Below are 63,406 nucleotides of genomic sequence, written 5' to 3'. Positions count from 1 at the left end.
CCAGAGCGATGTCTCTGAGGGGATAGGCATGTTTAGTTAGATCACAAAGTGATGAAACCCTGAGCCCTCAGAAAATGTGCTGATGATAGGAGGGCATCCTCCCCTGTACTAGTCATCACAGCCCTGCTGCTTAGTCTTCTGGACATAGGGTATGCTCTTCAAATATTCCCTGTGGAGCTTGGTCACATCCTGCATGGCCCCTTTCTGTTCCTGAAATCATGGGTTTGTCGCTATTAGTAGATGAGAAAGAAGAAGGGGCATTTCACCTAAGTCAGTTTTATTTTTCTTTACCACTTTGAGCTGCCTCTGGGATTCTGGAAGGAACTGTTTGAGAAATAACCTGTGTTTTTCTCCTTTTCATTCCCACTCACTGCATATGATAGGATGACAAAATGAGTTTAAGAGAAATGGAAATGCTTATCCACTTATTTTCCTGAATTAGACAGCATTTCCAGTTATACTCAATGGGAGACGCATCAGTTGAGGTGGAAATGTAGATCCTACCGGAAATCACAGCCCATATCTGAACTTCCAAGGAGGGAAAGGACAGAAGGCCCAGTTAAATGTCATAGGGCAGGTGACCCACACTCCCTGGGAATTTGGGGGTAGTCACAAAACCTCCAGGCCTAATCCAGGCCTTACCTCCAACTTGGTAAACTCTCTTCCACTGTAACTAACCAGCAGGGGTGGGGGGGAGGCAACCTTCCTCCACAGTTGTCTCCATGTCCAAATTGGAGGTTCTTGTTTTAGAGATTCTAGAGTCCAGTTGTTTGACTCAGGTTCACTCTCCTGGATTGCAATAAAGCAATAGATTTGAATCAAGTTCTCTTTGCCAATGTCTCTGGTCTCATCTCTGCCACTCTGAGCCAGTGGAGAAGGCAGTCTGGGATCAGGAACATAGTTAGCCTCCTGGCCCTCAGGGATCCAGACTATGACCACACCAACTGTTTGTTGGTCCACACCCCTGTCTTCTCATCACTTCATCTGACCTTGATTCTGCTTGAAATGTGGCTGGATTGGAAGTGCCCCTCAAGAGGAGAGATCAAATACAAATCCATTCTCATGCTGGTGGGCAGGGATAAGAATTTTCCAGATGGCCAAGAGTATTGCATATGAATTAGCTGAAGGGTGGGTCGGGGCAGGGCAGTTTTTCTTTGTGAACCACATCTGGCATGTACTGCACCAAACTAATTATCTTCACTAATAGTTAAAAGTCAAATAGCACATACCTTCTGAGCACAGCACCCACACAGGAGTTCAGTAAAAGTGGGTTATGACAGGGCAAAAAGGCTTACAGGGTGACCAGTTGCATCCTGTGTGTGGGTGAGCACAAGGTCTGCATTGAGAGGGGCACTGATAGTATAATGCAACCATGGAGCAAAGAGCCCAGCAAGATCAGTGGCAGTCAGTATGGCCTGCATGTCCCATTAAGAGGAGAGAAGTGGAGTTTATTAACATGATGGTTGCAGACAGTGACTGGAGAGAAAGACAGGGCCAGAGTCCCTAATTTTGTCCAAGCTTACCAGTTCTTTATGTGATTCCTTGAAATAGCAAGCTTTGAAGTAAGATGTGGACAATCTGAGGGCTACTTGAGTATGGCCTGAGGCATGGGGCAATGTCACAGTGTCACTTTGTCTTGTATTACATAAGAGTGGATTTCTGCAAAGCTGGACACTTGGAATTGTGACAGCAGATTGGAATTTAAGGAACTCTTACAGAAAATCCCTTTGGAAAGTGAACAGTTCCCTAAATTACACTTTTATGCACACCTATGCATTAGCACTTTCTTAAAAAGAGATCTTACTGTAGCAACTTCTTATTCTTGACTTTATCTGTTTCCCTATCAAAGCACCTCTTGGCAGAACTTATTCTCCAAAATTCACTAAAAGTTTTTTCTAGATCTCTTTATGGTCTCATCTTATTTTCTTTGGAAGATCTCATCTCTTACCCCAGCCTAAATTCCAAGGGTCTCTGGGCTCACTCACATCTTTCTTTCATCCACACTCACTGCATGGGGTCTCAACTGTGAGACTTATGTCATGAACAACTTTGACACCAATAGCCCCTGATGTCCATCCATACCCACACTCCAGGTACACAGGCAGCTGTCCTCTCATGATCTTCTGTATATGTATAAGCATCTGAAACAGAATTCTGATTTACCCCATGTGGCCCTTCCTGCATTCTTTCCTATATCAAGAAATATCCATTCTATTCTATGGCTTAGATTATTTTTGGCTCCTCTTTATGTCCCACATCCAGTCCCTCAGCAAATATTGTTGGCTCTGCATCCTAAAACAAATCCAGAATTTAGTCAATTCTCTCTGCCCCGAAGCTTGAACCCTTATCCAACCCACCATCATCTCATACCTGAATTGTTGCAGAAGCTACCTCCCTGGCCAGCCCCTGCCCTTTCCATTTGTCATCAGCACAAAAGCAGAAAGGTTCTTGAAGAAGTTTGGTTAGATCATGTAGGTTCTCTGCTCCAAACCCTCCAATGCATTCTTGTTTCACTCAGTAGAAACTGAAAGCTTTGCCCTGGATCTTGGAGCTAATATGTTCTGGGTACCCTCCTCACATACCTGTCACACCTACTCCACCCATTTCCCTTGCCCAATCTGTTGCAGCCACATGATGTGCTTAGCTGTGAACATTTTGTGCTCATGTTCATAGCTAAGCACTCTTCCACCTAGGAAGAGTTCTTTCTTCTTAGAACACTATATGTTGGGGTATTGCTGCTTTACTCAAAATTGCCTTATCAGGAACAAATTATATTCCATGCATGTCAAAAGAGTTATTATGTATAACTATAGTTATTAACTATAAAATATACTAATAAGAGCAGAAATAAATAAATAGGGAAAACAAGTCCCTTTTCAGAGGCCTTCTGACTGCCCTCTAAAGAATCTGAGCCTCTCTTCTTACTGTTCTCCATCTCTCCCAACTGGCTTTGTTCTTCTTTCAGCAGATCCCATCTGAAATACTATATATATATATATATATATATATATATTTTTTTTTTTTTTTTGCTATGATCCCCCTCCTCTCAGTAGAGGGTAAGCTCCATGAAGACAGGGGCCTCCCCCCCACACACACTGGCATTTTCTGGCTTCTAGAATAATGCTGGCTCATGGTAGGCACCTGACAAATAATTGTTGGATAGTTACGTTAATAAATGAGAATAAAAATAAGGCAGGGCTGAAAAGAATTAGGACTGTTAAAAACCATATTTGACTTTTAATTTTGAAAACAAATTAAATACAGTTAAATTAAAAGAGATCAGATGGTGCAGCTGCCTGGGCTCCCCCTCACCCCAGCCACTGCCTTGGAAACTCCTAACCCCTGGCTTCGGTTCTTTACGGTGGGGATCACCAGCAATGGAGCAGGGAACAGACTGGGTTTGAAAAACAAGTCGTCATTGTGGACCCAATTCTGACTTATAACAAACTCATTCCCAACAAAGATGAAGGCTGCAGTCCACCAGGGTTATAATTATAAATAAATATACATGCAGCTAAGAGAGGATATTAGGTGAAAACAACTGAATTAGCAATCTGCCAAAAAAATAAAATAAAATAAAAATCCTCATTTTGTTGTTCATTATTAATTTCCTGAAAATAAGCCCTAGGTTTTTGGCTAAGAAGGTGTTCTCATACCAGCCAATTTGACCTTGGTATTCAGGGCTAGTTTTCATGAGGCAGTAGAATGCCCAGACATAAATTCACTCATCTATGGATGCCCTATGCCCACCTCCTTCCTCTGTCCCATGCCATCACACTTGATGCCAAGGGGTCAGTTTCCAAAGCAATATCCAAAGTATAAGAGGCTGGGGAAAACATCCTGCAAGGTGATTCAGGGATCTGATTTAATCAGATGGTTTCATGAATACAGTGGGAAGTTATATTCATTTCAGAATAGGCAGCCAATACTATACTCTGAATGTTAGGTGTCTGGACTGAATCCCACACACACATCCAGGAGTGGTTTCTGCATGGCCCTCAGACCTGTCCTATAAATTTTAATGGAGTAAGGGAAGGGGCTGTTAGCAGTTAAAAAATAAACACCTCTGCAGTAGGCACAGGCCCTTTACTTTTCCTTCACGTGGGAGGAAAATTGTGCTTCCAACTTTCAGGAGCATGTGATCACCACCAGAGGGGCTGTCCTGGTCAGAGAGCCAGGGACCTCTCTAGGGCCCTGGGAGAACCAGGGAGCCACTACTCCCTGGGTAGAGGCAGCAGTTTGCAACTCTGTTCTCTCTCTGGAGTGGAGAGGGGACAGCTGGATATGAGGTGGGCCGGCTCTGCATGCTCCCAGCTTTAGGAGAAGTGAGATTTTATTTCCCCTTTTATATTTTAAATTAGAATGAGCAGTTTGTGCTCAAGTCTCCTTTCCTTAGTGTCCAACTGATCCCTGCCCCTTTTCCCTAAATCTCTCCAATCTAATTTCTCATCCCTCAAAATAGGAGCAGAAAGAAGTTGGGGACTCTCCTAGCCCCTTCTACTCTCAAGGCTGGAGGAGCTGTCTGCCTCACCTATCATTGCTTACTGTAGCCGTGAGGCCTGCAGTTTTCAGTAGCCACAGGAAGAAGGTTTCTTCCCTCCCCACCCTGGGCCAGGCAAGGGGCTATAGCCCAGGGCAGGGTGGGGAGGTAGTGTATGGATAGTGGGGGTCATGTTGTTCTTGGTCCAGGTCATTCAGTGACCTGTGTGGCTCTAGGCCCACCTCCTTTGCCAGTGTTGGAGAAGAAGGCTTGGGGAAAGTGGGCAAGAGAAAGGGAGTCCATTCCCACCACAGCCTGAGGTACAGGAGGAATCCACTGACAGGCTTAGGCTCCCCCCACGCAGGGCTGGGCACCTGTTGAGATAGAAGACAGCCTTATTATGCTCTGTAAACATGAACCAGAGGAGAGCCAGAGGTATGTCTGATTTGGGAGCAGTGCTCAGGAGGAGCGGATGCCAAGGAGTAGGGCATTCACAATGCCTGGAGTTGCTCTCTATCTTCGGAATTCCCTGCTGAGCATCCTGTGTGGTCGTGCTTGGCCAAGGAGCAGGGAGCAAGGGAGGACCATGCTCCACTGGACTGCAGGGTCTTCTCACCTCCCTCCCAGCCCCAGCAACATTACAGGGCAGGCGTGGATGCCCATGGCACTTGCTTATATAGAGGTGAGCTGAGCACTGGCTTTGCTGGCAACCAGACCCCCTTGCCCTCAGGTCTTTCAGGCTCCCTGGTCACATTGGATGGAGAGAACAATAAGTCTGGAATTTCTGTGCTTAAATTTTGTCCTTTGTCCTGTCATCAAGCTGGGCTCTCTTTGAAAGCCCCCAGAATAGAAAGGAGGTGATGGTAGTTCCTTAGGACTCTGCCTTGGAGGGCCCATCAGCTGTGGAGAGAGGATGGAAGGCCAAGAACAGTGTCAAAGAAGGAGGCTCCTGTGAAGGGAGAGGGGGAACAAAAGAGGTGTCAGCTCAGGGTGGGATCAGACAGGGGACAGCCAGTGTAGTAAACTGCTCAGTGTTGAGCCCCTAATGGAGATCTTCCTGAGGAGGTTCTTCCACTAACAAATAGGGAATGAACCCTATACCAAGCTCTATACTGATTTGTTCTAAGTGACACTGGCCAAGGTGACTTAAGATCAAGGGACAAAACAGGCAGAGTGACAACCTGTAGACCCTTTGGGCAGGGAGTCTGCAAATGTTCTGGGGCCAGAGAATAGATGTCTGTCCACTACCTGAGCTCTCACCTCTGTGTGGCATGACCTAAATAGGGAGTCCCAAGTAAGAGGTGTTTTCAAGAAGCAAAGTAGGATCATAAAAAAGTCCCTCAAAATTCTTGGCATGGCCAAGTACAATTCACTTGTGCCAGTGTGTCACCTTGGATAAGTTACTTTGCTTTTCTGAAATCATTTATGAACCTCTAAATTGTAGGTAGATCATGTAGACTACCTCAATAGAGGGATTTTAAAGAATCAGATCAACATAGGTGACACTTATATTGTATTTATTATGTGCCACAGATTGTTCTTAGTACTCCGGGCAACTGATTTCACAGATGAAGAAAGAGAGAAGCAAAGTTAGGTCAAACAGAAAAGGGTAGGCCTGGGTGCTAAAGTGAGTTCTGGGATATATGCTTTCACTGTGTGCTACACTGTGACTACAGAACCATGGTGCCTTTGACATGGAGCAATGCATGGATCTTGACACAGCCAGTTGACTGAGGGGGAACCAAAAGAAGAAAATATAACCTTTGGATGACGGAATGCATTCAGCATGTCTAAATAGCAGTCCTTGCTGGGGTTTTGTGGCCAGCATAACCATAGCAAGTTGTCATGAGGAAGTGTCTCAGTGGACATTTTTTGGAGTGTCTGGTGGCAGAAGGACCCAGCTATGTGGGTGAAGGCTGACACCTGTTAACCATCAGGTGGCAAAAAGGAAGGAGACTTGGCCACACCTCTTCCTCTCTTGTTCACATCTGCCCTGTCTTTCCATGATGAAAGACTGAGAGCAAACCCCTTAGAGACTGATGCTGCACCCAAACCTGGTGTTGTGCTGTGCAGTTCAGTGCCCTCCCTGGTCTCCCTCCTACCTTCATCCTGAGGCTCAGATCTCCACTGAGGGGTCAGTGAAGCCCTTCTTCCCCTCATTCACCAACACCGGTTTCTCTGTTCGTGTGTGCCAGACCAGGATCTGTGTGTCCAGAGACACAAAACAAAGTAAGGCAGGTTTTCAACCTCACTCTGCCACCTCCCTTCTGCCTCCTACATCCTGCAAGTAGTCCTCCTGCCCCCTCCCTTGCCACCCTTGTTCCATCAAGACTTTCTCAGCTGTTCTTTATTTCTACCTAACCCCTCATTCTTGCTGTTTGTACATGTGATGTATTCAAAATATCTGTTGGAAATGAGATATATAGAACAGAAAATAGACAAGTCCCAAGATTTCACAAGTGTGTATGTATGTGTGCACATGTATGTGTGCATACACAGGTGTGTGTGCATCTGCCATGATGTGTGCATGTTTGTGTGTGGGGGGCGGGCAAAGAGTACATTTGTTTAGATGCATGGCTAATAATTCTTGGTTATGACCCTATGGCCACGCCTCCCATGTCCCTGCCTACTTTCATTGTGGAAGATAAACTATCTTCCCGAGTGGGGGTTTCAAACAGGCAAGATCATTTTGAGGTGTTTCCTTGCCCCTGATCTGTAGAGAGGCTCTTAATGGTCATAGGAACACTTGCATTACAGTCATTAATTCTGTAGAGATTCCTACCTTGGTACAGTTGGATGCCTTGGGCTCCAAATCATTGAGGGTAACAAGTTCTCGAAGGAGGCTACTTTCCTGGTAGCCTCCTTTCACGCCACGCAGCTTGAAGTAAGCCTGGCTTCGCTGTAGAATGAGCCTCAGGTTGACAGCAAATCCAGCCATGTCTATGGCAAATGGTCGATGGGGATCGAACACTGTCTTCCAGCCAACCACCTTCCCTGCCCCGTTCACCCGTGGGGCCTCATATCGAAGTCCACCAACAAAGGCCACAGGCCACACGGACACCCTCCTGGTGCTGCGCATCTACAAGGGGAAGCCAGAGTCAGAACACCTGAGTCTACTGAATGGCACCCATCCCCAAGGGAGGTGAAATCAATTAATTATATGTGTGGGGTCCATTTAAAGTCATGGGGAAGGGAAATACAGTCCCACCCTACCTCTATATGCCATCCTGGAGATGGCAACTGATGGGCTCCTGCAAAGGGAATCTCCTCTAGGCTGCAGGCAGGACCCAACTCCCAATCCAGCTGACCACCTTCTCAATGTGACCCAATTGCTGTTTTCTCCCTTGCACAAAACATTTCATTGTTGCCATTTATCTGTCTGAAATGATGACTCCTCCTCCCCTAGGCTTGCATGACCCAGGACTCCAAAGAAACTCAAACTGTTCCACTGAAAAGGTTTCTTGTTGTCATATAAAATGGCCCTACTCAAAGACCTCAAACCACTCCTCTAAGGCCAGGGCCATTTAGGAGTGCCACCACCACTCTTGCCTTTAACCAGTGGAGGATGCTTTTGCCAACATATGGTATTTTCTATGCCCTTCCCTGGTCCTCTTGTGTCTTCACCCACCCCAGTTTGGCGACCCCCTTTCCTGGGTTTCTTTATGTGTATGTACCCACACCCAAAATTCCCCAGCGTCTTTCTTCTTGCTAGAGGCCCTGCATCCATCAGCATCTCTAATCTCTGCCTGCCAACTCTCCTTCCTCTTCATCCCTCCCGCACCTCCTCAAAGAGCTCCAGACTGTAGGTATTGTCATCGTCAGCAAAGTACACCACGCCAGGCTGGGTGGAGTTACGTGGGAAAGTCTCTCGCAGCCAGCGCAGGGCCAGGTTGCGCTGCATGGTGCCCCGTGGGATGCGTGGGTCACGGGCATCTCCTCGCAACTTGTAGTTGCGGGGCGTCTCTACATGCAGGTGAGTGTAATTGAGACCGGTGTCGCGCAGAAGACGCGCAGTCAGTGGCGTACGACGAGGTGCATCCTCCACCACTAGCCAGTGCAGGTTGGGAACATGCAGCAGCGTGTTGGCCATGCGCGTCAGCTCGGCCTTTTGAACTGGGCGGCTGTAGGTGGGCGTCACGACGTGGATGGTGGGTAGTGTGTCGGACCAAGGCGGGGGCCTAGTGTATACGTATTCGGTGCGCACGACCTCCACGATGTCACGGTCGGACATGCAGTACTCCCTTGAGTCTGTGCCTGGCACCGCATCCCGCCGTGGGTCGCTGCCCTCATCTGCAGAGATGAGAGACAGGCGGTGTGGGGACAAATGCTGGCCTGACTCTGGCCCCATTACTGGACACTGACTCCAACTACCCTACTAAGACAGCCCTCTCTACCCTTCTGCAGGAACATCAGCAGGATACTGCTTTATCTGCGGGACCTGTTAGAATTAAAGTTGAAATCTGCACCCCTGGAATTCTCACAGGGATTTCCCTAACTCCCTAGATGACATGGAAATAATCTCTCCCTTATCTTCACATTAGACAGTCCTGTAATTATTTGAGTACAGCTGGCCATAGTCCAAGCTTGTACTCTCAGTTCCTAAACACATTGGATTTTATATGATGGTGTCCTGACCCTCCCTTCCCTAGTGCCCTCCTTATCTGGTGCAACTAACTACATAGCAGATTGACACTGGCAATTCTGTGGTGGGGATGTCACAAAACTCAAGGGTAGCATTAATCTCATGGCTGCATCACACTGTGGATCCTGAAGGATCCCAATATTAACTTGCCCCAGATTTTTTTTCAAATCTTTTAGTTAAGTGGGGCCTCTTTCCCTTTGGCCATATACAATCAATTCTTAGAATCTTGGTGAAGAACCTAATATTTAATTATTGCATTGGGTTTTAGTGAGTTTTACCCATAATTGTAAAAATAATTTTGAAACCTGAATATTATTCCTGATTGCATATATTCCTCCATTTTGGTATATAAAAAAAAAAAAAAAAGGAAAAAAAAAGGACAAACAGACCTGTTTAGCTTCTTCCAAGGGTTTGGTGTCAATCTCCTAATCTGCACCTTCTTGGCACACTCACTGAGCTATCTGAGACACTAACTGCACACCACTGTACTACCACCCTATTAGTGTTATTGTCTCCACCTCAAGGATGTCACCAGGGACACTGAAACTTGCAAATCCTGCTCTCTGAGTAAACAGTCCCAGACATGGGGATATTACTTCCTTCAGGCAACTTGCTTCAAGTGCAGGAAGCTCTAATGACCTAGGTATTTCTTACATGCTGGACATCCTCTTCCATGGGGAATTGAACAGTCTTATAGAAGGAAAATCAAGAGCAATGGCATTCTTGTTTTCAATGAGTTTCTACTTTCCAAGTTATGTCATTCTGTTTGAAAAACTCATGTAGCAATGATAGTGTGGCTCACATACTCTCAGTGGAGGGATCATGGTCAGAGGACAGACATAGAAACCTGTCTTTCTGTCTTTATTAACTATATGTCCTTGAACAAGTTACTTAGCTTTTGGTGCCTTGATTTCAGTGACTGTAAAATGGAACTAATAATAGCATCTACTTTATTGAGTTATTATGTAGATTAATGAGTCGAGACACTTGAAGGACTCAGAGCACTGCAAGGCATATTTGCTGTCATTTCCTGGTGTGTAGAAGGACATTAGCTGTCCTACTTCCTCATGGCTCCATACAGTTTCAGTAAAGATGAAATGAAAGGGCTGGAGCAAGGTCAAAGAGAGGATGCTAGGCATCAACCATTTTGTTCCCTTCCTCTGTTCAACTTCCACCATCGTTAGCAGCATGCAAGCTGTGTGGGTGCTGGTGTGGAATCTAATGCAGATAAACCCAGAAGAGGACCTGCTCCAGCTCTTAGTGCTCACAGGCCAATGGCACAAGACACATAACAGGAGCTGTGAGTCTATTACCCATGCTACAGAGAAGATATTGTGGCAGGGGGAGACTAGCACAAGTACAGGTCTTCAAAAGTGTTTTTTTGGGGAGAAGTTTTGGGAAGAACTGTGAAAAGAAAACTAGGTTGAACTAAGAGGGATGGGTGTTCAGGATTCTGACAAAGATATTAGTTTAATTCATCCTATGGTCAATAAAGTCTTAGAAGTCATGGTTTGGAAAGGAGATTTAGGACCATTTTGCCAAGTGTTCTGCTGTCCAGATTATCCCAAATATTTTCCCTGGGAAAGTTCTCTGTGAATTGGGATCCTGTACCTGTACTCTGCCCTTCCCACTGGCTTTCGGGCTTCTGCACTTCTGAGACATAAAGGCCTCCTTGTGACCCTAACGTCATTTAACTGCAGATTTCACCCAATCCCTCTTGGGATGTTCAGAGAAGACAATGTCAAGTTACCATCCTTGGGAAGTAAAACAGCCTAATGTCTCCAACTCTAGCTCTGCCAGCAATGAACATACTATCATCATTTTTCTAGATGGTAGTTTGAACCCCTCTGGGATGATGTATTGGCAGGATAACAACAGTTCTAAACTGACAAGCACCAGAGGCATTGGGGTCAGCAGAAGACAACATCAGAGAAGCCCAAAGTGTCCAGCACAGGCAGTGAGGCTACAGCAATCTTAAGCTTAGCTCTTTCTCCTGAAAGCTTCAGGAAACTCTAGGGGTTTGCAAGATGTTTATCTGTGTGAAGCAGCACAGTGTAGGCTGTGATTTGTGGATATGGCCTGCATCTGAGTCACTTAAGGTACAGGCTACAGTGGAAACCCAGATCCTACTTCAGTACCACTATCTTCATCCCTGGGATAGGCTTGGGTGCCTTCCTGTTTTATCATGATCACAAGTAAGATAATTCACATTGGGCTGCGGGGAGGGGGTAGTTCAATACTAGTAGAGTGCCTGCCTAGCATGTGAGTACATGGGAAGCCCTGGAGTCCCTTCTTAGCACCATGGGCAGGAAAAGAAGACACTTTGCTTTGGTAGAATTGCTGCTTCCCCCAAGTGTTGCATATGTGTGTGTGTATTGGGGGCTGGAGTGGGAGGGGACATGAAAACATGAGACTGAAGGCTAAGCAATGAGGGCAGATGTGGAGCACATAGAAGCCTTTGGGGTATAAAGTGTTTAGGTGTGAGAGGGAAAGGCAACCCTGGGACTCAGCTGGGAGAAGGTAGTTCAAATCCCAATTCTTCCACTAGCTCCTAATAGGATTCTTCCTCTTTCCAGGCCTACTGCCACTAGATACTAGGGTTTTCTAAGTAAGAAAAGGGGACAAGCTGTATACTCTTCTTAAAGGTGCTATAACACAATACAGGATAAGGTTGTTGGTCCAGTGGTAGAGTGCTTGCCTAGTATACACAAGATGCTGGATTTGATCTTCAGCAACCCAAAATAAAACAAATAACCACACACACACACACACACACACACACACACACAAACAATACAGGCCAGAAATCCTATCCTTTCTTCCTCACTCCCCACTAAGTGATCCTGTTCTTTGCATATGGGATCAGGAGGTAAAACTGTATATGTAGTTGTCTCTGCATGTGAGTATTAATCATGTTTGTTTGTTTTAAAATTTTCTGTATTTGATTTTTGTGTGTGTGTGTGTGTGTGTAGGGTTTCTGTCTGTTGTACTATGGATTGAACCCAGAGGCGCTCTTCTGAGCTACATCCCCAGCCCTTTTTATTTTATATTTTGAGACAGGCTCTCATTAAATTGTGAAGACCAGCCTTGAACTTGCAATCCTCCTACCTCAGTCTCCCAAGTAGCTGGGATTACAGGTGTGTGCTATGGCACCTGGTTGTTGCTTTGGTTTCTTGGGGCCTTACAGACCTGAGAAGGGGCTACCTCTCCCAGGACTAGCTAGAAATAATAAACAATTGTCTGCAAACCACTTTTCATATGCCAACGAACCAACTCAGAGGCACACCCCCACCCACCTCCTTGATCAAAAACTGCAAGCCAATCTTACCCTATCCTAAATCACCAAGTACCAGTACCAGACAATTAAAAGCTACCTGTCATATCTTGGAACACACTGAAATTATTCAAACTGTCAAAATTCCAAGCCTGCTCAGAGGTTTTGCTCAGCTGTTTCTTTCCTGCAAAATCACAATAGAGGCATATCCACAGGCTTGCCTCTCACCCTTTTACTTCCTGAATAATCCCAGTGGCCCTGTGTAGCATGATATGGCCCCTCCTCTTGGGAACTGAGAGTAACAAGCTCTTTCAAGGAGCTCTCACTAAGGAAACTGGGCTGGGAACTAGGCAGGGAGGCTAGGCAGGGCTCACCCTTGTGCACAGCAAGTAGAGGTGCAAGAGTGCTCTGGTGCCAGACAGTGATGAGAAGAGTCCAGGGCAGCACGATGAGGACGATCGCAAGGATGTCCCGTCTCTTCGGCATCTCCAAGGCTGGCTGCGCCCACAGCTCCTCATTACCTGAGTGGCGGTAAGGTCAGGAGAGGGGTGGCCACAGGGCAGCGGCAGCACAGGGGAAAAAAGAAAAGGCATGGGCCGGCCGGCCAGGCATGGAGAGAACAGAGAAGCTGAACGCTGGCTAGTAGGTCTTACCAGCATTCACAACCCACCCATTGCAGAAGCAGGTTTGCAGAGTCCAGCCTGATAGGAGTCTGAGAAGGGGAAGTTGTCCAGGGGCAAGGTCAGGAACCCTCAGAGATGGACACCTGTAAGAGAGAGCAGAAGAGGATGGCCAGAGACCGAAGCATGGGTGTGGACCCCCAGTAAGAGTCAGGCCCCACTCTGGGACATATAGAATCAAGTTTCTCAATGAAGTCTTCCTTGATCTTCTCTCTGAAGACCTCATCTCTGCTGAGGGTCCATTAATAAGAGTCAATAGGGTATAGGCATTACAGCCACAGCTTCAGAGATACCTGCCTTAGTTTAAGTCCCAAGTGTTTCATCCACAAGCTGTGATCTTCGCACAGTTACATCAACCCTGCACTGCACTTTAGTATTTCTCTTCTAGAAAATTGTGTATCTACTTCTCAAGGCTGCTATTAGAATTAAATGAGTTGATGTTCATAAAGCTCTTAGGGTTGTCTCCCATGTAAGAGTACAAGAAACGTTAGCTTTTGTGATATCCAAATTTGTGGGCCCAGATTTTTTTTTCCCCCATAGCCTGGGTACTGCAATAGAGTTAGGAGGCTTCCTTCAAGAACAAGGAAGAGATCTTTTAGGGTTAGGTTTTGGGAAGAAATGTGGTAAATGCATTCCTCTAATATTGTCCATAGGAAATTCTTTTGGGGCACTGCTCCATGCAGGATGAGTGCCAGGTTCTGTACTTGGACATGATGACCAGGATTTTGTTGTCCCCAGTTTGGGAAGTAATGTGCTTTTATTCTTCTCAGGTCTTCTCTTCTCTTCTGATGCCCTTTGGAATACCAAACTTTGCTTTCCATTCTGGTTTCCTGGGTCAGCCTCTGCTCACCTCTTCCCACCAAAAGTCCACTGCCTCCAGAATCTGTCTGAGGGCAGATACAAGCATCAGCCTTACCTTAAGTGACAGAACATTAGGGTTAAAGGAAACAGAGGCCAATGCAGGAGGAACCATCATTCTGAGCTGTTGTGCTCTACAGCACTCCTTAGCTGACCCTATAAATGACAGAGCCTAGTGGCACATAAGAATGCTATGGGTCTTGTGTGAGAAGCAGAGTGACCTTATGCCACACCCTCTGGATCAGAGTGCAGGCTACTGGCAGGGCTCTATAGGGTTCCAAATAAATGCCATATTCTGGCTGATGTGACCTTATGTTACATCTAAAGAAGGATGGGGAGTGCTATGCTTTAATATGGTTTGTCCTCTCTGAAATGTGTTGAAATTTGCTTGTTGTTGTGGCACTATACAGAGGTGGGCCCATTAAGAGGTGATGATATTATTAGGAGGGATTATTACCTTTCTCACAAGAGTGGGTTCATCCTTGCAAGAACAAGTTGTTATAAAGCAAGGCTATCCATCATGTTTTATCTCTTCCATTTGTGCTTGCTTGGCTTTCTGCTTTATCATGAGTTGAAGCAGAATGAGGCCCTCACTAGCACCATAATCTTAGACTTCCCAAACTCCAGAGAATCATGTGCTAAATAAACTACTTTTCTTTTGTATCACCCAGACTCAGGTATTCTGTTATAGTAACAGAAAATGGACCTAAACGGGGAGTCTAGGCCTGACTTAGGCTACCAAAACATCTGAGAAGATTTATTCTATGTTCTTAGAGATTCACATAGAAGCTTTCTTAAACATCCTGGTTTTCCTGAAGCTTTTAATTCCTGGATGGAGAAAACTGAGGAAAGAAAGTGAGCACCACACCCACTCAGTTGATATGGGGCTAGCTTCCATGTCAGTACTTTCCTGCTTTTAATAGGCTTTACCCTTTGGGAAGTCACTTTATCCCACAGCTTCCACCTCTGACACCTGCTCAACCTCCCACTGGTCTGCTTGGGCTCTTGTTAATGACAACAAGGTTTCCCATAGTGTTCATGATGTACAAGGACTAAGCTCAACAGTTAACACACATCTGCTCCCCGAAGTACTCACAACCACCCTGTGAGGCGGGTATTATCATGATCCCTATTTTATAGTTGGATCCATGGAAATCAGAGATAGTAATTTGCCCCTGGTCAATAATTAGAAAATGGTACAGTTAGTTTTAAATCAGGGCCATGTGGCTATATGCTATCATCAGGAGCACGCCTGAACCCCTCAGAACTGAGTCAGACATGGGGACACATATAGGCCACAGGCTTTCTCTGGCCTGGACAAACACCTGTTCAAGAGCCACTGTCCTCCATCCCAACTGCTTGTGTTGTAGGTCCCAGAACCTGACTGGACAATGAAGCAAATATAAAAGGGAAAAGATAGGGACATGGTACAAGAAGCCACAGCAGCATCTGAACTCATTTAGTTTTTGGTCAAAATATCTATGAGAGGAAAGGGAGGGGATTGAGGGAGAAAAGCTCTAAAAATAAACTTGCAATAAACCCAGTTGTGCATTAATTACTTTGGAAGCCATTACGGCTTGAAAACCCCATAACTTTAATGGAGGCTATTATAAGCATAGTGGCAAAATTGTGGAGCTAATTACCAGGCGGTTATTAAGTAGAACCAAGAGAGTCCTCAGTCTTGGAGAAAGCCATCTGGCCAGCAGGGGGTGGAATCATGGGAAATGATGCCTGAGTGTGTGTAGGGAGTGGGGTTGGGGGAGGGTGCACCTATGCCTGAATCCAAGACAGGGCTGCAGGGATATCCAATGTGGGTTACTCCTCCACAGCCTATAGCTTCTGCTTGAGGAAGGATGGTAGTTATCTGTGGTTGCACGTTGTATCCACTGTGGAACTCAGAATGGCTTCTGGGCCCTTGGTTGGGATGGGCAGAAGAATAAACACAAAGGTGGTAAGAGAAGCCTGGTCTAGCCAGGAGCGCCCAGGAAAGAAGAGGGGGCAATGGTGGGGAGAGCAAGGTGAAGGAGGAATGGGGGGTTACAGTGAGAGAGGAAATGTAGTGTGAGCAAGTGTGAAGATCCAGGCTCTGCTGTGGCCATGTCTCCCTACCCCTACACTCATACCCATGCCTGTGACAGACCCTGACTATCACCACTGTCTCTCCCTCAGCAAGTGAGGAAATGAGGAGGCTCCCTTCTCCTGAGATTTCTCAAAGCATCCACTGGGCAGAGACAAAGCCTACATTGTAGGTACCAGGGGTGAGGCCCAGTGGGGGACAGTCACTGGAGGAGGAGCAGCAGCAGCTGGTGGCAGCAGTATCCTGGTCGGCTCTACATGGGACTATGGTTATGCTGCTTGCCCCTCTTGATTTCTGCTTTCATCCTTAAAACTTTGAGATTGGTCAGAAGAGTTTTACAGAATTTTCAGTTCTGCCATTTTAGTTTATTGAAGCTAAGATAGTTGGGGCTCTGTGAGAATGAAGAAATGTCCTATGTTACGGTTTGGATGTGAGATATCCCCCAAAAGCTCATGTGTAGACAACGTGACAGAGTTCAGAGGGGAAATGATTGAGCTGTGAGAGCCTTAAACTAATCATTGAATGAATCCCCTGATAAGTATTAACTGGTACCTGAAGCAAAACTGGGGTGTGGCTTTGGGGTATATATTTGTATCTGGCAAGTGGAGTCTCTCTCTCTGCTTCCTGACCACCATGTGAGCTACTTCCCTCTGCCGTACTCTTCTGCCATGATGTTCTGCCTCATCTTGAGCCCCAAGGAATGAAGTCGGCCTTCTATGGACTAAGACCTCTGAAACCATGAGCCCTCAAATAAATGTTTCCTCCTCTAAAATTGTTCTGGTCAGATTCTTTAGACACAGCAGCAAAAAAAGCTGACTAAAACATCCTGCTTGAAGCAGATGGTATCCAGGTGGGTATCTAGGCCAGAGACAAAGCCAGAAGGACAAAATAACAGCTGTCCATTGGGACATCATGAAAGCACATAAACTTATGGAGATGGATCATATCTGGAAACAACTATCTATAGGAATTCATTAGTTTTAGAGTGCCCTGGGCTGTGGATGAGACCTAGGGCGTGCCTGAGACTCAGAGAGAAAGGTTCTGATCATTTAAAATTTGGGCAAATCAGGCTGGACAGCCAGGAATGGCTGGGTCTGAGAGGGTCAGGAGAGTGTACAAGGTTGGTTCAAGGCTGACCAATTCTACAGTTTGGAAAGGCTTTTTTTCTGAACATGTGTTTGTTAAAAAATAAATTTAAAAAAGCCTCAGTAATGCCCAGCATCCCTGAAGGGACTCATTGAATTCCATTTGTCAAAAATTATGCACATCCAAAGTGAGCAAGGCACTGTTAGATCTGTGGGTGTCAAAGAAAACAGGGACTTCCCTCAAGGGTCTCCTAGTCCAAATCAGAGGAGATTTTACACAGGTCACTCCAAGGCAAGTGATGTGTGAGGTGCACATAATGTTTGAGAGATGTGTGTGCATGTGCATATGTGTGTCCACACATGTTTCAGGCTAGTTACAAACAAACTCAGAATTCATCTACACCACTCATCTCTGGAGGATAATCAAAGAATTTTTACCTAATAAGATTAGAAGCACTAGTTAGTTGGTGAATCAAGAAAACCATGAAAGTAAGGATCTTTCAGATGATACATACATACATGCCATACACATTTCAAGGTAAGTAACTTTTGAAGATCCAGATGTTGCTGCTTCCCCTGAATACAAATCTGTGATCATTTTTCCAAAATTCAAGTTGCTCATTGCTGGATGGCTTTTAACATTTCCACTTTTTCAGCACAGAGCCAGGACTTCTCCTATGCCAAGAAGTAGCCAATGGGACATTTGCGCTGAACTGGCATCAACCTCATCATAGCAAGTGCTCATTGTGGTTAAAGAAGTGGTTAGAGAACTGAAAAACCCTTGGTGAGCAGTTTGAGTGCAATACCCATTAGAATGCTTATAACTTATGACATCAATCTTCAGTTAATTTGGAGACTGTTTTTCCCACATTCTCCATACGAGGTCTTTTGAGAGATACTATTTAGTTTTCATAGAAAGAACACACTTATTTCAACACATCATTTCAATGGTATCTCTAATGTTCTGTGATGATAACAAGCACTACCATCATAAACAGGTTGGGGACAAATGTTTTGACTCTCAGTAAGCATGTGCTCAGCAGCTTATGAGCCCAGGAGACCCCCCATCCCTGCATTGCTCTGGCACACTGGCATGGTTCAGTGTGCTTTATGAACTAAATGGAGTACACAGGTAACTTGCTGAGTTAGTCGACAAAAGAAATGTTGGTTCAGAAAGTTGGGCTGGCAATGTGGCTCAGTGGTAGAATCTAGCATAAGTGAAGCACTGAGTTCCATCCCCAGCACTGCAAAACAAACAAACAAAACCCCCTCTATTCATGCACAGAAGTACATTAATATCACATCATTCAGGAGCCTGGGTTTTCCAGACAGAGGCAGAGGCTGAAGGCTCCTTGCATGGGATCATAACCAGCATCACAGAAGTTGCTGGGGGAGCTCGTGTGGTTGGAGAAGGTCCCCATTCCTCTGGGCATGAGAGTGGGGTTGTGACAACAGGAGGAAGGAGGAATGGAGATTTTAAAGAAAGATAAGGGGAGGGATGCTGGCCAAGGTTCCAGCATCTCCCTCCAGTCCTACTCGGGTCTTTCCCAAACAGAGGGAGACACAAACTTTGTCCCAGAAATCTGCGGGAGCCCCTAATGGGATCAAGGGATTAGTATTGATTCTGCAGGCACTGCTCAGAAAAAGCCCGATGCCAGAGCTAATCAGCTCCCAGCACAGTCAATCCATACTTCATTAACCTGGCCCTAGCACTCTAGCCACCAGCAGTTGCCCTGGGGCCCACACAGCCCTGCTATGGGGCAGGACACAGGAATTGACAGAAGCTTAGAAAGGCTGCATGACCCAAAGACCCAATGTTTAGGGTGAGCAGAGGTCTGAAACTCTGGATGCAGCTGCCTCCTTTGCTGCCTTTTTCTGCAGACACATCTAGATCTGGCTTCCTGGATGTCCTGGCCCACACTTGGGCCCACCCTCTGGGGACTTCTGCCCCAGGATTTGATTGATATGACCTTGCTGAGTCTGTCCCCATTCTGATGGTCAGGTCCAGTACCCCCAGGAAGGGTCTATGAGACTCTTAAGGCTGCAGGACTCCCCCCTTGCCCCCTGCTCCCATGGTGCTGCATGAAGAAGTAGAGGAAGGCCTGGACCTGGGGACGTCTGTCCTGATTTCCAGGCCTGACCCCCTGCTGGCTGGCACCTGTGGATCGTATTCCTGATCTTCTGCCATGTTCTTTTCTAACTGGGAAAAACCAAGCCAAGTAATCAAACAGAAAGGAAGTATTACGTCAATTCAGACTTGGTGTAAAGAATAGTTTTATGTTTTGGTTCTCTTCTAGGCCAACAATGTCAAAAAAATATAATCCACTGAGTTTTTTTTTTTTTTAAAGAAATTCCTTTGTTGTTCTTTTTCTTTTTTAGCAATAGCCTTCAGATTAGATCTGGATTATGATTCTGTGAAAAATGAAAATTGGGTTTTAGTTTAGTGTGGTTCTCTGCAAGTAAAAGTCCATTCTAGTTCATGGGAGGAATTTGAACATAATAAATATTGACCCCAGATGATTTTGCTGATGTTCCCTTAGTTGTGCAACTAATGGTCTCCAGGCAGAAGTACATCCACTTTCCCTAGAGTCTTCCAAGTGTGAGGACCTGAAAGCAAAAATCAAGTGTTTTGTCCTGTGAGGACAGCTCAGGTTCTTGTCCTCTTTGGGATCACTGGAGCTGGGGTACAAGCAAACAAATGATTTACTGCTTAGTTCTTCAAGAGTAAGAGTCAGGGAGAAAGTGGCAGCTAATAAGACAAACCTGATAGAGAACTGGGCACAGAGGATAATGGTTAGCAGAATCATGGAGGACTCACAGTGAAAAGCCACCATGTAGAGAGCCATCATGGGTGACAGCCCATGTCTCAGGGATCGGGTACCCTGTGGCTGAGAGGATGAAGGTATCTAACATTAACATGGACAGTGATCAGAACAGCACAGACCATTCAGCCCTTGCCTGCATGATGTAGAAACAGTGAATATCTTTGGGGTTTGCAAGACTGGGGAGCAGTCCCTACAAAAAAAAACCCCTGCAGCCCAACCTGGGTGAGGGGAGAGGTTTGATGTTGGAATGTAGTGGCCTCTCCCACCTCCTTTACCCTCCTTCATTACTATCCTATCCTCCCCTCTCCTTGCCCTAGGCCCATTCTGGTAGCCATGTCAGATCTTGGAAGGGGATGCCACTATTCCCATGACAAGCACATCACATTCACTTTCTATTGACGTCAAACAAATGATCATATTCTTAGGAGCTTAAAATAGCACCCATTTGCTCTCTTCAATTTACATGGGTTAGGAATCCAGGCCTGGCTTCATAAGGTCTCATGAGGCTGCAAAGGAAAAACTAGGCTGTGTTCTCATCTAGAGAGTTGACTGGGGAAAGATCTGTTTTTAAGCTCACATCACTGGCAGATTCCACTGCCATGGGGTGGTAAGGTTAAGGACAATATCTGCTTGCTGGCTGTTGGTTGTGAGTGTGCTCTGCTAGTAGGGGCTGCTCACCTCATGGTACCTTGCCACATGGCTCCTTCCCACATGGCCTTTTTCTTTATTAAGCCAGCAATGACAGAATCCAGAGCAGACTGTAGTCCTACAAACACAAAGTAATCGTGTGAGTGAGAGCTCCCATTTTTGCCATGTTCTACTGGTTAGAGGCTCATAGTGAGGGCTTTTCACACCTAGAAGGAGGGGATTATACAGAAGCATGACCACCAGAAGAAACTACAAGGAATACGTTAGAGTATGCCCACCACAACCAGGCAAATAGGCCACCTTCACCTTCAATTCCTCAGCTCCTGCCCAGCTCCCACCCTCCTGAGGGTCACAGCAGGGCACAATCGTACACATGGCCTCCACCACCTCTCTTCCATCTTCCCTTTTCTCTCCTATGTCCAGAAAGAGTGATCCATGCAGGGACAGTACTATTGAGAAGAGCCTGGGCCCTGGACACCCTATGAACCTCTCTTCTCTGTGTGCCTGGTTTTCCCATCTATAAAATGGGAATAAGATAGTGTTTCCGCCTCTAGGTTGTTAGGACAATTGGAAAAAGTATCGTCCTAAACTACCTGGCATGAGGTTGGTGCCAATAAACAGACACTCCTGTTGCTCTTACTCTCAGAGCTTGGAAGGGCCTGGCATGGGATTCTTGGACTTGCTTTCCTCTCCTTCCAGCTAAACTCTGGCTGCTGGAAGAAAGAAGGAAGCTGCATATGCTGGGGCTCCCATATCAACCTCAAAAGCAGAAGTAAGAAGAAAGAGAATGGCTGGATAGTCAGAGATAATTTCACATCTCAAGAGCTAGCCTTGGCCCTACCACCATGGTGTGAAGCCACTGATAAGTCCCTTTGAATTTTCTTGGCTTCACTCCCCCCATATCCTGATGCAGTACTGTTCCTGGCATGCTTCATTGTGACATGCCTAAAATCCAACCAATATCTTTCTTCCTAGAGTACCCCTATCTAGGTATCTTCTTGTCATCCTTTTGGAGGCCAACATGAGACTCTCAGGGCTGTCGTTGATTCCCCTGTCATGGCTGGACCTCAGCTTCTAGGTGCTGCCTGAGTCCTGAAGCTACACCCCTCTGATACGGGAACAGGACAGTTCCTTGCGTGTAGTTGTCTTCCATTGTGATCTGAATCTTGTCTTTCCTCTTCAATTGAAAATGCACCCCAGCTGCCTGATTCACCATACAGATTTGTTCATGCTCAGTATCATTCTGTAAATTTCCTGGGCAACAACTTAGTTATCCTGGTGTTCAAGGTTCTCGTTCCTCTGCCCAGAGTCCCACTGTTCCAAATCCACCCCCTCCTATTCTGTAGACACCTTTGCTCCTCATCCCAGAATCTATTCCTATATTCCAACACAACACCCAATGATGTGGCTCAAGAGGAAGGTTAGGTAAGTCTGGCAAAGGTGACAGGTGCCTGCCTTTCTACCCAGCCTCCTGGATGTGGTATTTGTAATTCTACAGAGCTCAGGAAAATGGCTAAGGTTGAGTTTTTTCATTCTGGCAATTCATACAGTTGTCCAGGAAAATCACAGAGCCTCACTATTGAGTGATTTGGGGGAGTGGGTAGCTCTCGACACACATGCACAAACATACATGTATGTTAATGGGCACGTGTATGCATCCTCTTGGCTGTTTCAATTATTGCTTTTGAGCTTTGCCAGGGAATCCTGTGGTTGCATCCTTGTTCAAATAAAAGACTATCTCATGTGCTGTTGGCACACAACAGCCTCAGGTCCTGGAATATAGATGGGATGATGCCAAGATGTCAATTCAGTTTCTCTGCAGTGCTAGGGTGGGCAGACGGTCCCCACTGAAATCTACCGTTAACACAACCGCTCATGCTTAATGGTGATGTGTGGCTTCCAAAATGATTTCCCATTTGTTATCTCAACTAATCATTAAACCCTTATAATACTAAAGCTTTGTTTCTGTTTTATAATTGTAGAAATTAAGACATTAGAGAATTTCATGAATGTTCCAGGCAATGACCCTGTTGCATCCCTCCTGGGCTGAAGTCCCCTGCTGGCTTCCTCCAGGGAGGCCAGCCGGCTTTGTGCCTTCAGCTCAGTAGGAATGTGGGGTCCCTCTTGGCTGTGTGCCGAAGCTGCATTCTCAACTGGCCACTTAGACTTCCCTGCCCTTTGTTGGTCACAGTTACTGAGACCTTATACTATTTTATGCAAACTAGGACATTTTTGAAGATGTAATGAGGTGATAAAACAATTAACAAGAGCCAATGGGTCAACAACTGTTATGGTCTGGGATTGTTCTAGTGCAGTGGGCATCGGGTCCCCCTAAACAGGGCCCATTGCCACCCCATGTGCAGGTGCCAGCTATGGGAATGAGTGCCAAGTGAAGACTGGGCACTTTTCCTCTCTGCTCCCTCCAAGGGGAGGTCTCCAATCCTGCATGCAGTCTTCACTGAACAACCTTTATGAACTACAAACCTGAATGGCTCCTTTCTCCTTCTGCATTATGAGCTCTGGGAGCAAGTGGTTCTGACTTGCTGCTGGCAGGAACATCCCCCACATCCTCTGCCTGCCTAGCCTTCTCAGGTCCCTCTGGAGGCAGGCAGAGAACTGGCAATGCATTTCACCCCAGCTCTAGGAAGAGGCCATGACAGGATTTAGGTCCTGCCCTCAGGTTCCACATATGGTTACAGCAAAATGCTCTTTATTTAACCCACAAAGCTTCTCCTGTTTTTGGAGACTCTCTCCAGCTTGCTGAAATGCTCAAGGCACTTTGAGAGGCCTGTGAGCCACTCAGGACATCTCTAGACACAGCTTTACCTCCTACTTACACCTACTGGGTCAGCACCTGCTTAGTGGAGGAGGGGTTCATCCTATCCTGTTACCAAAGAGCAGGGATTAGTGGAGCAAGACGGAGTCTACAACTACTTACAAAACAGCAGGAGCAAGGGCCACAGGGGCAGCTGGTCAGAAGGCCCAACTCCTCCCTCTACCAGACTATCATGGTCTAGCAGTGGCAGAGAACAGTCTAGAACCCAGAAAGACTGCAATATTCAGTTAATTCTGGGCTTGAGAAGGTGGGAGGAGTACTACCCTCATTTCACCAGACTCTAGAAGTAGTACCCACCCAAGACTGGGCTGCTCAGGTACTAAGCACTGATTGCAACAAAGGTCTCTTAAAGCCAGATGATGGAGGTGCACACCTGCAGTATGGAACCTAGTACAGACATACCTACAAAATTCCTGTGAGACCTAGGTGCCAGAACTAAGCAGACCAGGAAATCTATTTGGATTTGGCCCCAGACCAAGTACCTGAGCCTTGAGTTGGCCAAGATAGTGCCACGGTAGGGCTGAATGTCCTGCATACCAGCTAGGGTCTCAGGCTTGGCACCCCGAACACTATCATTGTCACCACCTTCAACCTGAGGTTTCCTCCTCCCTCTGTTACAACTGTTCTGCCCCTGAGGTCCCTTCTCTGAGGCATCAGTTAAGCCTACTATCTGAATGATAAAGAGTTAAAATAAGGGGCTAAAGGCAGTTGTGAGGAGCACAGCCTACAAATACTTGTGAGCCAGAGTGGGCAGTGCAAGCACAGCAGGTATGAATGTAATGAATGGAGGGGTCCTTAAATCTCAGTCTGCAGATGGTAGATTATGCTGACACTATCTGTATGTTCTACAGCCATATATTATACAGCAAGCTTCAGGGTGGCTATGGATCATCGATCACTGAGATGGAGCCTGAACCCACATCACAAAGGCACGTGCTCAAGGCAGGCTTGCTACATACACAGGGGGGCTCTCTAGGATCTCCTAGGCACTTGACCTCTGGCAAGGATTCTGGAAATATCAGGACAGATTTCCCTCTCAGGGTCCCAGGAAGGTGGCGGGGTAGAGAGGGTTTGGTACAGGATCCAAGCATCCCTCCACTGGTCAGTGTGTCATGTCTTACCTCCTTCATTGTCCTCTACCTTCTGAGGCAGGATACACTCATTCTGAGGGCTGTCATACATGGACCTGGTACCTGAGGACATTTAGGCAGCATAGGACAGATTAAGGGAGCAACCAGAGGTACCAATCAGACAACAAATAAAAATGAGTTCCTTTCTGCTCCCATGACTTTTGTTGCAGGGCTTCACTCTAAGCACAGAAGTCTCCTCTGATTCACCTCTGTTTAGACATCCCCCAACTGGGAAGGATAAGAGAGACCAAAGATTGAGCAGTTCTTGCTCCATAACTTATCATCAAAGAAACTGTCAACTGTCTGAGTGGATAAACAAAATGTGGTACATACACACAATTAAAATGGAGGGAATTCTGACACCTGCTGCAAAATGGATGAACCTTGAGGGCATATGCTAAGTAAAACAAGCTAGCCATTTAGGACAAATATCGCATGATTCTGAAAATATGAGCTAAATGGAGTTATCATGCTCATAGAGAGAGAAACTAGAGCAGTGGTTGCCAGGGGCCAGGGAAAGGAGGAGTTGGGAAGTGGTTTAAAAAGTACAGAGTTTCAGTGGCTGGGGATGTGGCTCAAGCGGTAGCCCGCTCGCCTCGCATGCGTGCGGCCCGGGTTCGATCCTCAGCACCACATACCAACAAAGATGTTGTGTCCGCCGAGAACTAAAAAATAAATATTAAAAATTCTCTCTCTCTCTCTCTCTCACTCTCTCTCCTCTCTCACTCTCTCTTTAAAAAAAAAAAAAGTACAGAGTTTCCAATTTGAAAGATGAAAAAGTTCTGGACATCTGTTTCACAACAATGTGAATATAGCTAATACTACAGAACTGTACACTTACAATGATTAGAATGGTAAATTTTATGTTATATATTTTTTGACCACAATTAAAAACAAAAAAGCCTGTCATCCAGAAGATCTTCTTAGCGTCAACAACACCTCTCAGGGCCTGGATTCTGGAGGGAAGATACTTTCCCTGCACAGAGCTGGGCTGAATGCCTGTGTTTGGTCACAGGCAGATTGCCTGTGTACCTTCTTGAATTGTCATTTGGAAAAATCTTCATGAAAAATCAGGCACAAGGCATGCCTGTAGGAAGCACCCTTCAGAGGTTTCAGATGTGCCGCTAGGAAGAATGTGCACCCATGCAAGGCAGCCTTTGGTTGTCTCCCATACTGGTGCCTGGGCAGTAGCAGAGACAACAAGCAGTGGGCTTACTTGCTCTCAGAGAGAGAGAGAGAGAAGGAGATTTATGAGTAGGAAAAGAAATTAATATCGACAAGTGAAGAGTTAGGAGAGTAATACTTCATCTAAGTTCAGAAACTCTCTGATAGTGGGAGAGAATCATACACCCATAGGCTCTATGTCACCCCAAGCTGCCAGCAGAGTGAAGGGTCCTGGGCCTGTAATGTAGATCACAATGTGGGTGCCAATTGGCCCCATCCTTTGGCTTCTGTAGGCTCAGTGTTCTCTCTGGAACAAGCAATGTCTCTTCTACTTTGTGGTCTGTGGATAATGGGAAGGTGAAGGACAGGGAGAGAACTGAGGAGGAAAGGGCAAGGGGCATTGAGTCAGGACAATGAAATACACACCCAGAATAGCCACTAGAAGGTGGCATCTCCGAGATGACAATGTCCCTGTTCCTAATAAGGCCCTGTTATTCTATTCACTGTGCCTCCCAGGGGGCATAATACTGACAGCTCTGCAAGGGTGTCAGGACAGTGATCATGGCGGAGATGGCTGAGGATTGTCCCCAGATTTCCTCAGGCTCAGGAAGACACCACCCCCAATCAGGGGACTTTGGGTCTAGGCTAAGCGAGAGCCAAGTGGCCCCAAATCCAAGTCTTAAACCACTGAGGGACCCCAACAGCTCATCCAACCTGACTCTTTCAGGCCAACCTTATTGCCTCGGTCATAGTGTGCATGGCTATTTCATAGCAGGCTAGTGATTCACTGACTCAATTAAAGTTTTGTATGTATTTTTGATTCATTGTTTGTGGCCTGCAGGAGCTGACCTTCCCTAAGGGACTGTCAGATAGAGTTTACACCATATCCTGATCCACTCTTGTCCCTAACCTACCCCTGGACAAAAGGGGCCCCTGACCATGGCAGAAGATAAAAGGGTGCCTGTTAGAGAGGGAGAAGCAGGGAGTCAGGAAACTCAGGGCACAGTCTGGGTGCTCTGTGGACCACTCTAAGCATCTGTTCCCTTATCTATGAAAATAAGGGAGAAACTTTGAGTCAAAGATTTTTACTTCTGGGAAAAGTCTGACAGACCAGTTACTCTGGGGTGTGCATTCCACAGTCCGTGGCCCCCCATGACCAGTACCTGCTCCTTACATCCATTTTTTTTCCCTCCCTTTCACCTCTGGCAGCTTGTCTCTTGCTTCTTGCTCCTGAAGTGTTTTATGAAGAAGCTCAGTGGTATAATTTACTTGGGTGTGGAAATATTCACTGGTCCATGCCTTTCATATTTTAGATGAAAAAAACAAAGCTTCATAGGTTCTGTCACACAATGAGCTGCTGACACAGCAGGGACCATAACCTGGGGCTCCAGCTGCACAGTCAGCTGGGCCTGTGACAGCTCTAAGTTCTGTCCAGCCGAGGGCCTCCCCCTGCTGCTTCCCACTGCTGAGCTCAGGGCCATAGCCTCCTGGTTTTCTTCTCCTCAAGACCAGAAGGGATGAGCCTAAACAGTGCCCTCAAATCCCTTCCTTCACCTCTACTCAGCAAGAAGTCATGGCATCTGATTGGCACTTACCTTGATTCTTTCAACTCTGGGACTTAAGAAATACTTTTTGATGACTACATTTCCAATAAAATACAGTTTCCATAGTGTCTACCTTCCAATGACCAACCTTTTAATTTACAAATGAGGACACATTCCTAGTCTCATTTTATTTGTCACATTCTTGTCATGGGTGGGGGAAACTGAGGTTCAGAAATGGGCAGAGTTACAAGAAGCAAGATCACATGCTAATGGAGGAAAGCCTGGCACAGAGTAGACTGTTCAGTAAGTCAATGAATTGTTAAATAAATGAATAATACAAATTGCTTTCTATTTTCAAATAAAAAATTAAAAAGTACCTGCTATTATATGTTCTGAGCGATGAGCATGATTAACTGTAATGACTCATTCCCTCCTCATCAACATCCTATTATTATCCCCATTTTAGAGATGAGAAATTGGAGGCAGAGTTTAAGCAAGTCCCAAAGCCACATAGCTAGTAAGCAGCAGAGTGGGGATTTGAGTCCAGTCAGTATGGCTCCAATAGCTACACTCTTAGCCACGTGGTAAACCATCTATGAAGACAAAGGGTTACAGCAGCTCCATGCACTAGAACTTTCTGCACTATTGAGAATGTTTCAAAATGGACATTGGAGTGGCTGGGGACTGCTTAGAGTATGGGGATTTAACCTAGTGTTAATCTAACAGATTCATGGTCAAATGAATAACCCAGAGCCCAAAGCCCAGAGCCTAAAGTATGACTCCTGGCCTCAGGGGACAGATTGCTGACCTGCCCTAGAAAGAAGGAAGCAAGATGGGAAGAGGTGAAGGAGCTCACCCTGTGCCATATAGCAAGCCAGTGGGGAAAGCATAGCCTGGTCTCTCACCATGGTCACACTCATCCCATCACCATAGCTTCTTGTCTCTGCTCTCTCTTTTCTGCCATCCCTTTCCCCTCTTTTTCATGTGCACAGATGAAGGCTCATATTAGAAACTCATATCCTGCCATGGTTCTGTACACTGAGCTGTGGGACCCACAAGCCCCTTGGGCAAGGTGAGTCCTCAAATCTAGTCAACTCTTGATCCAGACTTAGACTCTCCACTCTTGGTTTATCAATGGTGGCAAAGCCTTAATCCCTGCCAGGCACTTGGCGCAGAGGCTGCCTTCTGCCTTGCTGTCAGCTGGTGTGTACGCAAGGAGCACAGACTCATTTTAATATTGGCTGGAGCCAAACCTCATTAGAAAAGTAAATTTGCTGTAGCTGCAAAGGGAGGGAGGGGGTGGGAAAGAGAGAAAGAGAGAGAAAGAAACTCATATAACCCTCCAAAGCTAAATAGAAAACACTAATTTTGGATGGTTTGACGCTTTATGTCCCCAGAACTGGGCGTGGAAGCCAGAACACAGTAGATGTTCAATCAGTGTCAATGAAAGTGGAGAGTTTTGAGTGATCTCTAACCATCCTTTCATGTTTAAGCATGGATGATAAGCAGTCACAGATTTGGAGTTTTTGTAAATTTTCTTAGTTTTTTTTTTAAGATAAGCATTGGCTGATAAAGTAGGATGACTATACTTAATAATTAGTAGACATGAAAATAATATTATTGTTGTTATTTACCTAAGAAATGTTTGGGGTTCTTTGGTCCTAGATAATGAAGGGCTGGGTTCAGCCCAGAGCCTGGAGGTATGGCTAGTCAAATGTGGTGAGGGCTGGATGTGGGACAGAATATATCTTCCCAGGGCTGGTTTGGACATAGAATTGCTACTCTAAATTCTAGAGCTATCCAGATCCTGGGAGAATGGGGAAAAAGAAAGAGTGTAAAATGAATAAATATTTGTCTAGCACTTCCCCTAAAAAAAAATCTGGTGAGAAAGAGGTTCCCCAATTTATAGATATTCAGAAACCAGGACTTAGAGGGCTCAGTTTTTTTCCAAAGTCCACTCAACTGGTCAGTGGTCAGAGATGGACTGAGTGGGATGTCAGATAGCCTGGCTTTGGTCTGACCCTTCTGCTCATGTCCCCTTGCTGGCCTTCAAAAGAATCTCCAGAGATCTTCTTTCCTGGAGGTCTGGGTGGGAAAAGTGATACATAAAGGAGGCTTCTCTTTCTCCTCCCCAGGCTTGCCCAGACCCACATCCTTCCCCCCATCATCCTGTATTCCAGGACCAGAAGAGGTGGGCAGGGACAGAAGGTAGAGAAGAGCACTCAGCACTGGGAGAAAGCACAGCTGCAGGGTCTCCTTGAGGGGACACTGCTCTTGGCCTGTTTTCTCTCTGCCTTTGAGCCTCCCTCTGAACCCCTATATTCATCAGAGCCTTCCTCAGTAGAATATCCCTGGGTCTACTCTGAGGGACCTCCTACAAGGCAGGATGACTGCCAATGTCCAGATGTTGGGGGCTTGGGAAGGAGAGACCCTACCTGGCCCAACCCACTTTCCACTTTGCCTGCCCTGCCTTCTGCCTGTGTGCCTCCCTCTATAATCTTTATCTGTGGTCTCACTCTGTCTCCTTCTCTCTGCCTGTCTCAGACTCTCAGATTTCTTCTCCAGGCAGTTCTCAAAAAACAGGAATGCTCAGACATCGGTGTGCCAGCTCATTCCTCTCTTCCAGCCACACTGGACCACCAGGCTCCCTCAGAGCCTGGGCTTCCCAGTCAGGAAAGCAAATCTCCTGACCTGCCTCATCAGCCTGTGCCCCAGAACTATGGAAAACATAGTTGACTTGGTTTCCTCTCCCTTAAAAACGGCTACGGGAAAATCTAAGTCTATCCAGAAGGCTGAGAGGAAGAAATGGGCTTCTCTTCTGGAGGCCTTGGTCTCTGCCATGGACTTTCATTCTTCACTGGAGCTGTTCTCCCTCAGTGATTTACCTGTCCCAGAATTCAGGTGAAACAGTCCTGCTCACCCAGGAGCATACATGTGCATATTCAATCCAGAACACAGGAGCTTCTAACATGTTTGAACACAACTGATTCCCAAGCACCTAGGGTTTAACTACAGAAATGCAAACAGGAAGGCATTGGCTCCAGTGCTGAATGGGGCACAAATACATTAACTTTCCCTCTTTATTTAATACTAGCAAGCATTTTTCTTCCATCAAAAAGGAACAGAGGGAAATGGCATTGCAGCTCCATAACATTTGGGAGTGCTGGGCATGGACTGGGAAGAAAGGGAAATCTTCCTGTGGGGGATGGTCTTTATTCCATAAGAAGGAAGGGCTTGATGTTTGGTCTAATAAGGTCAATAATGGTCACCAACTACACAGGTTCAGGGAGAAAATGTGTCAACTCTGTAGTGGCTCTTGACAGAAGCAGGGATATATAAGAGCAGAAAACAACTATTAGAAAATCCTAGGGTTAAAGTCTTACACAGTCACCGGCTTCCTTGAGCCCAGTAACTTATGAAGCTGTGTGCCTGCCATTTTCATACAGTAATGTCACAGTGCTATGCACTTGTATATCCACCTCCAATTATTTTAACAGTGCATACTATATACCCCAGGTTAAAGTAACTGGGTACTGCAACCAGACTGGCATCCATGCAGACTGGGTTATGAGTAGCCACTGTCAGCAAAAGGCCCTTTCTAGGCTACTGTGCAATAGATACCTCAAGAGTCATTCAGCTCCAATTTCTACAACAAACCATTTAGCTAGTGTATGGCTGAGATTAGATCTGGGGGAGAGGGGGCTGGAATAAGTGGAAGGGGAAGATGGTCAAGAGCAGGTTTATGTATGTGGAGGGGGGAGGGGTTGGTCTCTTGACCTTAGCTGCTTGGTAGAAAGCTGTCATTCCCTTTCCCTGGCACTGTTGGATCTGGTGTCTTCTTTCTTTCTTTTTTCCTGCCTTAACTCTCAGCTTCGTTTTTTGAAGTTATATGTTCTGGCTCTGGAGGATCAGGACATCAGGCCTGAGCCCAGGTGCAGAGGACTAGAGATGAACTAGTCCTGCCTCCTTCCTGCTTGCTAAATAGAGGGTCTTAAGGACCCTTTGCTACCCTTGCCATCTCTTAGCCCCTCAATATCCCCAGCAGAGCTGCCAGCTCTGGTCCTCTGAAAAGAGTTAACTTGTCAATGCCCTGAACTGCAGAGAGGTTGAGAGTGACTGTTGGAGAGCAGGGGTGGAGTGGAGGGTGGGGGTGTTGGCCCCTGACTCTCGGGTCAGCTGGAACCACCTGCTGAGATGGCAAGGGATTGATGGGCTAAAAGCCGGTTCAATTGTTAGAAGCTGTTGAAAACCTGCTCTTCCTTTTATCCGGGTCCTAAGAGGGCAAGCAGTGCTCAGATTTTGTTTCGCAGCCTTTGGAGCGCAGGGCCTTCCAGTCCCGTCCCCTTTCCAGCAGCCCACCTGGGCGCATGCATCTCTCTCTCTTTCTCTCTCTCTCTCTCTCTCTCCCCCCCACACACACACACATTCACACCACGCGCGCACCCGGGAGGACATGGCGTGGGTACAAATGGGGACGCATAAAGGGGCTCTGTGAGTGGCAGCGGCTCCCGCGGGAACGCAGGGCTTGGGGGGGACACTGACCTGCGGCGACGAGTCGGGATAGTCCCCGGCGCGTTCCATCCCGGGCGGTGGCTCCCTACGCCCCGGCCCCGGCGCCCCCAGGCTGCTGCCTTGGGCCGCGAGCGCCTCCCTCTCCGGGAGCTCTCGCGCTTCGGGCCCCCGGGGGCCACTTCATAGCCTCAGGGTCCTTGCGCCTGCCTGCAGCCCCGGTCCGGTCCAGCTGCCCCGGCCCGGCTCCTTCTGGGCTCAACGAGGCGGCGGCCAGAGCTTGGGAGCGCGCGGGAGGGCGCAGGCAGGGAGGCGCGGTGGGGGGCGGGGAGCTGGAGACAGAGGTGGGGAGGGGAGTGGAGGGGAGCGGAGCGGAGGCCCAGGGGACGGAGGGGGAAGCGCGAGGTGGCCCGGCGCGCGGCCGGAGCCGAGCCGACCGGGCCAGCGCGCAGTCCCCTCGGCAGCGGTGGTGGCGGCTATGCGCCGGTGCAGCCACAGCTCTGACAGCGCCTCCCGCCCCGCCCCCACCCCTGCTCCCCACCCCTGCTCCCCACCCCCACTCCCCCCGCCCCCAGTGAGCCGGCGGGACCCGCGCCACTAATGGTCGGTACCAACCTCGCCAGCTGAAGTGGGGGCGCGGGAGGGAGGCGAACGAGGAGACCCCCACCCCCCGAGATTGGTATCACCTACCCCCATCCCCTACCCGCGACACACACACCCTCGCCAGCGGAGGCGGCTCCAGCTTTAGGCTCTGGAGCAGGGGCTGCGGGCGGGGCCCAACGTACTCGGGGCCTTGGCTCTCTAGAGTTAAAGCGCGCTGGGTCCCCTGCTTGCACCCCCATCCCACCCCGCCTCCATCCTGGCTGCTCCTGGCGCCCAGCTTGGCAGCCTTTCTCAAAGGGTGATTGTTTCCGGGCTGGTCTGTTGGGGGGGCGGTTCTCTGGGACCAAGAGACAGAGCTGGAGAGCCGGGAGCCTGAGGCCCCCTCCTTAGCTTCTGGTGCCCGGGAGTGGAAGGAGGCTAGTGGGGCAGGTGATATTTTGCCAGGACACAGGGCCGCTTGTATGAGACATTAGTGGGGGGTCCTCAGCGCTGGTCAGTGGGGCGACCCCACCTGCTGTCTAGTCAAAGGGCATGTCAAACAACTGTCAGTGTCCCCCACTCTGGTCCAGAATAGTGCATTGGAAATTACAAAGAGTACTGCAGGGTGCAAGGAACCAAGAATTGTGGAGGAGGTGGAGAGGCGGGGAGGGCAGTCCATCTAGGAATTTCCCATGCTGTCCTGCTGGTGTGAGCTGGTGGGCTCGGGGGATTGTGTGGCCGATGAGTCAGCGTGTGTGTGCAAAAGTGTGCAAGTACAGAGGAAGCAGCATGTAGCTGTGGAGAGGTTTCTAAACGATCTTTCCTCTACTTGCCAGAGACTTAGGAGCTATCCTTGGAAAGATTTATATTCCCTGCTGATCCTCCAGAACACCTGTAGTCAGGGCTGGTTTCTCCCCCCAGATGACCGGCTTCTGTAGGAAGTCAGTGCTTACCCTTAGGATCTGCCACCTCCTTTACTGATCCAGTGACCTACAGCTAGGCTTTACTGAATCCAAGTTGTACTGCCAATGACTGTGGACCCAGGCTGAGATCACAGGCATCCTTTCCATTCACATTCACAGACCTTGGCCCTTCCATTGGGTATGTGTGGTAGGAGTGGAAGGATACTGGCTCCAGAAGCACTCACTTTGGTCAAGACCTGGATGGAAAGAAGGGGTCCCACCATCCACACCATCCTACAAACTTTAAAATATAATCAATTACTGTCTCTAGGAACAGCTGACCATTCCTCTCACTCTTTCGTCCATTACCATACACAACTGTCCTCCTTGCACAACTCCCTTCCTTACCAGCAAGGAAGTTCCATTAAATCTAACCTGAGTACCTCTTGCTGTAGTGCAGGATCATTACCACAAATCCTGCTGTGCTTTTCTTTTCTCTATTGGAATAACCCTTGCTCCCATGAACTAGAGGGAGGGCACCCTGCAGAACACCTGCAGAAAGCATTCAACTTAGACTCTACCAAGCTTTTAAAAGATGATATTTTCTTTCTAATATTTTCATCCCTTTACAATCTGCTTCTCCCCTGACTCCACATCTACTGGAGGACAGTTACAGAAGCAGGAAAGAGGAGCACAGGCAAGTGCAGGATATACCTTTCAGTCTTCCTCCCAGAGCCAACTGGAACCAGCCACAGAATCACCAAATAGCAGGAGAAATGACCTTGGAGATTATCTAGCTCCAGCCCTGCATTTTACCAATGGGGAAATTAGAATCTCCTCAGTGTGTGGGTTCATACCCACTTCTTGTCTCTTTCCCCAGGATGGGTCCCAGCCCCCAAGTGCTGAGCTTGGGGCAATGGCAATGAGGAGGCCCGAGTTTCAGGCCAGTTCAAAAGGCACTTAGGTGACCTGGTAAAGGACTTTCCTCTCTCTTTTGGTAATAAAACAGGGAGTTGTATTAAGTGGTCAGGAGTTCCATTTGGTCCTGAGACCCTGTGGCCTGTTGGATGCTTTCTGCAGGTGTTCTGCAGGGTGCCCTCCCTCTAGTTCATGGGAACTCAACCAGCGGGAACAAGAAGGATGACAAGCTTTATCTTACCATTCTTGTAAGAACAATAGTGATCATAAAACCCCTTTCTAGGGACCTGTCTTGCAATTTAGCCCTAGGCTATGCTTATGGAATTTTAATATTAATTTTTAAAGCCAACTTAAAGCAATAACATAAGATTAAAATTAGCACAAGAAGACTTGGCAAAGAGACAACAGTCTGCCATTTTTTTTTCAGTGGGAAGTTTGGGCAACACCCAAGTGTATGTCCACACACATACACAAACATCTATGTAGATACAAAACATGCACAGAGGCATATGAATGTGCCAAAATGAATAGACAAATATCCTCTCATTCCTCATGCGTACATGTAAGTACCTGCACTTGCCCAGACACCAGTCTCCACCAATTAGCATGAACCCTAGCTGCCACCTTTCTACAACTGTTCTCTGTCTTCCTGCTTGGCCTCTGAGGGTTTATGAAAATCCTCCCAATCTACTTCTGAATTTAGTGCATCCCTGCATCTTGGCCCTTGCTCCAAACATCTGGAGCAGCCTCCAGGTCTTCCTCAATGACTTATCTTTTCCTCTTTTTTCATTCTCTGCCAGGAGTGAGCCTCTCTTCTCAGAAGACCCCAAAGCTTACCATGAGAATGCTTAGTATGCAAAGCTCCGATCTGTCCTCTGGGACAAGCCTTTATGTGTTTATTGTGTAGTTAAGCAGGACAAGAGTCCTGCCCTGGCTCTGGTCCTGGACCAGTTCCCATAATCTGAATTCCTGAAAGGTCCCATAAAAGCATCATCTGCAATGCAAAACCTTCAAACATCTGGAAGGGTCTGTAGGTTTTCTTCAAATCACCTGTGCCCTAATTTAATATGAATAACAATTAGTTTACTCTTATCAGTTAATTGTTCCCCTAGTGGGCTCTCTCAGCCTACTCCTCTCTTTCATCCAGTGCTTTGGTCTGCTTCAGACTTGTCACCAAAGCTTTCTTTTCAGGCCAGTCTTTCCTTTTCAGCTAAGGGCTCCAGAGAGCTCACACAGCTGAGCTGTTTTTTGCCCTTACAGCAGCCCCAGGTCCTGGCTCTGCCATCTTGGTTGTCTAATTGCTGGGACTCCAGTTTTAGAGAGCCATACAATATCCCCTCTTTTTCACTGGTAATCTACAGCAGTGATTTCGCTGATCTGAGTGGTAAAGCCCAATAAGGAGTCCCATATCCCACGGTATACACACTCACCTGTCATTGCCCAGACAAGGGGCACAGTGCACATGCACTTGCATGTGAATATCCAGGTTCCACAAGGGAGTGACAGCAGTGAGAGGCAGAAAATCTGCCCTTTGCTTCAGCAGGCAGGGTGAATTCCCTGGGGACCTCCTCATCCCTTACAAAGTGTGGCAGGCTCATGAAATGTTCCTTCAGTGGCTCCATGCTGGTTGTGAATACGTGCTCTTTGGAGTAGTTGAGTTCATGGTTCAGAGAACGAGAGAGAGAGAGAGAGAGAGAGAGAGAGGGGTAGCCCTTTTAACTTTTCCATTTTATTAAAAGTTCTTTGGTCCCATCTTTAGATCTTGGGTATCCTTGTTTCCCCATAGCAAATTGGAAATGATCTTTGATCACAAGGACTCTCAGGTTCCCCCTCTTCTTCTTCCCTGGCTGCTGCCTCTCATATTCCTGTACCCACGGCAAGGATGCCATGCCATGACTTTGAAATGCTTCTGCTATTCAAAATTTGTTGTGCTTTGGTTTCTTCTGTGGCTGAGGGAAGCCTGAGAGGCAATGTGAGCAGAGGCCTGCGTCTTGTGGGAGCATCTTTCTAAGGTAAGGATGGGATAGTTCTCTGTCCTCTTGGGGAAACAAGAAGAACCTGACTGTTATGCAGAGACCACTCTTTCTCTCCCTTGAAACTCCTCCCAATGTGGACATTGAGGCTATCACTTTTTCTCTACAGCCTGTCCTGATTCTGATGGACTTCAGGCTGTCAACTGCCTTTCCTCTGAGTCCCGTGGCACTTTTCCAGGACTTCTCTGGAGACTCTTATTTGTGTATGCATGCTTTTGTCTATTCCTTAAATATTTATTGAGTTACTATCATATGTCAGAAAACAGAGATAGCATGGTGAATGATAGCCACTAGAAAATAAATAAATACACACACACACACACACACACACACACACACACACACACACCAGGTAAGGTTCTAAGTCTTCATGTGCCTTAACTAATTTCATGACATTAGGTGTTATTTATGAGGTGCCATTTATGATGAGGTACTATTAGAGTTTACACTTTATAGGCCAGCAAACTGGAGCATATTTAGGTAATTTAATCAAATATCATAAGCTTGGTAAGTGACAAAATTGGCCTTTGATCAGGTGGTTAAGTTGCAGGACTGTGTTAGTCTGCTTTTTGTCACAATGACCAAATTACCTGACAAGAACAACTTAAAAGAGGAAACATTTATTTTAGGCTCACAGTTTCAAGAGTTTCACTACCTGGTTGGTCAATTCCATTGCTCTGGTCCTGAGGTAAGGCAGAACATCATGGCAGAAGGCTGTAGCTGAAGAAAACACCTCATCTCATGGTATCCAGGAAGCAGAAGCAGGAGGAGCTGAGGATTAAAGTATAAACTCTGAAGTCATGTTCCCAGTGACCTACCTCCTCCAGCCACCCCCACCTGCCTACAGTTATCACCCAGTAGCCTGTTCAAATTATTAATTCATCAAATGGATCAATTCAATGATTGGGTTATGGCTTTCATAATCTTATCTTTTCACCTCTTACCTTAACATAGAGTTTTGGAGGAACTCTTCCTATCCGAACCAAAACTAAGACTCAACTCTTCATCATGAAAGGGTTTATCAAGAATGTATATTTACACACAGGATGTCCAGATATTGCCAGGATCACTGGCTAGAGAGGATCCTGGGAGGGGAGGATCAGGGAAAGGCTCCTTACAGAGATTGGAGAAGGGCCATCTATGTGCAGCACTGGAAGAATGGGGAATCCAGCCAGAGGAACAGTGATAATCCAAACCAGGTTTTTGAAGAGGTTTGGTGTATTTAGGGAACAAACCAAGCAAGGCAAGCAAAGCTGAAGCATGGTGAGCAAGGAAAGAGAGAACCTTGTGAGGCGAGAAGGATACTCTTTTTGGAGTTTGAGGATTCAAGTGCATGACTGACCTCCCACACTGTTGTCTTCCAGAAAGAAGCTGTTCAATAAATATGATGGATGTAGTTGTTTAATTTCCTGCCTAAGCTCCTCTTCACAGCTGGGGTGATGGGCAAACATCCTAGACCTTTGGGTGTTAGCAGAGCTTCTGCAGAAATTACTCCTCATACTGTCATTTTGGAATTTGGAAGACACAAAGAAGGAACTAGGAGTCTCTAAGGGTGCTTTGATTTCATTAATACATCCCAATACTTGAAAGCTATTTACTCAGCCTGGAGCTTTACTAGGTGCTGAAAACACAGAAATTAAAGACCAGCTCCTGTTTCCAGTCTTGCAAGCCTGAGGTTTCTCTATTTCAGGTTCGCCATCTGCCTTTCCCCATGTGCTGTACCACTGAGAGAGAAGAAGAGGGCAGAGCACAGGGATTCTCTTTGGGGGGGAGTGTGGAGGTGTGATGGTGACTTGGGCAGGGGCTGTGCAGCAAGTAGTGGGAAGCTTTCTCCTAATTCTTCTTGTGATTTTCAGGGCACAATGACTTTGGGGAGGTTAGAGGAGAAAGAGAAACATATAATAGTTGTACATAAGGTTCAGAAATTAATAATGATTTTTTTTGATATTAGGGATCAAACCCAGAGCTTCATGCATGCTAGGCAAGCATTCTACCAACTGAATTATATCCTCAGCCTCCCTAGGGGTGATTTTTGACTAGGCATATTCTGAAAACAAAGCAAAACAAAACCAAATGAACAAACAAAAAAGGTACTAAATGGTTTGAGGAAAAAACAGTGTCATGGAAGCAAATCTCTCTTCTCCTTCTCAAGGTTCACTAGGCCCATAATTTCTTTTTTTCCTGGGTATGAGGCAGGGTAAGAAGTTGGGGAGAAGAATACTCAGAATAAGTGGGCCTTAAAATTGCAAATTGCATGCAGCCTGAACTATGTGTTATGCCAGATAGGAAGAGAGAACTCACACTAAATACTCCCTTATGGACTCTATGATCATGGAAAACTGACAGAGCCAAAGAACATTTATTTCTCTGTCAACTTTATAAGACAAACATGAGTCTGTCGGGATTTCTGAGAAATAAGAAAGAGGAGATATGGACCCATGAAGGAAAAACATGTTGAATACTGCGGGCAAAGCTGTTTTTTTTTCCCCCTCAGATATCAGGAAGATATGATGGGACAAGGACACTTGATAGTCTGGGTACTTCTCAACAAATTATGTAGCTATTGGCTGTCATTGGGATTCCAAAGATAGTAGTCTTGGGTCGACGGCCAGACCTCCTCTGCAGCTATACCTATGCCTGGAGCTGGGAAAACTGCATTTTTGTCTGATGGCTATTTCCTGGCCAAAAGGATTTAGAGTCTCAGAAGGGAAACTGGTGATCTGTCCTCACATGGCCTAGTGAGAAAGTGTCTGTGGAGTTAGGGATAACTTTAAAAGGGCCCCCTGAGTTTGAGCACACATCTGACAGTTCATGTTCTCTAGCTCTGTTTTCAGCAAACGGATGGTCATTTTGGGCTTTCTGGTCTCTAATCCCTCATTCAGCAAAGCAAACACCCTAAATCCTCAATCATGTAGGTTTTACAGTCTCATATATACATGTCTGTTTCAGCACCGAGGCCAGCACCACTCATGAGAGGCATATGTTCTTACATCTGGATAGAAGCAGTGTCAGGACTCTGTAAACCCCACTTGGGTTTGGCAGGAGGGCATCACATTATGGAAGCCAGGCTGACACCCACACGGTGGAGCCTATTTCTAGGGTGGGAGGTGCTTTTATTTGAAAACGACAGGATCTTCTTTAAAGTGACAGCTAGACAAGACATATGAGCAAAAAAGGGATATTCAGGGGAGGATTGGAGAAGGCTGAGAGTGCCTATATTTCAAATGAGGGGACTGAACTAGATCAGGAATAGCAAATCAATTTTGTCTTGCATGCCAATTTCAGGAAATTGTGGATGTGTGAAATGCTGTGAAATGTTCTGAAGCTACATCTGTGGTAAATGGGACAGAGCACCATGACCAGTTAGTGATGTCTGCCTTGAATGGGTGGTAGACTAGTAGGATATTTTGTGTGTATGTGTTTATGTGTATACGTGTGTGTGTGTGTGTGTGTGTGTGTGTTCAGAGAGAGATTGAGCCATTTCTGGTAACTAGATGATACTAAATATCTAAGATCTCTTTAGTTTCTAGAATTACATGTCTTTAAAAATCAACAGTTTTATGTAGTCTCTCAATTCTTCCTCCTTTTGTTCACTTATTCATTTAATTAGCATTTATTAAGTGCTTGATTTACTGGCCAGTAAATTTTACTTACGTTCAGGAAACTTAAAGTTTAATAGGCAAAAGGAACAATTAGAGAGATGCAAAACAGTGGCATAAAGACAATATTCTGTGGGATTGATGATATATCTTTGCAGGTAGAGAAGGTATGATAAAGTCCTGGCCCAATGTGTTCCCCATATCACATTATGATGATCTCTACATAATGGCAACCCAATTGGCAGAACTTGAAAATGGGATTTTCAAGAGTTAAACTCTGGTGTCCAGAAAGAAGAACCTGGGCTCTGGGTAACCAATGTTTTTATAAGGACTTAGTTAAATGTCATTTGCCAACTAGTGCAGCCTGGGTGATCATAAAGCCCTCTCCTAGGCCTGCCTAGATGAGGACACAAACAGACACACCTCCTCAGTAGAGCTCCATAGTTGCTGTATGGGAAGGCCCAGCATGTCCCCAGTTTGAACCCAACTTTGAGCTGCAAATATCTGGGGGGATGAAAAGGGGAACTGGAATATCCACATTCTACACTAAGACTTAGGGGGAAGCACTGGAATGTCCCGACATGTGAGCGCTTGGTAAGATTATTGGAAATGCTTCTAGAAAGCCATCTTGGTGTCTCTAGGACATCCTTGGTGTCCCTAGGATAGCTGTTTCCAATAACTTTCTCTTCATTCTCTGGTCCCAAACCATTATCTTTGTAGACCTTGGCAAAGTTATCTCTAACAAAGCAGTCACAAGAAGTTTTAAGCAATGGGAAAGTGGACACTTTGAGCTCCACAGTTAGACACACTGGGGCCCAGAGAGGAAGTAAGCTGCCAGAGTCACATTACGCAGTCAATGTGACAGAAGACTGCAGGCACTGACTGCAGCAGGCCTGGAACCAGGACGTGGCAGTGGTCAGGAGCCTCCCAGGACTGAGACTGAAGCCCTGTTCATTTATCCCAGTGGTGAATGGTGAATCTCCCTGCCTCTTAAAGATTCCACAATTAAACAGGCAGAGAAATGCATTTCATAAAATATGCATATTGTTTGCTTCATACAAAAGCATTTTAATCTTTCTTAGCTCATAGCCCAGATGAGCAAAGAGAGGAACAATCTTTCACTGCACATTAAAAACAGTTGCCAGCCAACAGTGGTGAATGCCTACCACTATCATCATTATTATCACCATCCTCATCACAAACAATAGCATCCTCATCATTTCTAATAGTGGTAGTCAGTGTATAATTTCAGATAAATTTTGTGGAGGTTTAGACACCTTTTTCAGCAAAGCGCTCTTTCACCTATCACAAAGTTGGGTACATGCCTGATGTCTAATGAATATCAGATATTGTACATATTTACTGAAAATAATGAGAAATGAATGGGGTTGCATGTAAGTTGTATTGTTTCTTTGTTCATAAGTATAACCTCATTGAAATGGGCAGGAAGGTATCAATACCACCTGGTTCCACCTAAGGAATCAGAAGCACAGATAGATGCATTTTTAAGTCATGGATCCCATCTTGTGACTTAACCTGATTAAACTTTCCTTCATAGGCAGAACTGAATCACCATTTTCTCTTCCCTCCTCCCTCCTGGTCCTAGTCTTGGTTCTTGTCCTAGGGTTGAAAACAGCCCTCCACCCATTTGTCCCCTGTGTTCTATCAGACAAATCTCACTCCCATGAATAATGGCTCCTTGTCATACTAGAGCCTGAGGAGCAAATTCTTCATTATTGGATGGAGCTGACATGCAAGAACAATTGGACTAAATTGATTGTATTTTCCAAATCATCGCCCAGCTTCTAATTCTATCTGTGAGATGGACTAATTTGAACGAGAATTAGCTTCTAAATTGAGAATTCAGGCCCTTGACCAGGAAAGGAAAAAGGGCCCTTGTAAAGTTGAGTGGGAGAGGAGGGTTCCAAGACTGCAATAAGCTCAATGATCTTCTCAGAAACAACCTCTGGAGAAGGAAAAACCAATATAACACATCGGGCCATTATGCCTCACTTTGCCCACTCCCACCATTACATCTGTACTTGGCAACATTCTCTCAAAACCAGCCATGTATAGTAGTGACCATGTATTTTGGCTTCAGTGGCACCCTGGATGAAACCAAGGCAACAGTCATAGAATTAAAGAAACTTCATGTCTCAGAGTTAGAAGTGTAGCACAGGTCATTGTTTCTAAATCCCTATAGTCTGTTCAATCCTCTAGCACAGCATCCCTGAGAAATGCCAGTTCCAGTTCTGTTTGAGCCCCATGACAGAAGCACCATTGCATTATATACACCACATTCCATCAATCTGCTCCCTAAAATTGAAACTGAAACCTGCCTCCCTTGGAGGATTCGTTTTCTCAGGCAGATGGCCCTCAAACTTTAAAGCACTTAGGAATCTATTGATTCTGACCAGAATCTAATTGGAGTATAGATTCTGGTCCTGTAGTCCTGAATGTTGCATTTCTAAGAAGTGCTCAGAACATGTGGCCTATGAGGCTCACTTTGAATAGCAAAGATTCTTGGCTATAGTCAGGACATACTTGACAGCAGTAATGATGTTCATCTTTTGATTTCTCTTTATCACAATAAAACTCCTACATTCCATTAAGTGCATAGTAAATAAGTTTTATAAGTTCAAGAATATCCAGTCTATATGACCTCTTCTCCTTCCAAAGGGAAGTTGTCAAATTTTATTTATTTTACACAAGAAGAAACTGAGAGTTCTCGAGAGTTGCTTACAATCATACAGCTGGCAAAGCTGAGAATATACAAAATTAAGGTATGCCAAGCTAGGATCTTTTCCTCTTAAACTGTTTTGCCTTTAGATATCACAAGTAGGAAGAGCAGATAAGATATTGTGATAAAATGTGGTCCCCTCGCTGCTGTGGGAGGCAGGAGCAGAGGGATGGTCCTTCCAGTGATGTTCCATAGGGTTAAGTAGAGGATGGTTTCATAGTTCTTGACACAAATGGAGCTGGACAGATATGTTAGAGGAAGGAGGCTGCTATCAGGAGAGATGGAGAGTGGAGACAGAATGAATGCAATACAACAAGGACTCCTGTTAAAGAGGCAGAGATAATGAAAGTGGAGGGAAGAAAAGAGAAATTGGACACCTTCATATGTGTTAGAGAAAATGGACAACCATCTTTCCTGTTCACACAGTATTTGACCCTTATACCCTCATGGTACTTAGCCCTCTGTGAAACCTTTCCTGTTCACTTGTTTTCTCTATGTAATAACTACAAGCATCTTGGGGGAAAGAAGCACAATCTGTTCACCATTACTTCCCAGGTACCTATCCCAGGACCTGGCATACTGTAGATACTTAATGCATGTTTGTTGCATGCAGGAATTCCCGAATGAATAATTAGAAGCAGGAAGTCAAAATCCAGGACTATATATCCTAAAGAAGAAAACCTGATTTCTGTATACACAAGCACTTATCTTAGTGGAGAGTGTGGCAATTAGACCCAAGATGACCAAAAAGACAGGATAGATTTAGGGTGGGCACAATGAAGGAATTTGAGTCAAGGATAACTCCTAGGTTTGTGGATTGCAGAAGGACTGGCATAGTGGAGGTAAGAAACATTTTTCTTTGGAAAAACTGAGTTCTGTTTTGGACATTAGGTTTGAGTTCAGGAAAAGAAGAGATCAGTTAGTTGTAGACACCTGACCTCCCTGGGTCCAGAGAAGCTGCTGGAGGATGTAGAAAAGAGCTGAGTCAGTCGCTCCCACCCCTGAAGCTGAGAGAATACTAGCTCCATTGGCAAGGAGGTAGAAGCAGAGTGGCTTCCTGCTGTAGTCTGGTGTAGGGCTGGCATTTACCACCAGGACTCATGAGCTTCAAGGTTTCCCATTGCTCATGGAAACCCAGCGGCTTCTAAGGGCTTGCAAGGTAAATATGAGGCAGCAAAGGAGAATTAAGACGCACCTAAGGGAACCCTTCAGCAGGAGAGAAGCACATTCAGAACACCCAGAATCACTGGCTCTACTCAAAGACACATCTTTTCAACTACAGTAGCTATAAAACTAGAGATCTGGTAAAAAAAAAATTAAACCACAGCATAATGAATACTTTCTGAAACTAAGTTCTACTTTCCAGGCTGGAAATCTCAATAACTGAATTAAGGAGTTAGCAACTATTGAAAAGTAAAATAGTGGCTTCTAAGATCAAGTAGAAGAAAAAAGCTCAAATATGGAGCAAAAAAAAAAAAGAGAGAGAGAGACTTGGAAATTATAAGGAGAAATGAGATATTTGGAGGACATATTCTGCAGACTTCGCTTGTAAATAATAGGAGAAAAGTGAACAGATGGAGACATAACAAATAAAGACATGAGACAGGAAATTTTTCTTGATTTTCCAAATTCTTGAAGTCTGGAGATTGAAAAAACTCTTGAAGTTCTAGATGACACTGGCAAAAACATTCCACCTAGGCATATATTGGAAAAGCTCCCAAAGTATGTCAATTTTGTTACACTTCCCTCAGTCACAGAGATGAGTATCCTTAAGCATGCCAATACCTTTAATTCCTATCCTAAGGGGAAAATTGGGACGGGTTCAACAGGTCTTAATCTTACGGATGCTAGGGAGAAGGACTCTACAGATGCAGCACTGGGGCCTAATAATGTATCCACCCTAACACAAGAGGAGTCAAATCTCAAGTGCATGTTGGGGAAGAAGTAGGCTTGGAGCCAGATTCTGGGTTAAATCACAAGTGAGTTGAACTGAGATATATGGGTATATTTCAGATATATAGGTATATTTCTCTTCGTCAGAGCATGCATGCCCTTTCAGGTGCATGGGAGCCAGTGTCCCTGAGTGGCCCTGTAACATCTCATAGTGCTGTGAACAAGGGATGGTTAAGAGCTGAACTGTGATTTCTCACTGCTGGCCTATCATGGCTCAGGTATTGGGACAAAAACAACACAGCATCCATTTGTGTCTTCCCTGTTATTAAGGCACCAGGCAGAGTTTTTGGAGCAACAACAAATTTATCAAACACAATAAGGTTTTACCAAGAACACTAGTCTTTTGGATATCCTGAGAGGGATGTTACCCCTGGTTAGTAAGGATCCATATATTCCTCCAGCCCAAAATGATTGAAAGTATCTAGGAGCAGGGTGAAATGGGGATAGGTGAGCCACAAGTACACATAACATTGGACCTTTTTTTTTTTGCTACAGTGAAAGGATCACTTATCTGGGCCATTTAGAAATTTCACTGTGGTCTCTCTAACAGAAAGACTTGGGTATAGAAAAGGGTGAACACCTGTTGTGTTCTGTACTTATGCTGAGAACACGGGAGCAGGGAGGGAGATTTGGTAAATAACAATATGCAGTGTAATACAGTCTGGCCTCACTACAAAGATTTGGAGAAACTGGCAGAATATAGAGATCACCTGGCTTGCCACACTATTCCACCTTTCAGGACTCATGTTATAGGAATGAGAATCATGTCAGCTAATGGATACATCACTCATACTGTTTAGAAATTATTATCAAATACATAAACTTGTTATATGCTTAGAATACTTCCACAGATAGGGGCAGGGCTTAGTCTGCACCCACTTTGCAGTGAAGCTTTTTTGTTGACGAAGAAAATAACAACTGTGAAGATCAGTTGGCCCCTCCATGAATCTGTACCCTTGTCACAGAATTGTTGTAGATGGTATGCTATTGCTCATCCTTTGACTCTGGGCCTATGTAACTTCTTTGGTTGCTGGAATGGGGTAGAAGTGACCATGAGCCAGATCCAATGGTGTATCTCAAGAGACCTCATGGTTTCCTATTGCCTTCTTCCAGTTTTGCCATGGCTATAAGAATTGATGTATCCTCAACCTGAGTCCCAGAATAAATATGTGTGGAACAGACCCCCAACCTCTCCCTAACCCTAGCACTCCTAGATCTACAGGTAGAAGCAGAGTTGTCTCTAGTAACCCACTGATCTGTGAGAACAAATGACTGTTGTTTCACACCACTGAGATTTTGTGAGTTTATCCTTGTCATGCAGAATTACAGTTTTTATGGTTTTTATTGGTGCATTGTAATTATGCATAATAATGGGATTCATTGTGACATATTGGTACATGCACATAATTTGATCAACTTCTTTCCCTAGAATCTCCCTTTTATCTCTTCTCCTCCTTTCTCCTGATCCCTTTCCTCTACTCTACTGGTTTCATTATGCAAAATTATCAGGGCAAAATCTAATATATCAAATAATATATTTGAGGCAATGCTACCAATACTTCAACTTTCATGTGGAGAAGAATCAACTGAGGTTCCTGTTAAGATCAGACTCATAGGGCCCTCAGAGATTCTGCTCTAATAACTGTGGAGAGGGATCCAGGAACCCTTATTGGTTCTTTTTATTATTGGTTCTTTGTGGTTCTGTGTGACATTGTTTGCCCACTACACACTGAATAGGAAAAGTTCTATTTGTCTTGCATTTACCTGAGGCTTGTGGGTGTATGGTGCATTTTCAATCCCAGGACTTGTGATTCTCAGAGCACAAATATTTCCCTCTAGAGTCCAGCTATGACAGGTGGAATGTGAGTGTTAAGGGGGCATGGGCGTGGGTGCAGCCTATTAGCATTGAAAATTGGCCCAAGTCCGTGTGCTGTGAGTGGTGTAGTTTTAATCTAGCAAATTGTTTCGGGAACTTGGTTAATGCTGTGCTCTAAACTGCTCACAGCTGCAGCTTCTTGAAGCAAGCTACCCCTCCTAACACCTAGGCACGCGCAGGCGCAAACACACACATGCAAGATGGCACTTTTCTTTCTGTGACGATCAAATTGGCCTCCTTGTTGCCTGCTCAAAGCAGCTGTTTATTTGTTGTTTTCGTGTTTTCAACTGTTGTGATGAGGTTTGCTTCCTTCTCCTTTAACTGAATTACGTGCCATTTAGCTTTTCAGCGCAAGCTGCAGATTGAGCTGAATCCTTCTGTCGTGTGGGGCTCCAGATTCCTCCTCATTCTACAACCCAACTAGACCAGCACAGTGTCAGGTATTTATGATCTGAAGCCCCTCACAAGGAAAAAGCCAGAGACACAAGGTATTTCTTGGGCTATGCCTGTCATTTCCTCTCATCTTAAAATGGAGAAGGCAGGCAACTCCATTGCTGAGAGAATGTTCTCCCCGACTTGTCTTCAGGCCCACATTCTAAGTGTCTTCAGGAGTTCAAAACCCCAGATCTGGTTTCCTTTATTTATGGGTCTGATGGTGACAATTAGTTCACCCATGGTAGTTGAGTTGAGTGCATGGGAAAGAGGTTAAAACAGAATTGCAAGAAACTGTAAGGATACAAGGATGGTTGGAGAAAGTGACATGGACCAAATATTCAGAATCTTCCTTTTATCTCTTGGGCCTTAAGTTCCAGGAACACAGACTTCAGAGGGGCCAGAGAAGCTGCCATCAGCCAAGTGTTCCTTTCATTTTCCTGCTGCAGAGTCCTGGCTTTTTTGTTTTGAGGTGGGGTATGGTGTAACCTGGGATTGAACTCAGGGACACTCAGCTGCTGAACCACATTCCCAGCCCTATTTTGTATTTTATTTAGAGACAGGGTCTCACCGAGTTGCTGAGGCTGGCTTTGAACTCAGCCTCCCAAGCCACTGGGATTACAGGCATGCTCCACCATACCTGGCAGAGCGCTTGGTGGTTTAGTTGCATTCCAGTCTCCCAATAGGACAAAACCAAGACCACTTCCATCCCGCTGTTGAGTACAGAGAAATCAATAATGCTTTTATGTCAGACACAGTGACACATGCCTATAATCCAGTGACCTGGGAGGCTGAGGCAGGAGGATCACAATTCAAAGCCAGCCTTAGCAACTTAGTGAGGCCCAAACAAATTAGCAAGATTCTGTCTCAAAATAAAAAATAAAAAGGGATGGGGGTGTGACTCAGTGGTTAAGCACCCCTGGGTTCAATCCCTTAAATCAATAATAATAATAATGATGGTTTCATAAGTGATTGATTTGCTGTGTGACCACTAGCAACCATTTTCCATCTCTGAGCCCTGCTCTATGGACTGAAGTTTCCTAGTCTGTGAAAAAGAGATGAGGACAAGTGGAAGGGTGTCAATTCTAGTTGAAAGCAAATGCTGAACTGGGAACGGAGGCAGGGAATCACACAGGTTGGATGATACTCATATAAACCCTTCCCAAGCCTCACATGAGGCATGAGCATCTTTAGCTTTGTGCATCTAAGACACTTTAAGTCAAACCTTGTGAGTCAGACAGGTCCCTTCCCTTTGCTGGGTTAGAATGGGAATCCCTCTGCATGAGGCAGGCTGGTGCTCATCTAGGATGAGAACCAGGGTCTGCAGGGGGCTGTGGATGTTCTCCTCCCTGCCCTCCCTGTACCAAGCATGTCAGCAGGACAGCGAAGTGTCCTGCTAGGAGCCAGGAGGCATGATTTTACTCCTCCTGAAACCCTCCCAAGTAAATTGCAGTTCTTCACAGCAGGATTAACTAATGCTTTTAATAATAATGCAAGAAGATTATATACTTCTTTTCTCCAATCAAGTTTCTATGAAGAAATAAATTCCAAACAGAATTCTAAACAAAGGAATGCTATTTCTCAAAGCAGCAAGCTAATGTTCTCTTATTTGTTGGAAAGGAAGTAAGTTTTCAGAGCAGTTCACCTATGTGTCTGCTGATCCCATGGATTCTACCTCACACACTCAGAGCAACCTTTCAGGAAGATCTTTCAGTTAGGGAAACAGATAGTTTGGCTAATAAGGGTGGGATCTGAGGAACAGGAAAGACATTTCCTCTCTCTGCAGAACCTCTGGGGAGTTTCAAAGGGCTCCTGATAAATCTGTAACCTTTTACAGCCCCCATTGCCATTGGGCCAGGCTGCAGTGTTGCACAGAACCCCACCCCAGTTGTTTTCCAGCCACTGTGTAGTAGATGAAACTTCAAAGCACTTTGTCAGCTTTGTTTAGGAGTGGCATGACTTGACCCAAAGCACCATGTAATTAATTGACTGCCCCCACACTTATATATGGTGAAGTTATAGATGTTGGATTTATGAAGTTCTGTTGACTTCTCATGATTGCATTCATTCCAATAAAAGGTTTCTTTCAATAGGACACTATTTTTCAATTTTTTTAAAAGAGAGAGAGGAGAGAGAGAGAAAAACTTTTTTAATATTTATTTTTCAGTTTTCGGTGGACACAACATCTTTATTTTATTTTTTTGTGGTGCTGAGAATCAAACCCAGCGCCCCGCGCATGCCAGGCGAATGCGATACTGCGTGAGCCACATCCCCAGCCCCATTTTTCAAATTTTGATTTAGAAAATACAGTCCCTGTAGGTGGCAGAGCTCAGGAGTGTCCTGACCCAAGCAGAGCCTCTGCTCCCACAGGGTTTGCACCTCCAGGAAAGGCCGGATACCCGAAGCTTTGCTCTCTTGTATTACCCTCCTCACCCCTCAGGTCGGTTCTCAGGCTGCTCTGGACCCTCAGCCCATGAACATTTGATGAAGATCAGGTCTGTTTGAATTTGTTTTTAACTAAGAATCTACTATGTTACTGGCACTGGAGTTATAGAAAGAAACAAGGTATGGTACTTGACCTCAGAAGTTTAGAATCATGTATGTGAGGAATAGTAGGCAGAGACCTGGTAAATTCTGAGGAAGAGGATTCTAGGCTCTTAGACTGAGACTTACAGGAGGACAGAAAGCTACATGGAGAAGGAAGACACAAAGTTCCAGAGTCCTAATGGCCATGTCACCTATATAGAATCTTTTTTTTTAAGAGTCAGGGAGTGTCTGTGCAACCTCTGATCTTATTTTCCTGGAAAATAGCAATGCAGTGAAAGAAAATAACCCTAAAACAGTCCCCTGGCTTCTACCCAGAGGCAGCTGCCCAGCTGTGCAGGCAAAGCCAAGCCAGGAAATCGCTCATCTTCTGGCTGCCGGGTGATGGAGAACACCCTGGGGGAAGGTTAACACACGAACATCATCATTAGCATCAGCAGACAGAAGGCTCCTCTCCAGACCCAGGCAGCCTGCAGGATCAGCTTTAATGATGGGAATTGGGCATTAATTACCATGGAGTGACCCTACACACTGTCATGCTGCAATAGCAGGCTCCATGGGATCACCAGACAGGTTCTCTTTCCTCTATTTAAAAACCGGAGTCTTACCTTCTTGTGATATTTTCATTTGATGAAGAATGATCAAGTCCACCCATGTCTTATTTGCTGTGGGTATTATTCTTCCCATTTCACTTGTAAGAGGAAGGTTTGAGAGAGAATCACATTTACCTTGCTAATAGGTGAGGGAGCTGGAATTTGAAATTGTGGTTTATCTCTGCTTCTGGGAGGGAGAAAGAAAATAACACTTCCTGTTTACTTTCTACATATGAGACACTTTACTTACACAAAGACACTTACCTAAGAATACTCATTTTATAGGTGAAGAAACAGAGAAGTCAAATAACATGCCCAATGTGGCATAGTTGGTTATTGGTGAGCTGAGATTTGGCTTCAGAGCTGACAGTACATTTTTTCTTCTTCATATCATGTCCTCAGATCCTTCTGGCCTTGGTACAAGGCTGGGTTCCTTAGCAATCATATCCTCTATAACATTATGTAGCTCCATTAATTCTGTTCACCTGGGCTTTGTAGGGAAGTTTGTGACTATTTTAGCCAATGCTGAGTTTCTACCTGCTGATTTTAGTGGATCCTCTGCAAAACCTAGTCTACTTGGGTTGGTGGGTGTTAGGTCGGTGGCAGCGACTTGGTGGCGACTTAGTGGCAACTTAGAACAAAGCAGCCCATGCCGGAAAAGAACATCAATCAGATGCCAGCGGAAATGCCTATCAATCATCCAGACCTCCTGACTAATGCCTGTCAATCAACAGGACCCCCCTGGCCAATCCTGGAGTTCAGCCAACTCCCCTGACCAACTCCAAGGGGGCAAAGGGACTCTAAGAACACCTTTTCCAGTCCCAAGCCCTTCCCTTCCTGCTGTAAGCCCCATAAAAGTCCAGTCCAGTCGAGCTTCCGCGCGGTTTCTCCTCAGACCCTTCCCCTGTCCCCTCTGTGGGTCTGATCGAGTTCCCCCCAGGAGTGATATCTCAATAAAGCCTGTTAAGTGGCCCTTTTAAATCTGCCTCCTTTGGCCATTGCCTGCCCCGACTAATCTGACAGTAGGTATCTCAGAATTGGAACTTACCCCCTGCAGCAGAGAGGACATGGAAATGGCCCTTCCCCCACCAGTCATTGTGGACCTGACTATAGAATTTGTAGGGTGTACAGGTTACCTCCAAAGGCCATGAAAATCCCTGCAGGGTACAGGTCAGGGCCATTGTTGTCCAGCTTTGATCTCAAAGCCCAGTAGCCAACAGGGAGGAATGCCTGCCTCCGCCTTTGTCCATTTGTCCTGCTTTAGCATTGAAGGGAAACCGTAAGAATTCAATTCAGCATCCTGTAGGATCTTATCTTCCAGATGTCTAGAATTTTGACATATCCTTAAAGTCACAGATAGTAATGCAGAATTTCAATTATAGTTTATATAACTTGAAGTCAGGGCTGGTAAATGAGATCTTCCAGAATCAGAAAGCAAATGTAGGCATGAACAGTTTATAAATTGTCCATTAGAAACTCAGAGAACAAAAGAAATTTCAGGACTATCTGGTTCAACCTATTCACTCCCTAGATGCAAAAACTGGGTCCAAGAGAGAGGAAGCAATATCTCTGCTTAACAGCTGCTAGGAGGGCCAGCTGAGCAGAGGACTCATGTTTACAGAGCCTTCTTTTTTCTTTCTTCTCCTTCTTCTCCCTCTTCCTTCTCTTCTTCTTCTTCCTCCTCCTCCTCCTCCTCCTCTTCTTCTTTGTAATTATGCCATGATATTGCTACTTTCTATATCCTATTCTCATCTTAATTCTGGCCCAGTTTGCTAAGTGAATTCAGATCAAAATGTTCATTTAGGCTGTAAATTAGCTGAATAATTGTTGTAGAATTTCACACAAGCAGCTCTCTCAGAGAGACACAGCTTGAAGAGAACCCTAAACCCAGCCTGGACATAACTCTGCTTATGAGAGAGCTCTGCTGAGAAGGCAGAGCACTTGCTGGGAGTTGAAGCACTGCTGTCCCCCGTGTCCCATCCAAACAATACCCCAAACTTGCAGAAAGAGTCTTATGAAAGGCCAAGAAGAAAACTGGGTGTCATAAAGACACCAGTTCTTTCCATATTAATATATGTTTACTTTTTCCTCAAACTCTGATTCTTTTCATGAGAGGGGAAGACTTGACAAATAATTTTTAAACTTATCTGAAAAAAAGCATATAGGTGAAAGTAGCTAAAAATTATGACACAGAAGTTGAATGAGAGGGTTTGTTTTATTATTTATTAGAACATATCATAAACTATTACTGAACAAAACAAAAGAATATATCAGTTAAAGAAGAGTAGACAGACCTATTGCACAGGATAACCCAAATAAAGATTCTTAATATACGTAGGATAGCAACTCAGAGAGGGAGAGATCAGGCACTGAATAAATACCACTGGAATAAATGGCTTGTTCTTTGGGAAAAAGATAAAGTTTGGAACCTCATTTTATACCATACAGCAAAAGGGATACATATTAATGAAAGAAAATCAAGCTATATTAAAATTAGAAGAAAATTTAAGTCAGTGCTGTAATTGAAAAATGCTATTCTAGACATACATTGATAGAATAAATAACAATAGATTTGACTATATTAATAAAAACACTTTCACTACATCAAAAGGCATGTACAATGAAAAAGAAAATGTTAGAAACTATCAAAGACAAAGAATTAATTATGTGAAGAACTACTCATATTTATATTAATTAGAAATATATTAAGATCCCACTAGGAAAATGGGCACAATTCATAAACAGACAATTTGAAATATCAACAACAAAGAAACATATTAAAATCTTGATTCTCCCCAGAAACCAAATAAACACAAATTAACAAAAAGTAGATTCTATTTTTCACCTACCTTATTGGCAAAGATTGAAAAGATATTTTTTAATGTGTTTCAATGTGTAAAGAATGCAGAAATATTCTTCTTATGGTGGTAGTTGGTGGAAGGATAAATTGGTATTTTCCTTAACTAAGAATATATGCACATTTATATTAAAAGTTTTTATATATGCTCAAATAACATGATTAAATAATTTTCTTTGTGTTTGAGATTCATACACAATAATGTTTATCACAGAGTTATTGATACTGGCAGTACACTGGAAATAATACACAAGTTCATTCATTCTTTAAATCATTTGTTCAATAAATATTAAGATGAGTTAAATCTTTCAGGTGTTCTAAATTTTGAGGACACATCAGTGAATGGAAAGTACATGGTTTCTGCTCTCTGCAGAACTTAAACCAGTTCCCACTTTCCAGTTTAGTATGTAGGAGGTGATAAGGAATAAACAAGCAACAACTAGCAGGTGTTCAATAGTTATGATTGAGCAATGGCATTATTCAGTATGTTAATTTATGGTATATCCTTGTAATAGAATATTATGTGATCATTAAAATAAATGTATAAAAAGAATTATGTCCCTCTCTATTTTTCTCCTAATCTACCTCCATCCATTTTCAAAATAGATGCAATTCTTACACTTGTAAACCTCACACAATGAAGAAATTATGACACTGTTGATTACTGTGATAGAGGTATAGGATGAAGGCAGCCTGTAAGAGATGACTGGGTGACTTGGTGCTCAAGAACATCAAGAAGAGCATCTCTTCCTGGAAGAGATATCGTCGATGTGAAGCTATTTCTGTTACTATAACAATAATTGAAACTGGTACTTATGAAGGAAGGAGGTTTATTTAGCTCAAAATTTTGAAGTCTGAAAGTTCACGATTGAGCAGTCCTCTTGGTTTGGCTTCTGGGACAAGCCTAATGATGGGTGGCATCATGATGGGAGCAACTTCCAGAAGCAGAGATCACATGATAAGACAGGAAGGCTGAGAGACTGGAGAGGGGCTAGTTAGTCTTGTGCTTTTGTAAAATCCCCTTACAAGAACTCCTTCCCTGCAAAACCAGCATTAATTCCTTCTGAAAGCATGCCTGCCCATGAAGAACTGATAATCTTTCTCTAGGCCCCTCCTCTTAAAGGTCCCATCACCTTCCAACACAGCCATCCTGGGGATCATGCTTCCAATGCATGAACCTATGGGGGACAAACCACACCCAAACCTTAGCATAGTCTAAGGTGAGATCCCAGGGATAAGTAGGCATGAGCTACATAGAAAAAAGGAGGAAGAAAAAAGAAGGATGGTGATGTGGCTCAGTGGCAAAGCACTTGTTAGCATGCGTAGGCCCATGGTTTGATTCCCAGTGTGGTATCAAACAAAGAAAAAAATAGGGAGATAGAAAGAGAATAGTACTAAAATGAAACACCAGGCAGTGTGTATGAAGGGCATGACACACAACTGTAAGTACACTGGAATATCAATGGCATAAAAACTGAAAAACCTACAAGAAGACAATACATGAAAACATTGTCAGTGGCTGGTGGGGTTATATATGATCTTCATTTCCTGCTTTATTTCTTTTTGTGTAGTCAGGTCACTGATTTTTTGAATGTTGCTTTCTTCCCTCAGCTACTACTGTTGAGCTCTGCCACTGGCAGCCCTGTTGCAGAAACACAGAGCACAGGAGGTGGTCATCCGGGTTCCAAGCCTTCGAGTGAAACCACATATCTTGTTAGGAAAGTGCCCAGAGCAATGAGGGAATAAGAAGGAAGCCCTTGCCACCCACAGAGACAAAGTAGAAAATGGTATTTTCAAGATAAGCTGTATGCAGGAGACCTTGAAGTTTCTATTTTGTTTTTGATAGAAAAAGCTCTTTCTGAATAAAGAGCAGGAAATAAATAAAGAGCAGGAAGTGTCCTCCAAGTGGTGTGAGTGATATTGGAATGCTCTGGGCAGGGAGGGGGTGTCTAAGCCAATGAAGGGAGATGAGAGCATCCTGTCATCCTAAGCCTGGGGCAGGTACACCTGACCTGATTTCCCTCCCACCCTCCTGAACTTTCCCCAGACATAGAATGACTTTGGGAACTTCTTCTAAATAGAGAAAACACTCCTTTCTTTGGTCCTGCCCTAGGACCTAACATCTCAATGCCATCTGTTCCCAGAGTAAATGCCTAAGTCTGTGGCCACAGGTTCCAAATATCCTAAAATTTGGATTTTGTTGACCTGGTCCTTTATCTGGAATAAATTCACTTTTCTACAACTGCTCAAGTAAAGCCAACCCATTCTAATAAAAATCTTCCCTTCTCTGTGTATCTCTCTTGATCACCCCAAATGAAATAGGCATCTTTCTCTAACTTGTCTGGCATTTACTCTCAGAAACACTCATTACATTCATCATATTCTTTCCTTTATTGCTAGTTGTTTGGTACTGTGTTTGCAGCTTCTCTCCATGTGTTTATGATATTGTTCTCTTTACTTAGAAGGTTATCCATTCCCTTTTCCATCTGTTGAACTTCTGCTGAATACTCTGAAGCCCAGCTCAAAAGTCACCTCTTGCCTGGGGCCTCCACTATGTCTTTTTAAGAATCACAATTCTTGTTTATTCACCAGAATGTATTCCTTATAAGGGAAGAAGCTATATTTAACTTGTTTCAGCATCTCTTAGTGCTACAGCTGAATAGTTGATGCAATTCAATGCTGTCAGTGAGGAAATGAATGAAAATGACTGGAGAGTTTTTGGAGGTCTGTTTGGATGTGTTACAGTTTATAGTTAGTCTCTATTGTGTTTTTATTCCATAATTGTTAAGCACCTACTATGTGCTACTCTGTGCACATAGTAGGTGCTTAACAATTATGAACTGCTTTATGAGTTATAAAATATGTGTTGATAACTTTGTTACTAACAATCTTATTCTATACTACCATCTCTAGGCAAAACCTGTCAGATTGGTAGGTGCTTGAGTCATTACCCTCTCATCCTTGAGTAGAAGAACTTCCTTCTGGAGCTAGTTTGATCCATAGAGGAAGACCCTTGTGCTCAGTACACGAGGCATCCAGATTTCTGGGTGAGATCCCTTGACTGTGCCCAGCTTCTGTCTCCAGGCATGGAGGACTTCCATCCATGTGTCACATTGTGCCATGTGAGGGCTCCAAGTGGCAGCAGCAGATGCCTGGGTTTCTTCCAGTCTGGCTACCTCTATGAGACATCCATCTGTGGCCTGTGGAGATGTGATTAGAACAGCAGTCAAAAGACCTGTATGGCAATGAAATTCATCTGGAAAAATAAGAGACCCAGAATAGCCAAAGCAATCCTTAGCAAGAAGAGTGAAACAGATGGCATCACTATACCAGACTTAAACTGTACTACAAAGCAATAGTAACAAAAACAGCATGGTATTGGCATTAAAATAGACTTGTAGACCAATGGTACAGAATAGAGGACACAGAGACAAACCCACATAAATACAGTTATCCTATATTAGACAAAGGTGCCAAAATCATATATTGAAGAAAGATAACAAATGGTGCTGGGAAAACTGAAAATCCATATGCAACAAAATGAAATTAAACCCCTATCTCGCACCATGCACAAAACTCAACTCAAAGTGGAGCAAGGACCTAGGAATTAAACAAGAGACCCTGCTCTTAACAGAAGAAAAAGTAGGCCCAAATCTTCATGTCAGGTTAGGCCCTGACTTCCTTAATAAGACTCCTATAGTGCAAGAAATAAAATTAAGAATAAATAAATGGGATAGATTCAAACTAAAAAGTTTCTTCTCAGCAAAAGAAACAATCAGTGAGATGAATTGAGAGCCTACAGAATGGGAGCAAATTTTTACCACATGCACATCAGATAGGGCATTAATCTCTATGACATATAAAGAACTCAAAAATCTTAACATCAAGAAAATGAATAACCCAATCAATAAATTGGCCAGGGAACTGAACAGACACTTTTCTGAAGATGATATACAATCAATCCACAAATATATAAAAAGATGTTCAACATCTCTAGCAATCAGAGAAATGAAAATCAAAACTACTCTAAGATTTTATCATACTCCAGTCAGAATGCCAGCTATTAAGAATACAAACAACAATTCATGTTGGTGAGGATGTGTGGGGGGGGGAGGCACACTTATACACTGCTGGTGGGACTGAATATTGGTGTAACCAATCTGGAAAATAGTATGGAGATTCCTTGGAAAACTTGGAATGGGATCACCATTTGACCAGCTATCCTATCCCTTGGTTTACACCCAAAGGACTTAAAAACAGCGTAGTATAGCAATGCATCCACATCAATGTTTGTAGCAGCACAATTCACAATAGCTAAATTGTGGAACCAACCTAGATGCCCTTCAGTAGATGAATGGATAAAGAAACTGTGGTATATATACATGATAGAATATATATTACTCAGCATTAAAAGAGAATACAATCATGGCATTTGAAGGTAATTGGATGGAGTTGGAGAATATTATGCTAAATGAAGTTAGCCAATCCCCAAAACCAAATGCTGAATGTTTTCTCTGATATGAGGATGCTGATCCATAATGGGGACAGGGTCGGGGAGAGCATAGGAGGAAATTTTAGATAGGGCAAAGGGAAGGGAGAGGAAGGAAGAAGGTGGTGGGATAGGAAAGATGGTGGAATGAGATGGACATTATTATCTTAAGTACATGTATGAAGACATGAATCGTGTGACTCTACTTTGTGTATAACCAGACATGAAAAACTGTGCTCTGTATGTGTACTATGAATTGAAATGCATTCTGTTGTCCTATATGACAAATTAGAATAAATAAATAAATAAATGATATGTGAGCTTATAATAGTTTTAAAGAAAAATAAAATTTGTAAAGGCTCAAAAAATAAAAAAAGAAATACTTTTATACTTTCAAAAAAGCTGCATGAACAGTACAAAAAACATTCCTATACTCTTTATTTAGATAGTCCATTGTTAACATTTTGCCCCATTTTCTTTATATGTTTTTCCCATTTTCTTTGAGTGTGTATGTAAATTTTTTTAAAAAGGCCTATAAGACCAGGCATGGTGGTGCCTGTGATCCCAGTGGCTTGGGAGGCTGAGGGGCTGAGGCAGGAGGATGGCGAGTTCAAAGCCAACCTCAGCAACGGTAAGGCACTAAGAAACTCAGTGAGACCCTGTCTCTAAATAAAATAAAAAATGGAGCTGGAATGTGGCTCAGTGATTGAGTGTCCCTGAGTTCAATCCCAAGTACCCACCTAAAAAAATACCTGTATGGTCCCAGGGGTGTAGATCCTTTTAACAATTGGCAGTGTACATTTACCCTCTGATTTACCTGTTGATACAGGGACTCTGAGCTCTGGGCTCAGTTTCAATTTACGTGGTTTTACTGACATCCATTTAGCAGGAAGCCAGTGGTTCTTCCTTCCTTTCTTCTACAGAGAGCTGACTATGCCCTACAGTTGTTTCACTAAGCATCTTAGGAAAAGAGAAAAGAACAAAACTCCAAAAACTCCAGCTCAGCAGAGACATGCTGTCTAACCGCTGGATTTATCTTGACAATTTCTGTCCCTTGTTTTCCCCCCTGAGTAAAGCTATTCTTTTGATCCCAGTGACTCTCTGAGAGAAGCACTGCACAGAGATAATTATTTTTTAAAGTTGCTGAGACATCACAGCTTTGGAGAACTCTCCACATCTTGGAGAGAGTAGATTCTGCTGAGAGAAAGTCTTCAGGATTTTGCCTCCATCCTTGGGGCATGGACTTATGGCTGTGTACCTGATGGTACCTATATGGGAATAGATATCACAGAGTGGTCCTAGTCCCCAGACTGCCCCAGTCCTTGGGATAAGCATGACACAATGGATTTGAATCAGACTGTTCCTGACTTGTAAAGGACCAGGAGATAGATCTAGGGCCACTCTGAGAAGGGGATTAGGTGGGGTTGGAGGGATAAAGCTGGCATCTTTTGTTCTTATATTAAATCTACACTCCTGAACATTTAAGTGCATGGCAAAGTTCATTTGGTGTCAGGGAAGATTCTTAGCCAACCAAAAAGAGCATGGATCCCCTTCTTTCTTGGATGTGCCAGGCTGATTCTGGAACCAGGCTAATGGTGGTGATGGAAGGTTTAACTTCCTTAGCTCTAAAGGGATATCATTGCCAGGAACTGTCCTTGAGTGGTCAGAATTCTGTACCTTCCATATTTCTGAGACCATACTAATTCTTTGGGGTTCCTCTGTCTGGGGTGCCCCCTTTATTTATGTCCAAGTGTTCCCTCTCTATGCAGGTTTCAATGGAACACAGATCTATAGTAGAATAGGGTCTACCCCTTATGTAGTGGGCCACCTCTCTGAGCTTTGGGTAATCCAAGCAGGTAACTAGGTAAGCCTCTTACACTTTGTTTCTCATAGTAGGTCATTGTACCTGTAAAGTATTGGGACCACTGACTCCTCCCTAAGTGCTGCCATCCCTACTGGCCAGTTAATGAGCATGGTACTCCTTGGTTGTAGGGAAGCAAAGGTTGCATTTGAAGTGACTTTTTCATCTCATGCTTTCTGAATCACCTCTATGGTTCTGAGAATGGGAAACACAGCCTTGGCTTGCTCATCTGGAATGTGGGTGGAAAAACTCACACCACAGTCACTCTTCAGTTCAATAATCAGAGAATTTCCCAGGGAGTCCAACCCCTAAAGTCCCAGGGGTTCCAAGTTGTACTCACAAGCTAGCAGCAGCCTTCTCCAATCACCAGAGATAATCTCCTTCTGAATTTTTCCAAGACTTTTGCTGTCCTTTACTGTAGTTCCAAAGCCACATTAGTGAGAGCCAAAGCTCATTTAAAAATGGTCTATGACTTTAGAGGTCTGCTCCCTGATGCAGCCATCTATTTGGAGGACTGAGGGTGGAAGGGACATTTTAGAAGCTTCTGGAAAATTGATGATGTAATTGTGTATGTCCTATCTCTATGCCCCCATCAATAGATTAGACAGGTCATAATCAGGGGCCAAGAAACAACTGAAGGATGCAGTTTTCTGATGGTTCATTCAATTATCCAATTCATAGCCTTTCTGTTCTGTATGTGTTCACAAACCTGGATGAACCTCAAGAACCAACTCAGGGGGCACAATGAGGAAATCTTTAGGTCTTCAGCAACTGTTCATGGACTCCACCTCCACTTTTCTTTCTTTCTTTCTCTCTCCCTTCCCACCCCTCCCTCCCTCCCTTTCTTCCTCCTTCCCCCTCCCCCACTCTTCTTTTTCTTTTGGTACTGGGGGAATTGAACCCAGGGCCACTCTATCACTGAGCTATATTCCCAGTTCTTTTTATTTTATTTTATTTTGAGACAGGCTCTTGCTAAGTTGCTGAGGCTGGCCTTGAACTTGCAATCCTTCTACCTCAACCTTGTGGGTCCTTGGGATTATAGGTATGTGCCATTATGCCCAGTCTTCACTTGATTTTGAAAAGAATGGTGCTCCATGCCCATTGTTACCACTGTCTCCTCATTCCTCTTTGCTGTTTGCCTCAGGACTGATTCTTATTTCCCTTTCTGAGTAATGAGAGGGTTGATGGTAGATTTGACTGCTTTGAAGAATTTTAGGAAAGAATAAAAAAAAATCAGAGATCACATATGCTTCAAAGGTAGACCCTATCTTTAGAAGACCAAATAAACAGGGGCCTATGAATAGGTTTTAAGGCTGCCCAGAGGGAAGACAGGCAACAATCAGAGGCCCACACCTGTCCCCACCTTGTGTGGATAGGGACACAGTGAATCAGAGAGGAGGAATGAATTCAAGCATTTCCATCTGATCCACTGAAAAAGAGCTGATGGGTAAGCCAACAGCCATGATCAGTGGGTTAGACTGGGCTGGCTCTGTCTATCTTGAGAAGCTCATGGCAGGTGACTTGCAGCAGACAGTAATTCTTGATTCTCTTTTTCCTCCCCTGACACATGTTCCTTTGGTCCCCTTTCCATTTTTGTCTTTTAGGAGTGAGCAGCCTCAAAGACCTCTTCTGATCACCCTTGTCTTTTCTATGGGTGTTCCCATAGAATGCTCATTCCTCTTCCTGAAATTTCAGACTTTTTTCAGTACCAGGAAGTTTCATGCCTCTCGAATAGTACAATGAACCATACCCTCAAACTAAACCACAAGTACTGGCTCTTCCTTTTCTTCTAAGAGCCAGGTTGACCTCTGCCTTCAATCCACATATTCAAAATAAAGCCCATTCTTTTCCCATTTCACTGCCACTTTTCTTCCCCCAAGTCCATCTAGTCTCATAAACAGCTGCTGCCTCCTCGTCTTCTGCCAGGACCACTGCTGCCCTGACTCAGGGCCCCAGCCATACCTCTGGACCTGGGCAATAATTCTTGCCTGGGCTCCCTGAAGACAGAAGTCTGATTAATCATCCCAAGGCTTTGCTTTCATGATATCATTTTTATAGACACATAAAAAGAAGCATTTAGGCAGTCAGTCATATTAAATCTTAACCATCTTTACAGATTTTTTAGTGTATCCCATCAAAATTGTCACCATCCCTGAAGGTCCCACATTTACTGTGTCTATGATATTCACTCCTAGGAAGGGGTTAGCAGACATGTGGAAATGTAGGGTGTTGAGAGTGTACTACAGGAGATACCTTGCCCAGATCAACTCTCATGTGGCCAGGGCCAACTCTGACTTACAGTCTGGGTTCCTCCTTTCCTCTGGGTGCTGTCTGGAGCCTGAAGTTGCCTCCTGTTTATTCCATTCAGGAGGCATCAGCAACCACTCCCTCTGGGCACCATCAGAACTCATATGCCACTGGATCACAGCAGTTAGAGATGTGGGCTGTCAGGTATCAACTTGTCAGTTGCTAGAGGAGAGGAGGCCCAGGGTCTTAGGCAGGAGTTAGGTTGGATGGAGTCAGCAGCCTTAAACAACATGCATGGACAAATAAAACAGGAGCAATTATGCCAACTCAGTGTCTGTGGGGAGCCACTCTGAATGACCACGCCTTCCAGTCCTGATGCATGAGGCTCTGACCAACCACTACATTCGTTGTGGCTTGGGCGTTGACCCAACTTGGATAGCAAGGCTGTCTTCTTTGTGGGTGTACCCCTGGGGTTGAGTTACATTCACCTGTTCCCTTGAAATCCTACCCCTCTGCCCTTTTATGGGTAGAACTTTCTAAGAACAGTGTCCCCCCAATAAAAGCTGACTTCCAAACGTTCCTTCTCTCCCCCCCCCCTTCTTGTCAACCTCTCATGACTTTCTCTTGCTCTTCATTTTGGGAAACCTGAGGTCAAGAGCCAGGGAAGCCATCCTGAACCTTGTGTAAAGGGAAATTGTATCTGTGTTTTATTTTGTGTCCCTTCAAATTTACATGAGCTACCTTCAGCTAGCTGAACTAGTTGCCTGTATTAGTCTGGGGGCCTCCAGGGACAGTAGCTCCAGACTCTCCCTCACTTCTTATTATTCATTCACCTTATGATGTTTCAGCTTTCAAATGGTGTGAAAGCCATATCTACTCAATAGAAACCTTACTTTGGCTTTGGAATTGCATCTTTTCCCAGGCTAGCATATGTAAGATAGGGATTCTCACAACATTAAACAGCAGTAACAAGTAGCAACCCCCATCAGCCTTGCAATCATAAGGAGAAACAGTGTACTGTGTGGCTAAGCTAAAATGTGCTTCAGTAGTGTAGGTTGGTATATTATATACATTTTGTCTTAATGATATTTTGAATTTATGATGGGTTTATCCAGGATGTAATCCCAAATGCTTACTTGGCTGTATGATCTTGGCCCACTCACTTAACCTCTTTGGGTCAGTTTTCTCATGTATAAAATGGTATCAAGTACATGGGATTGTTGGCTTGAATAAGTAACATAGAAACTGAAAAATTCTTAGACAGTAATTGATAATTGTTCCAGATTGGTTATTCCCTAGTCTTCCTGGCCTGAAAGCATAGAGGCACATAGAGGTGTGGTGGTGAAAACCATGATGTGGTGTGGATGGAATGGATAGGGTTGCTGACCCTCTGACCCTTCGTGTGTCTTGATGTGAATCTGCCTCTTGCCCTTGGTTTGCCATCCTGCTATTCCCTGCTGGTTGTCCACCTGGCTTACTCTATCCATACCTTTCTTGGGCATGCATCACTTCTATCCTTGCACTCACAGGAATGCCTTGCAAACTCCTGATTATCCAGGAAGCTTGACCTCATCTATACATCTCCCAGGAATTCCTTATCTGATTGCATCAGCGCACCATCACCTCTGTGTCCTCAGGTCCCCAAGAACTTACTTGTAGAATTGCTATACTCAGTGCTTTGTATATGATCCTTCTAAAATTATTGCCAGACATAACAATAACATCAATTGTATTACGTGTGTATTCACACATGTGCAAAATGTGTTTTCCCAACTGGTCTAAAATTTCTTGAGTACATGAACTCCATTTAAATTCCTTCTTGACCCTGAAGTGTGCGTTGTGATTGTAGTTATCCAGGAATTCTGTCTAATTTGTGCAAATGGACTCACCTGGCCCATGCATGCCACCTGGCAGCTATTAGGGTTTGGATGTGAGGTGTCCCCCAAAAGTTCACATGTGAGACAATGCAGGAAGATTCAGAGGAGAAGTGATTGGGTTGTGAGACTCAATCAAATCAGTGAATTAATC

The 63,406-nt window shown here is 44.8% G+C and overlaps 1 protein-coding gene across 1 annotated transcript; it reads right to left on the bottom strand.

The window, feature by feature from the left end:
- Window positions 1–3,439: 3,439 nt before the first annotated feature.
- Window positions 3,440–32,235, bottom strand: B3GAT1 (beta-1,3-glucuronyltransferase 1). Its single transcript, XM_081281693.1, has 9 exons — window positions 31,786–32,235; window positions 24,527–24,598; window positions 20,600–20,687; window positions 13,067–13,162; window positions 12,771–12,917; window positions 8,262–8,770; window positions 7,263–7,559; window positions 6,583–6,683; window positions 3,440–4,854 (listed from the first exon to the last, which is right to left on the bottom strand). Exons 4-8 carry the CDS (start codon window positions 13,068–13,070, stop codon window positions 6,597–6,599), a joined length of 1,044 nt encoding a protein of 347 aa, XP_081137819.1. The 5' UTR covers window positions 13,071–13,162; window positions 20,600–20,687; window positions 24,527–24,598; window positions 31,786–32,235; the 3' UTR covers window positions 3,440–4,854; window positions 6,583–6,596.
- Between the last annotated feature and the right edge of the window lie 31,171 nt (window positions 32,236–63,406).

The sequence above is a fragment of the Spermophilus citellus genome (assembly GCF_964194105.1).
Source record: "Spermophilus citellus genome assembly, chromosome: 2".
NCBI lineage: Eukaryota > Metazoa > Chordata > Mammalia > Rodentia > Sciuridae > Spermophilus > Spermophilus citellus.
This window is presented reverse-complemented; position numbering and strand designations above follow the sequence as displayed.

What these genes read in the sequence shown, in the direction of transcription:
- B3GAT1 (XM_081281693.1), bottom strand. An exon ending in GTCTGGAGCTCTTTGAGGAG is followed by an intron (nt 7,560 to 8,261) that starts GTGCGGGAGGGA and finishes TTCCCCTTGTAG; the next exon opens with ATGCGCAGCACCAGGAGGGT. An exon ending in AGGCATCCAACTGTACCAAG is followed by an intron (nt 6,684 to 7,262) that starts GTAGGAATCTCT and finishes CTGGACACACAG; the next exon opens with ATCCTGGTCTGGCACACACG.